The 72,089-nt window shown below is 39.5% G+C and overlaps 1 protein-coding gene and 1 pseudogene across 1 annotated transcript; both read left to right on the top strand.

The window, feature by feature from the left end:
• The first annotated feature begins 30,147 nt into the window (after positions 1-30,147).
• On the top strand, positions 30,148-31,501 carry LOC107796427 (polygalacturonase inhibitor). The gene has a single exon (XM_016619184.2). It carries the CDS (start codon positions 30,242-30,244, stop codon positions 31,244-31,246), a length of 1,005 nt encoding a protein of 334 aa, XP_016474670.1. The 5' UTR covers positions 30,148-30,241; the 3' UTR covers positions 31,247-31,501.
• An 8,836-nt stretch (positions 31,502-40,337) lies between these two features.
• Positions 40,338-41,415, top strand: LOC107796423 (polygalacturonase inhibitor 2-like; annotated as a pseudogene).
• Positions 41,416-72,089: the final 30,674 nt, after the last annotated feature.

Here is a 72,089-nt window from a genome sequence, read left to right as displayed (position 1 = left end):
TTCTTATACTCTTATTTTGTTAAGCATTGGAGACAATGCTTATTTTTATTCGGGGGGGTGGAGTTTCTTTGGCATTTTGATGATTCTAATGATGTATTTTGATAACTATGAGACAAATTGGCCTGTAATTAACTTAGTACTATTTTCCCCTTACTTCTCATTATGTATATATTCTCTCTTATCCCTCTTTATGTATATCCGTTTACCGTTCAATAGATTTTTGATTTATTATCTTCTTTATCTTTATGTTTGTCTTCTTTTTGACTTGGTAGCTTCTTTTTTATTTGCTTTATGAAGTAGTAGCTTCTTTTTGCTTTAATAGCTTCTTTTTGCTTTAATAGCTTCTTTTTATGTTTTAGTGGATAATAAGCCTTTGGTTTTCTTAATTCCATGGTTCTTTCCAAAGGTGGGTTTTTGTGTGAACTAGGTAACTCTTCCCAACGATGGATGGCGTGACAACCTTCTTAAGGGATTGAGTCCGTTGTTGGTGGTTAGGTAATAATAGTAGTAATAATGAATAAAAAGACCTAATTGAGTCATGCTCGAAGAGTCAAACATGCTTCACTTGGTACCAACACACTTAACTACGTGCTTATGGTTAAAAACAAGGTTGTTGGAAAGAAATAGCTCTAGTTGGTGACCTTTTGACTCTTGTGTTGACTTAGGCAATCATCGAGTGGTTTAGTCAAACCATAGTAATTTTCAATGTTGAATATGGTCGTTGTGGGCCCTCGACTCTATCCTCTTTAACAATCAAACTGCGTGAGAGGTGAGATGTTGTTGTTGCAAGTCCAAGTACCCGTGCAAATGGTCTAGAACTTGCCTCGAATGTATTTCTAGGCAAAATTTTAAGTTTTGCTTGGCTTGAGAAGTTATTGTAGGCTCTCCTTGACCCGCTTGAAATTTTCCATGGCCCACCAATGTTGTTATCCCTAGTCAACCCAATTGATCCTAAAACCTTTCTCATTTGATAACCACGTTACAAGCCTTTACCCGTCTTATTGTGACCCTCTCTTGGCACCCGAGCTTTCCTCAATACTTTTGTGAAACAATTGGCTAAACACGTAAGTATGGGGGAGAGACGAGGAGTTTGAAAAAATGTATCAAGACAAAAGAGAAAAACAATGAGGAAAAGGAAAGGCAAGAAAAAGAAAGAACAAAAAGAAAAATGCAAAAAGAAAGTGAATAAGTTGAAAAGTTGAAGGGATTCAAAGAAAAGTAATGATGCGAAGCATGGGAAAATAAAAGAAGGAGAAAATGAATATCATGACCAAGAAAGAGTGATGCTAAGTCTCTCTAGTTCACCTCAGGAAAAGAAAATGCCTCAAAGAGTTGGCAAAAGCATGAGCCGATAAAAGAAAATGGAGTGCTTAAGGAAAGGTGAACTCGTTATATCATAGCATATCCAACCTTAGTCCAAAAGCCTTCATTGCATCCCGAAAAAGCCCTATGTGATTTCAAGCCGAGTAAGCTTACATTAGTGGTGATTTACATGAGGGGCAAGCCTATGGTACTTAAAGTCGTACTTGCGACATTCTTTTAAGAGAGATGAATGAACCTTTCACAAATCTTTGAATTGAGTGCTATATTCTTAAGTGAGAGAGGCAAACGGAGAGTAGAGGAGGAGGAGTTTAGGATCCATAATGACCTACATGAAAGAGCGAGCTTCCTTGATGAATAAAGTCAACTCTTGATGCTCAAGTATCACATTAGAACCATTTGTGCTTAAAAGTTTAACTTGTTGCCTTGTTGATAATTCATAAGTCTCGTAAGTAATTGTTAGTCCTAATTGATGTGTGATTGATTCACCTGTGATTAGCTGGAATGGCTCTTAACTTGTGGATGAGGGAACTACTTCATTTTCTTGAGGACAAGAAAAAGCTTATGTTTGGGGGAGTTGATAAGTGGGGATTTTGACTACTTATTAGCGCCTTTTATCTTTTGTTTTAGTCTAAAAGCGCTTAATTGTGTTCCCGAAAACTGATGAAATGTACTTAATTGCAGGAATATTGAAAGATGAGCTCCCGAGATGAAATACAACTCAAGAAGGAGTAATCTGAACTCAAGGACAAAAACAGGCACAAAAGCTCAAAGTGCGAACCGCAGAATATCATCTGCGGCCGCAGGTCGTGAAGCAATTCCATCAGAGAATGTTGCAAGATGCGGACCGCACACGAATTGTGCGGCCGCGGAAGCTAGGTCAAAGCAAAAGTTCAGAGAACCTGCACCTCCAGTCCAACACAAGTGCGGACCGCACAATTATTATGCGGCCACACTATTCCATGTGCGGACCGCAGAACAACAAAGTACGGCCGCAGACATTATTGTGCAGACCGCAGAAAGAAGGCAATGCGGTCACACTTCATTATTATGCAACCGCAGATTTCCAACCTTTCCAAGTTGAAGCAAAGTGCGGACCGCTCATGGAATTGTGCGGCCGCAGAACCTCCGAAAAGGCATTTTTATCTTTAACTCTTTTTAGTAGTTTTTGCTATTTTGAGCTTTTTGAATATTGATTTCATCATTTTAATTATCAATATGGGTTTAATTATCATTTCTTCTCCTGTTTCTTCTAGTTTAAGCATGAGTAGCTAAATTTTCACTAGGGTTGTGACTCACCCCTAGTATGTAAACTTAATGGGTGTTTGATTTATTGCTTGTTTATAGTTGGGTGTTTATTATCTAGCCGTGTTCTTGTTTTTATTTGAGGAATTAATTGTTGCAAACATTAATTCATGCCTATTTGACTTAGTCTCTACTTGAGAAAGAGAGACATAGTCTAGGAAAACTTGACTAGCAAGAAATTGGGTCAATCGAGAGATTGATAAGCCCAATTAAAGGGTTGAATCTAGAGATAGTAAAACCCGACTTGAGCTTCTTATCAACTATTTTGTTCAATGCCCATTTGGACTTGAGAAAGCCAAATTGGGCAAAATAACTCTCTGACCGAGAGGTATTGTGTGGGTACCTAAGTGTTGATAGATGTAATACACCCGACCAATAAAACAAGCTTTAAAGCTTACAACCCAATACACAAATTCCTAGGTGAAGGTCATAGCCCTAGGCCTTTTATATCATTTGGAAAACAACAAAAATAATTTTCTAGATTCATTCTCTGAATCACAATCGTAGTTTAGTTTATATTTTTAAACAAAACCAAATATTGTGAAAGTGCAAATTTAGATATACAAACTCACGCACTAAGATATATACTACTAACACCCATTCATATAGCTCCCTGCGGAATTCGACCCCGACTCTTGTTGGGTATTACTATTACATTGACTGTTTTCATAACCTCAAAGAGAGAAGTGAAATTGGACGAGATCACCCATCAAAGCAATCTGATGTATGTAGAAACCTTACCCTATACCCCACAACAAACCCTATACATACCCGAATCAACTGAGAAGGACCTGCTCATTAGAAACATGGTGGAGGAACTCAAGATTCTCACAGGGAGGGTCCAGAGTGTTGAAGGTGGGAAAGGCGTTGAAGGTCTGAACTATGAAGATCTGTATATTAAGCCAGATATGGAACTGCCAGGGGGTTACAAACCTTCAAAGTTTGAAATGTTCGATGGCACTGGTGGTTTGAAGGTGCATCTAAGAACATATTGCGACAAGCTTGTAGGAGTGGGTAAGAATGAAAAAATCCGCATGAAAATATTCATGCTAAGCCTTACAGGAGACGCTTTGTCTTGGTATATCAGTCAAAACACAAAGAAGTGGGCTAATTAGGTAAGTATGGCATCAGATTTCATGGACAGATTCAGGTACTACACGAAAAATGCGCCAAACATTTTCTACATTCAAAACCTCAAGAAGAAGCCGATAGAAACCTTCCGCGAGTATGTTACTCGTTGGAGATTAGAGGCCAAAAAAGTAAGGCCATCACTCGAAGAAGAACAAATGAACAAGTTCTTTGTTAGAGCACAAGATCCACAATATTATGAACGGTTGATGGTCATCGAAAATCATAAGTTCTCAGACATCATCAAGTTAGGAGAAAGAATAGAAGAAGGAATAGAGAGTGGGATGGTAACTAATTTTGAGGCATTGCAGGCCACGAATAAATCTTTGCAATCAGGAGGTATTTCAAAGAAGAAAGAAGTAGGTGTCGTGATGGTAGCCCAGGGCCTAAGTCTCCCCTCATATACCAAACACCTTCATCCACGTATCAACCCTCACACCCAAAATACCAATACCCTGCCACTACCTACCATACGTATAACACTCAACCTACATATTACCGTTCACCTCCACCCGCCCGCCAAAGCTACCCAAAGCCATGTCCAAATTTTGACCGCAGACCTCCTAGACAATACACCCCAATTGCTGAACCCATAGCCTAACTGTATAAAAGACTGAAGGCCGCTGGTTACGTCACCCCTATTCCTGTTGTTGTTGTGGAAAATCCTTCCCAGTGGATCAACCCTAACAAAACATGTGCTTATCATTCAGGCATGAAAGGTCATACCATTGAGGAATGCCACACGTTGAAAGATAAGATTCAGACGCTAATCGACACTAAGGTTATACAAGCAAAGGAAGTTGTACCGAACGTCCCCAACAACCCTCTCTCGGATCACAGAGGTGAGGGAGTGAACATGATAGAAACTAATGAAGAGTGGGATCAGGAAGGGTCCATTGGACTCATTCAAGAGGGATACGCTCCTAAAATATTTCCGATCAACCTCATGCCAGTTGTGGTACAAACCCAGGCGCCATTTAAAGTTGAGGTAGCTACACCCTTCACTGTAATTGTAGCTCCCACACCATATTACGAGCCTGATATTGTCCCATGGGATGTGTTGCAGAAGCAAGAAGAAAGGGAAAAGTCAAAATGGAAGAAACAGGTGCCGCACAAGGTATGACTAGAACTGGCAGAGTTTACACACATGAGAATCTGGGAGTAACAAGCAAGGAAGCTGCACCTAAGCCTCCTATTGTTGAGACTGGCATTAATGATCTTTGGAGGAAGATACAAGCAAGGGAATACTCTGTTGTTGACCGCCTGAACAAGACTCATACTCAGATATCCATTTTATCACTGTTTCAAAACTCAGACGCGCACAAGAATGCTTTGATGAAGGTGTTAAGTGAAGCTTATGTACCCGCTGGCATCACTAGTGGAGAGATGGCTAACATGGTTGGACAGGTATTAGAGATCCAAAAAATCACTTTTCACGAAGATGAGTTACCACCAGAAGGACTAAGTCACAACAAGGCGTTGCACATCATAGTGCAATTCGAGGACACGTTCATTGCCAGGGTCCTGATAGATGAAGGTTCGAGTCTGAAAATATGTCCACTGAACACTATGAAGAGATTAAGTAAGGGCATGCATGAGATATGAATGGGAAGCATAAATATGAAGGCGTTCGACGGATCTCAGAGAGCCACTATCGGTGAAATCAACCTTGATCTATAGATGGGTCCGACTTGGTTTGATATTGAGTTCCAAGTGTTAGATATATCTGCAACTTACAACCTATTGTTAGGACGGCCATGGATACATACAGTTGGGGCAGTGGCTTCTACTCTGCACCAAGCTGTGAAGTTCGAATGGAATCATCAAGAGGTGATCATTCATGGAGACGGGAGAAACCCTATCTACACCAATCATACTGTTCCAGTCATCGAAAACAGGAGGAAGTTGGAAGAAGAAACATATCATCGCATTGAGCGAGTGAACGCAATTGAAAAGGATCAATGGTAGAGCAAGAAGGTAGAAAGCATATTGTTGTGGACAGGATATGAAACAGGCAAGGGTCTTGGCAAAAAGCTTTAGGGGATCACTAAACCCGTACAACCACAGTATCATGGCACGACCTTTGGACTCGGATATGAATATACTGTGCAAGAGTATCAGTATTGGATACCGCCATGGCGCGCCCATTATTATTCGCTGGAACAACCCATACCACCTCTGCACCAGACATTTCGTCAAGGTGATATGATGTGGGGAACTAAAGAAGATGAGGTTTTGGCCGGTATGAGAAAGTTGTTTCTAGATGAGGAAGACATGGACTGCAGTGCTATTGTTGAGGAGAAGGAGGGGGATGAAGAGGAAGACCTTACCATTCAGATAATGGAAGAAGGAGTTGTTCTCAAGAACTGGACAACTGCACCATCCCGGGCCCGTCGAGTTCCTGGGTAGCCTGGCAAATTAGCATGACATTGTTTTGAGCATTTAAGACATTTTCAGTATTTTGTTTTGAAATAATTGCTCGAGCCATCGATTCGCACTTGTTGACATTTTAAAGTTTTATTAATGCATTACTACTTTTCATCTTTATTATTATTTTTCTACATTCTTTTCAGCACAATTATTACATATCCTGATGAACCTACGATTGTGACATGTAATGAGATAACGCAACATAAGGACAGTGATTCGGAAGATCTAGAGGATGATGTAAAACCTGAAGAAATTGTCAAAGAAATAGAATTTTAAAAACAAACCGAAGTCTAATTTGGAGGAAACTGAGGTCGTTAACTTAGGGGATTCTGAAACAGTCAAGGAAACTTACATAAGCATCCATATATCACCGATAGAAAAGGAAGAGTATATCAGGTTTCTAAAAGAATATGAGGATATTTTTGCATGGTCCTACGTTGATATGACTGGGTTGAGCACATCCATAGTAGCTCATAAGCTACCTGCCAATCCCATGTGTCCACCGGTAAAACAGAAGCTCAGAAAGTTCAATCCGAATATGAGTTTGAAGATAAAATAGGAGGTCACCAAACAAACTAAAGCCAAGGTTCTCCGAGTGGTCGAGTACCCGACCTGGTTAGCCAACATTGTGCCGGTTCCAAAGAAAGATGGGAAAGTTAGGGTATGTGTCGATTATCGAGATCTGAACAAAGCAAGTCCTAAGGATGATTTCCTGCTGCCTAACATACATATACTGATTGACAACTGCGCCAAGCATGAACTCCAATCCTTTATGGATTGCTTCGCAGGATACCATCAGATTTGGATGGATGAAGAGGATGCCGGAAACACCGCTTTTATCACACCATGGGGGATATATTGTTACAAAATGATGATGTTTGGTTTGAAGAATACTGGGCCCACCTACATGAGGGTCATGACGACTATATTCCATGACATGATACACAAGGAAATAGAGGTGTGCGTGGATGATGTTATCATTAAATCTAAAAGGAGTTCGGATCATATAGCAAACCTGAAAAAAAATTTCGACCGGCTTCAAATATACAACTTGATGTTGAACCCCGCAAAATATGCCTTCGGAGTCCCTGCTGAAATATTATTAGGTTTCATCATCAGCCGCCGAGGTATCGAGCTAGACCCGTCAAAAATCAAAGTTATCCAGGACATGCCCTTGCCAAAGAATAAGAAAGATGTGATGTGTTTTCTAGGGCGCCTCAATTATATCAGCCATTTTATAGCAAAATCAACGGTGATATATGAGCCAATCTTCAAAATGCTGAAGAAAGATGCTGCAACATGCTGGACTGAAGAATGCCAGAAAGACTTCAACAAAATCAAGGAGTATTTATCTAAACCACCCGTGTTGGTCCCACCAGAACCAAGGGGACCTCTGCTGCTTTATTTGTCTGTGATGGATGGGGTCTTTGGTTGCGTTCTAGGACAATATGATGAAACTGGGAGGAAGGAGCAAGCGATATATTATCTGAGCAAGAAGTTCACGCCTTACGAATACAGGTACTTTTTGTTGGAACGCACCTGATGTGCTTTGACGTGGATAGCTCAGAAGTTGAGACATTATTTCTGTGCATACACTACATATCTCATATCAAGGATGGATTCGCTAAAATACATCATTCAAAAGCCCATGCCTACGGATAAGTTAGCAAAGTGGCAGATATTGCCGAGTGAGTTCGATATCCTCTATGTAACTCAGAAGGCAGTCAAAGGGCAAGCATTGGCTGATAATTTAGCAGCAAATCCTGTAGACGGAGAATACGAACCACTAAAGACGTATTTTACCGACGAAGAGGTATCATTTGTAGGAGAGGATATTACCGAAGCATACGACGGTTGGAGGATGTTCTTCAACGGAGTAGCAAACTTTAAGGTAGTGGGCATCGGAGTTGTCTTAGTATCAGAAATAGGTCAACATTACCCGATAACCGCAAAACTCAGTTTCCCGTGCATCAACAATATGGTAGAATACGAGTTCTACATCTTGGGACTCAGGTTAGCCGCCGACATGAACATCCAGGAGTTGCTGGTAATTGAAGATTCAGATCTATTTGTGCACCAGGTTCTGGGAGAATGGGCTACTAAGAACACCAAAATATTATCGTACTTGCATTGTGTATAGGAGTTGATCAAGAGGTTCACAAAGATAGAGTTCAAACATGTTCCAAGGATTCAGAACGAGTTTGTAGATGCATTAGCCACCTTGTCTTCCATGATACAACATCCGGACAAGAATTTCATCGATCCTATCCTAATAGGAATTCATAAGCAGCCAGCTTATTGTGCTCATGTTGAAGAAGAGTTTGATGGAAATCCGTAGTTCCATGACATCAAAGAATACTTGGAAAAGGGAGAATATCCAGAGAATGCTACACACACTCAGAAGCACACGCTCCGAAGATTGACCAATCATTTCTTTCAAAGTGGAGGGATTCTGTATAGAAGAACTCATGACTTAGGATTACTGCGATATGTCGATGCCAATGAGGCATCTAGATTGATCGAACAAATACATGCTGGAACCTACAGACCCCACATGAAAGGTTTCATTTTGGCCAAGAAGATATTAAGAGCAGGGTATTTTTGGATGGCTATGGAAATAGACTGCATCAAATATGTTCTAACGTGTCATCAATGCCAGATACATGCTGATATGATACGAGTACCGGCCAACGAGCTCAATGCAATGAGTTTACCCTGGCCTTTCTCTGCTCGGGGCATGGATGTCATCAGACCAATCGAACCCACTGCTTCACACGTACACAGGTTCATTTTGGTGGCCATAGATTACTTCACAAAATGGGCTGAAGTCGCGTCCTATAAGGATGTGCCTAAGAAGATCGTAGCGGATTTTGTCCGGGATCGCATTGTTTGTCGATTTGGAGTACCTGGGTCAATCATTACTGACAATGCCGCCAATCACAACAGTAACTTGATGAAAACTATGTGTGAAGCATTCAAGATCAAGCATCAAACTCTACAACATACAAGCCGCAAATTAACGGAGCCGTAGAAGCCGCCAACAAGAACATCAAGAAGATATTGAGGAAAATGGTGGACAACTACAAGCAATGGCACGAAAAGCTACCATTTGCTTACTCGGGTATCGAACCACAGTTTGTAAATCAACTGGGGCAACTCCTTATCTACTGGTTTACGATACTGAAGCCATTATTCCTGCCGAAGTGGGATTCCCCTTCTTAAGAATCATACTAGAAGACGAGCTCAACGACGCAGAATGGGTACGGAACCGGTATGAACAACTCTAATTGATGGTAAAAGAATGAACGCAGTGTGTCACGGTCAACTCTACCAGAATAGAATGGCAAGAGCTTTCAACAAAAAGGTTAGGCCAAGGCAATTCACATCGGGGTGATGGGTACTAAAATGGATCTTCCCACATCAGGATGAAGCAAAGGGGAAATTCTCACCCAACTAGCAAGGCCCTTACATGGTTCACCGAGTACTGACAGGAGAAGCAATCATACTTGCAAAGATGGATGGAGAGATATGGCCAAAACCTATCAATTCAGACACAGTCAAGAGATATTATGTTTAAGATTATGTTTGCACTTTTTATTTGATGTAACCTCAACTACGCTCGACCTGATTCCCGTTTAAGAGGGGATACGTAGGCAGCCCTGTGGGTTCGGTCACATCATAATAAGATCTTTATTCCCCCTATGGTCAGAAACTGGAGCAAGATCTCGAGTTTGCCCGATCTCATCATGTTTAGAATCCCCAAGGAATGTATCGCCAGAAGAATGCATTTAAACTGGGGCAGAATTTTGAGGAGGATCCTCAAAAGTCCGAGTCAAAGAGGTTGAAATGTCTCAAAGGCGTGTCACGGTCATTGATTCAGCAAATTATTCGCTCTCATGCATCATCACATATTTCAAACAACTACATTTTTATATATAAACAATTTATCACAAATGCATGTTTTTCTAAAATTTCATTCTATATTAGCTAGACGTTACCTGGGGAAACTCAAACGGGACCTCGGGACAGGAATGAAGTCAAAGCAAGGAATCGAGAGCATGAACCAATCTTTGCCCTCCATACTCAAAAATTTCCTTTGGATACAGGCACAATGGGTATAACAAGAAAGTACGCAAAATATATACACATAACAAAATCACTATCTTCACACCAACAAAACGCATCAAGCTAAGAAATACTTTGCCCTTTCGCATTCAATCATTATTCTTCCTGCATAGGGCTAAGCATTGTCTCCATTATTGCATAAGGCTAAGCATTGCCTTCCCTTGCATGAGACTAAACAATGTCTCCATTCTTTGCATGAGACTAAGCATTGTCTCCATTATTGCATAAGGCTAAACATTGCCTTCCCTTGCATGACACTAAACATTGTCTCCATTCTTTGCATGAGACTAAGCATTGTCTCCATTATTGCATAAGGCTAAGCGCTGCCTTTCTTTGTATGAGAATAAGCACTGTCTACATTCCTTGCACGAGGCCAAGCATTGCCTCCATTATTGCATAAGGCTAAGCATTGCCTTTCCTTGCAAGAGACTAAGCATTGTCTCCATTCCTGGCATAAGGCTAAATGTTGCCTTTCTTTACAAAGGGCTAACTACTGCCATCATTTTATTGCATGAGACTAAACATTGTCTCTAATATTGCACGAGGCTAAACAATTCCTCCATCATTGCATAAGGCTAAATAATGCCTTTCTTTGCATCAGGCTAAGCATTTCCCTCATCGCATACCAGACTAAGCCTTGTCTTGTCTTGTTCTCGCATATGACTAAGCATTACTTGTTTCCTCTATGAAATGATCGATATCACCGCATCTTTGCATTTCATGGGCTGAAACACCGCCACATTGTCCGAAGGCGTCATAGTCCAAAGGCACTATCCTCATAGCTTGAAGACACCATGTCATGGCCTGAGGATCTCTCGAAACTGCATATCATTATTCAAAGGCGTCATAGTCTAGAGGTAGCATCCTCATGGCCCGAGGACACCATTTCATGGCCTGCGAATCCCTTATCATACGCTTCATGGCCCAAGACGTCATAGTCTAAGGACATCATCTTCATCGTCTAAAGACAACTTTCATGGTCTGAAGGGAATTTGCATCCTGTTTAAATTTTTGCCATATTCCATATATATTCACATGCATCGTGTTTTAAGTTTTGCAGGTAATTCGGGAGGTAACCATTCTACAAACAAGAGCAATTCTCGCTCCGGTTTCCGTTCACAACGTTCACATCGTTCGATCACCTCAAACGTAATCAATGATCAGTAATTGATTACCGTTTGTTCTATAACTGTTCAACTATCTACCTTGTACATCCGTAACGTTCAATTTGCATTCATAACACCACCTGAAATTATCTATTACTCATGATACTATCGCACTCAAAAGATCCTTTTTCGAAACACATGACCAATCTTATAACAATTCCATCGGTTTCGTTCGCCGTTGGATCCAGAACTACACACAGCCTGATTCCCGTAACAACAAGGATATGTAGGCAACTCAACAACCAGGGTTTGGCCCCCATCTTTTTCCAAAACACTTCACTCCTCACTCACTTCAGACAAAATTGGTCATCATATTCTTTACCCGATAACTCTTTCATCATTCCCGGGTAAAGAGAGGCAACTGTTGAAACCCAATTTTGCCCTCATGTTTTTTATATTCTTTTAAAATATCATTCCTGCATCATCACCAATATTACCTATAATTTTCCATAATTTTTTGAAACATTAAAATTGATTTTCTTGCATTTAAATTACTTGAATATGTATTGATTACCCTTTAAATTATTTTGTGGTGACTTAATTATCCAAATTTAGTATTTTCATCCACATAGATGTCTCATAATATTTTACTTTGTTTTTATATAATTATATTTGTATGTTTAAAGCTATTTTATACAATTTTGCAATAATAGCCTATATTCTACACATAATTGTATTTATTATATTATTTATATCAAAATAGCCTTTCTTATATTTTTATAATGTTAAGTTGTTATTTTTACTGCACGAATAATATTTTTATTATTTATTAATCATTTTATAATTTATTCTTGATAAATTTCGTGTATTTAAATTATAGCCCAATTTTGAGCCAATTTTCGGACCAAATTAATGGCCCAAACACCTCAAACTTTAGCCCAATCTGTCCTGGCCCAATCCAAACGACCATGTGACCAACCCAGTCACAACTCATTGCATTTGACCCACCCCGTTTCTTAGCCAATCATGGCCGTTGATCTTCAATGATCAACTAGTGCACAAATCTCCAATATATTATGCTGGGACTTTCCGTGTTGCAGCAAAATAGTAGCTATTTTTCAATGACATTACAAACGCTGGCTATTCTACAATTACCAATCCGAAAACTAGCTAGCCCGTGCTATTTTCAAAAGAAAATTTGGAGCCATTACTCATCACTATCATAAAATTCATTAACTGTAGTGTGAGCCACGTTTATTGCCTCATACTCCTTTCGTTTCAAATTAGATGAAATATTTTCCTTTTTAGTTTATTCCAAAATAAATGACATATTTTTAAATTTTGAAATAATTCAACTTTAAACTCTTCATTTTACTCATTTCATCCTTAATGGGAAGCTTTTATAACCACACAAATGTCATGGTCCCACAAAACTTTTATTTTTAAGCTTTTAAGACCACAAGTTTTAAAAATCTTTTTTTTCTTAAACTCCGTGTCGAATCAAACATCTAAGGCCTGAACATCCAATGCAAGCGATCTCTCACCAACTAGAATATAAGCAAGGCTACCCATACTGACTAACTTTCTACTCAAAGCATCGGCCACCACATTGTCCTTCCTGGGATGATACAATATGGTGATATCATAGTCTTTCAATAGCTCCAACCACTTCCTCTGCCTCAAATTGAGTTCCTTCTACTTGAACAAATACTGAAGGCTGCGATGATCCGTGAAAACCTCACACGACACGCCATAAAGATAGTGCCTTCAAATCTTCAGCGCGTGAACAATGGCTACCAACTCTAAGTCATGGACAGGGTAATTCTTCTCATGAACCTTCAACTGACGAGACGCATATGCAATCACCTTGCCACCCTGCATCAATACCGTACCCAGACCAATACGAGATGCATCACAATATACTGTATAAGATCCTGAACCTGTGGGTAACACCAATACCGGTGCCGTAGTCAAAGCTGTCTTGAGCTTCTGAAAGCTCGCTTCACACTTGTCTGACCACCTGAACGGGGCACCCTTCTAGGTCAATCTGGTCAACGGGGTTGCTATAGATGAAAACCCCTCAACAAATCGACGGTAATAGCCCACCAAACCTAGGAAACTACGGATCTCTGTAGCTGATGTGGGTCTAGGCTAGTTCTGAACTGCCTCAATCTTCTTAGGATCCATTTGAATACCCTTTGCTGATATAACGTGACCCAAGAAAGCAACTGAACTCAACCAAAAACTCGCATTTTGTGAACTTAGCATATAATTGGCTGTCTTTCATAGTCTGAAGAATGATCCGAAGGTGCTGCTCATGCTCCTCTCGACTGTGGGAGTAGATCAAGATATCATCAATAAACACAACCACAAAGGAATCCAAGTAGAGTTTGAACACCCAGTTCATCAAATCCATGAATGCTACTGGGGCATTTGTCAGCCCAAATGACATCACTAGAAACTCATAATGCCCATACCGAATCCGAAAAGCTGTCTTAGGAATATCGGATGCCCTAATCCTCAACTGATGGTAGCCAGATCTCAAATCAATCTTTGAAAATACCTTGGCACCCTGAAGCTGATCAAATAAATCATCAATCCTCGGCAATGGATACTTGTTCTTGATGATGACTTTATTCAACTGCCGATAATCTATACACGTCCTCATCGATCCATCTTTCTTCTTCACAAACAACACAGGTGCACCCCAGGGCGAGACACTAGGTCTAATGAAGCCCTTATCAAGCAAATCTTGCAACTGCCCCTTCATTTCTTTCAACTCTAGCGGGACCATGTGGTATGGCGGAATAGAAATGGGCTGAGTGCCCGAAGCCAAATCAATGCAGAAATCAATATCCCTGTTGGGTGGAATCCCCGGCAGGTCTGCAGGAAACACCTCTAGAAACTCACTAACAACCGGCACTAAATCCATGGAAGGAACCTCCATACTAGAATCGCGAACATAAGCCAAATAAGCTAGACACCCCTTCTCGACCATATGCCGAGCCTTCACATAAGAGATAACCCTGCTGGCAGAATAGCCAAGATTCCCTCTCCACTCTAATTGAGGTAACCCCTACAAGGCTAAGGTCACCGTCTTGGCGTGACAATCTAATATAGCATGATAAGGTGACAGCCAATCCATACCCAGTATGACATCAAAATCAACCATGTCGAGAAGTAAAAGATCTACACGAGTCTCAAGACTCCCAATGGTGACCACACATGAATGATAAACACGATCTACAACAATAGCATCTCCCACTGGTGTGCACACATACACAGGAGCACTCAAAGAATCACGAGGCACAACCAAATAGGAAGCAAAATAGGATGACACATAGGAGTAAGTAGATCCCGGATCAAATAGAACTGAAGCATCTCTACTGCAAACTGAAACAATACCTGTGATAACAGCATCAGATGACTCAGCCTCAGGCCTGGCTGGGAAAGCATAACACCCGGGCTGGGCCCCACTACCCTGAACTACGTCCCTGGGACGACCTCTAACTGGATGGTCTCCACCTCTAATGGCCTGACCTACACCTCTAACAGTCTGGCCTCTACCTCTGGCTACCTGACCCCTGCCTCTGGCTGGCTGAGTAGGTGGTGCAGTAACTGGTGCCGGAGCCATGGCACGAGAACCCTGATACTGTGAGCTGCCCGTTACCCGAGGGTAAAATCTAGCAACGTGCCTCGAATCACCACAAGTATAACATAACCTCATCTACCGTGACTGCTGACCCTAAAACTAACCCTGTCGACCTGATTAACCATCCTGATAACTATGGAAAAGAGGTGCACTAATAGGAGCAGGTGGTGCACTGTAGGCTAGCTGGTCAGAATAATGCATCTAAGGGCCACGACCACCTGAGGCACCGTGAGTTGCCTGGAGCGCTGAATGAAATGGCCTGGGAGGATGGCCTCTACCAAAAGTACTCCTACCTCTAGAGGAGGCACCGCTGAACTCATCAGAATGACGAAGTCTCTTGTTAGACCCTTGACCTCCCTAAGTAAGAACCATTTTGACTCGTTTGGTGACATTAGCAGCCACTTGAAAAGAAATCTCACTCCCAGTATCCTTAGCCATCTGCAATCTGATAGGCTGAGCAAGTCCATCAATAAACCTCCTCACTCTCTCTCTCTCTCTCGGTGGGAAGCAGTAGAATAGCATGACGGGCCAAATCCAAAAGACGGGTCTCATACTGAGTAACAGTCATACTGCCCTGCTAGAGATGCTCAAACTGACGGCGACGCTCCTCTCTCAATGTGATAGGCAGAAACTTCTCTATGAAGAGCTGAGAGAACTGGTCCTAAGTAAGAGCAGGCGAGCCAGCTAGTCTGGTCAACAAGTAATCTCTCCAGCATTTCGTGGCGGAACCAGTCATCTGAAATGCAGCAAAATCGACCCCATTGGTCTCCACTATACCCATGTTCCGTAGAACCTCGTGACAGATGTCAAGATACTCTGGGGATCCTCTGAAGGAGCACCACTGAAGTGAACAGGAAAGAGCTTGATAAACCTGTCCAATCTCCATAAAGCTTAGAAGACATAGCTGGCCCATCTCCGACCTGTGCCGCAATAACTGGCTGAGCTACTGGAGCCTGGTACTGGGGAGCTATCTGCTCTAGAGCGGGAGTGGTGGGAGTCTGGGCTCCTCCTCCAGCCTGAGAGACTGTTGGTGCCATGGTAAATGCGCCAGTCTGGGCCACACTCTCCATAAGGCCCACCAAACGGACCAAAGCGTCCTGAAGTACTGGGGTAGCAATGAACCCCTCCGGAACCTGAGCTGGTTTGGTAGGAACAGTATGGGCTGGAACCCCCTCGTCAAGCTCTATCTGAGGCTCCACTGCTGGGGCTGCTGCTCGGGCTCTAGGCTGAGCCCTGCCCCTGCCTCGGCCTCTGGCACGGCCTCGGCCTCGACCTCTATCCCGCATAGGAGCTGCCACTGGAGGCTCTGGCTGCTGCTCAGCTGAGGAAGCGGCACGTGTTCTCACCATCTACGAGGGTATAAGAGTAGAAGAGTTCAATTAGTATTGAGAAAGCAAAATCGCACGACAGAGAAGAATAGAAGTGAAATTTGTTCCTAATCTTCATTGCCTCTGGAAGATAAGCACAAACGTCTCCGTACTGATCCTCCAGACTCTACTAAGCTTGCTCGTGAATCGTGAGACCTAGGCAACCTAGTGCTCTGATACCAACTTGTCACGACCCGAAATTTCCCACTGTCGGGACCGTGATGGTGCCTAACATTTCACTTGCTAGGCAAGCCAACGTTAGAGAATCATTAAACCAATTCCTTATTCCCATTCAGTAATTAACAATAATTAACTAAGATGAAATATAATAAGTGTGGAATATCATAAAACCATATTAATTACTACCACCCGGATCTGGAGTCACAATTCACGAGCATTCTGGAATTTACTACAAGTAGTAGTCTGAAAGAAAGACAACTGTTTGCAAGAAAGAAAACAGTAGGACATAAAAGATAGACGGGGACTTCAAGGTCTGTGAACGCCGACAGATCTACCTTGAGTCTCCGGATAGCGGACCAATAGTAAAATCTCGATCAACCTGAGTCGGTACCAAAATCTGCACAGAAAGTGCAGAGTTTAGCATAAGTACAACTGACCACATGTACTGGTAAGTGTCAAGCCTAACCTCAGCGAAGTAGTGACGAGACTAGGACAAGATACCCATATATAACCTGAACATTATAATCATGTTAGTGGCAACAACAGTAAATAAATAAATAACGCAGAAATAATGGGAAGGGGACATATAGTGGGGGAAATACAATATAAAGAGTGAGAATAATGACAAGATAGAATTAAATCGAAAATCCTTACACAAATTGAGCAAACAAAACAGCAAAAGAAAACTGCACGGCATCATCCTTCGTGCTTTTACTCTCAACCTCACTCCAAATAAATAAATAGAACGGCACGGCATTGCATCACCCTTCGTGCTTTTACTCTCAACCTCACCAAATAAATAAATAGAATGGTACGGCATCACCCTTCGTGCATTAAAACTCTCATAATATACACGGCATCACCCTTCATGCTTTACACTCTTCCTCACAATATAAATAATGCATGCACGACATCACCCTTCGTGCTTTACAGTCCTCCTCTCAAATCACAGAATCAATAACAACAGATAGACATGAGTATCACAAAGAAACTAGTATTTTACCCATAATCAATAGCACAATGTAACCTCAACCCTGAATCAATATTCGAAAGTTACCAAATCTCAGTGAAACCAGATACAAGTCACCCAATATTTCAAATAACCTGCTAGGCATGGATAGTAGAATTAAAGGCTACCAATTAGACAAGAATAAAATTTCGCTCGCACGCTATGACTCGACAACGACGCATAGATACTCGTCACCTCAGCTATACATCGTATTTAACAACCAAACACGAAGCAAATAAACACATAATACCTATTCCCTCAAGCCAAAGTTAGACACGACACTTACCTCGCTCCGAAGACCACTTAATTCTCAATCACAGCTAAATTCACCTCCAAACCACTCGTATCTATTAAAAAATGACTCAATAATATCAAATATTGCTAAAGGAATCCATTATATTGTATAAATTAAATTTCCCAGCATTTCCTCCAAAAAGTCGAAAAATCGACCCCGGGCCCGCTTGGTCAAAACCCGAGGTTCGGACCGAAATACATTTACCCATTCACCCTCGAGCTCGAATATACAATTGGTTTTGGAATCCGACTTCAAATTGAGGTTTAAATTTCCAAATTTCCTAAATCCCTAGTTTTCTAACCTAACCCTTAATTCTATCATGGAAACTCTAGATTTTAGATTGAGTATTCAAGAAATGTAATGGGTAATTGAAAGAAAATGGTTTAAAATCACTTACCAACACTTTGGGGAAGACGATGACTCTTGAAAATCGCCTATACCAGTTTGGTTCTTGAAAAATGTTGAGGAAATGGCCTAAACCCGTGTTTGAAGTCTTTTTTAAGACACTCAACAAGCTTTCATCGCGTTCGCGAGAGACCTGTCACGATCGCGATGCACAGCGGCCTAAGGCCTTCACGTTCGCGAGTCTTTCTACGCATTTGCGTAAGGAAGATCCCCCCAAGCCTTCGCGTTCGTGACCCAGTGGACACGTTCGCGTAGAAGAACATGACCCCCTCCCCCAGGTCTCTTAACCTATCGCGTTCGCGGGAGACAGATCGCGTTCGCGAAGGGTACCACCCCCAATGCTTCACGTTCACAAAGAAGAAATTACCCTGCCCCATTTTACCTTTCGCGTTCGCGACACTACTTACGCGATCGCGAAGAAGGGTACATCAGAACAGCTGCTGCAGCAAAATCTCAGATTTTCTAAGTCCAAAACATCCAGTGACCTACCCAAAACTCACCCGAGCCCTCGGGGCTCTAAAACAAACATGCACAAAAGTCTACAAACATCATACGAACTTGCTCGCGTGATCAAATCGCCAAAATAACACCTAGAACTACGAATTTAGCACCAAATCAAATGAAATTCTCAAGAACACTTTAAAATTACTATCTTCTCAGCTGGACGTCCGAATCACGTCAAATCAACTCCGTTTCTCACCAAATTTTACAGACAAGTCTTAAATATCATAATGAACCTGTACCGGGTTCCGAAACCAAAATACGGACCCGGTACTAACAATGCCAAACATCAATCAATTCTTAAAAATAATTAATTTTCATCAAAAATTCATAACTCAATCTACGGACCTCTGAATTCGATTCCGGGAATACGCCCAGGTCCCATAATTCGATACGGACCAACTGGGATCGTCAAAACATAGATCCGGGCCCGTTTACCAAAAATATTGATCGAAGTCAAATAAAATCAACATTTTAAGGCATAAATTCTTATTTTCATCAATTTTCAATATAAAAACTTTCCAGAAACCTGTTCGGACTGTGCACGCAAATCGAGAAGGGTAAAAAATGTGATTTTTAAGACTTAAGAGCGTAGATTCGAGTTCTAAAACATAAGATGACCTTTTGGGTCATCACAGTAGCACCCACAACTAGTTGAATATAACAATAAATATCACCTAGGGGTAGTTTACCCCTCACAGAGTTAGACATGAGACTTACCTTGCTCTGAAGTTCCATAACCGGCTCCAACGCCCCTCAAACACCTCAAATCAAAGCTCGTAGATCCAAAAATATTCAAACAATGTGCAAACCAATCAAAAGATACTCTAATACCCATAACTAATCAATTTAAACATATTCCCAACTCCACTCGAAAAGTCTATAAAATCAACCCTCGGGCCCACGTACTCGGATTCCGAAAATATTCTAACGTAAACTTTACCTATAACACCACGAACTAAAATATATAACTTATTCCACGTTCCATGCCTAATTTCGTGGTCAAATTCCAAAAACAAATACCAAATTTTAGGTTTTCTACAAAAATTCCCACAATTTCTACTAATTTTCATGTTTAAATCATTATACAAACCATGTATTTAACTTGTAATAGATTGGAATCACTTGTGTTTCTTGATGAAAATCTCCCCTTGAAGCTCTCCAAAATCGCCCCAACCAAGTGAGAAAATAAGGGAAATGAGCAAAACCTCGATTTTAAAATAATCTGCCCAGCAGACTATCCGCACCTGCGGAACACCAGCCACACCTGCAAAAAATCCATCGCAGGTGCGATTCCCTCCAAGCTAGACAAAATCTGATTCTGCGGACCACTTTTCACTTATGCGTGACCGCTTCTGCGGTCCACCACGCGCTTCTGCGTGACCGCATGTGGGGATAACCCTCCGCTTCTGGGACCCAGCTGCCTCTCTCATTTTTCGCTTCTGCAGAGTACCTTCTCATCTGCGGGCTCACAGATGCGGAAATACACTCGCATCTGCGGCCATCCCAGCTTAGTCCAAAGGTCGGTTATGCGGCTCCGCACCTGCGGCCAAAACCTTGCAGGTGCGGTTACACCAGATATGCTGCCACCAACATTTTCATAATGCTAAATTCAACCTGTTACCCATCCAGAATATAGCCGAGGCCCTCGGGACCTTAACCAAATATACCAACACGCCCCGAAATGCAATATGAACTTAGTTGAGGCCTCAAATCATGCCAAACAACGTTGATATCATGAATTGCACCCCAATTCAAGCTTAATGAACTTTAGAACTTCAAACTTCTACATTCGAATCCGAAATCAATCAAATAAAGTCTGATTGACCTCAAATTTTCGACACAAGTCATAATTGACATTAAGGACCTACTCCCACTTCCTCAATCAGAATCCGACCACGATATAAAAAAGTCTACTCCCGGTCAAACTTCTCAAAAATCATCCAATTTCTAACTTTTGCCAATTGACGCCGAAATAACCTACGGACCTCCAAATTAACATACGGACACGCTCCTAAGAAAACGATCATCATACGAACCCATTGGAACCTTCAAATCCTGATTCCAAGGTCGTTTACTCAAAAGTTAAACCTTAGTCAATTCTTCCAACTTAAAGCTTTCGAAATTAGAATTTTCTTTTCAAATCTATCCCAAACTTCCCAAAATTTAATTCCGACCACACATACAAGTCATAATACCCGACGTGAAGCTACTCAAGGCCTCAAACTGACAAACGACGTGCTAGAGCGCAAAACGACCGGTCAGGTCGTTATGGGTGGAAGGCCAAGAACCACGCTAAACTAAGTCCTTCTTTCTTCTACCTCTATATGAACATAAGTAAATTTGCTAACTACATCTTTTGCTTGATTAAGGACTCCTGTAGGGCTTTGTCACCTGTCCCGAGGTTGATATTTTGGATGACCCAGTGGAGGCTGCAAGATTGCTATAAAGTGCTCTCGCTCGAAGCGGTGCCCCCGGATCTGCTTCCGGTGGAGGCGCTTCCTCTCGAAGTCCCCATCCAGAGAACAAGCAACCAAAAAGGCGACGTTCTTCCTCAGTTGGGAATAAGAATAAGAAAATAAATAAGGCCACGACCGATCTAGCCACAGTCCACAGTGGTCATCAAAGATGACAGGGAAGCCAATGATGAAGAGGCTTTCTTTCAAAGGAAACAATGGTCTTCATCAGCTTAACCGAATGCCCAACCGTGAGAGCTTAAAACCCCAACCAAAGGTAAGGTCCAAGCACTTTGGGGTAAAATAAAGATAGTAGAAGATGCTGATTCTTGCTTTCCGGCCCCTGTTGTTATTTCTTGTCCTAGGAAATCGAACCTTGGGTCTCTTCTGCCTTCGGTCGCTAAGCAACCAATAATCAGCGCTGCTCCCGTTGTAGTTGTTTCTCAACCTTCAACGCCCACAACTTCACGGCCCTCTACACCAGCTATACCTTCACCACCAGCACTAATTGCATCTCCTCCACTAGCAACAGACGCTCGAGAGGAGGGTGCTTCTCCTCCCCAATCTTCCGACCACGAATATTTGGGGCACAATTATTCACCCCCTTCTCCAGATCCCCGAGGGAGGAAGAGTGCCACTCTTTTAGTTTCGAAGGGGTGCCATCTATTGTCTGGGCCGATGGAGCTTGCCAACTATCTGAAGCCACAAGCTTCAAAGAAGGATAAGAAGAAAATACACTCCCTTCGGGGGAGTGTCTTTTGAATAATGCAATGTATAATGCGACAACGATATCATACTTATTCTTTTATTTCTTGTTTTCTATTCATCTGTTATAATAGGGTTTTTAACCTTGATATACTTTTTACAGGCCAACTTCCTTGCGTCCAAGGGCCTTCAGAGATTGATTCTTGATAAACAAGGGCTTGACTTTGAACGAGATCAATTGTTGGCCGAGAGGAATCAACTTGATGCGCCCATCCCGGTGTTGGAGGCAAATGTTGCTGAGGCAAGCGAGCTTGATGCCCAGTTGTAGCAAAGTGAGCAAGAAGTGATGGCCGACATCCAAGAAGCCATTCAATTACATGCATATCTCCAAGATGCTAAGGCTAAGTGGGCTGAGCTTCAAGATGTTGCGCTTGCTGCTCCCGAGCATGAGTCTACCTCCGTTGAACAAGTGAATAACCTGGAGACAACCTTGATCTCCAAAACTGAAGAAGCCAATGCCGTCGAGGAGAAGAGGGCTAGGATAGAGGAGACATTTAAGACGATTATGGAGCAAAACCAGATTTATCTATCTACACTCGCGATCTCGATATTAGTGTTAGTGCTATGGGATCTGAGAGGGATTCAGGATGAGGTTGACATACTTAAGGCGAAGCTTTAGTACCAACAAGATTCTCTCGTATTTTAAAATATGTATGCTACGTACCATATGAGGAGAAAAACTTTGGAAGAGGCCAAAGAAGACATCATCGATATTGATGATTACATTGCCAAGGCCCGAGAGCTGAAGCTAACTACCCAAGAACATCTTCCTTCCCTACCTGCTGCAACTGACTCTTCAAGCACCGATTTCGAGTACTCGGTAACCAAGGCCAAAATTGAAGAGGATGATGATGAAGGTTCAGGCTCCGAACCGATAGCTGATCCACCCTCTTCCACTGGTCGAAGGAAAAAATAGTGCAACATATACTTTTGGTATTAGTAGGATCTATCACCAGTAATATCTTTTGAGTTGAGTCACCTTCATATTTCTAGGTAATTTGACTCCATCATGATTTTTGAGCTTGTATGATCCTTTACCAGTGACAGCTGAAACCCGGTAGGGGCTTTCCTATGTTAGACCTAGCTTCCAGCATTGACTTCCCGAATGCTCTTAGTAACCTTCCTCAAAACCAAGTCTCCTAATTTGTAGTAATGGAGATTGGCTCTCTAATTATAGTATCTCTCCATCTTTTTCTTTTGATCCACATCCTCATGTATGCCAAATCTCTGTGTTCATCAAGCAGATCCAGCTTCACCAGTAATGCTTCATTATTTGCCTCTTCGCTTGCTCGGGAAAACCGTAAGGTAGGTTCCCCTACTTCCACTAGGATGAGAGCTTCCGCGCCATACACGAGAGAGAAATGTTTCTCTCACGTAATTTATTTTGTTGTCGTCCTATATTCCCATAGCATACCCGATAACTCTTCGGGCCATTTGCCTTTAGCAGATTCTAACCTCTTTTTCAGGTCATGGATAATCACCTTATTGGTTGACTCCGCATGTCCATTAGCACTCGGATGGTATGGCGAGGATGTAATTCTCTTGATTTTTAAAGTTTTGAGAAATTTTGTGATTTTGGAGCCAATGAACTGTGGTCCGTTATCGCAATCAATCTCCTTCGGTATTTCGAATTGGCAGATTATGTGTTCCCATAGGAAGTCAATCACCTCATGCTCACTGATCTTTTGGTAAGGACTTGCTTCAACCCATTTGGTGAAGTTATCGGTTACAATTAAAAGGAATCTTACCTTTTAGAGACCTGGTGGCTGCGGACCGATTATATCTATCCCCCATTTCATGAATGTCCACGGGGATAGTACCGAAAGCAAGGGTTTCACCGGTTGGTGCACCAACTGTGCAAAGCGCTGGAATTTGTCGTAGTTCTGAATGAACGTCTTTGCATCTTGTTCTATTCGGGGCCAGTAGTATCCTGCCCTCACCACTAACGAATCTGCATTGGAATGATTCCCACAAATTCCTTCGTGGACTTCTTTCATCACGTAGTCGGCCTTTGAGGCTCCTAAACATCGGGCCAGCGTGCCTTGGTATGATCTCCTATATAATTTCCCATCCATGAGGCAGTAACGAGCCGCCTTGGTGCATAATGCTCGGGACGCCTTTGGGTCTTCAGTCAATTTTCCATGCCAAAGATATTCGATGAACTCATTCCTCTATCCATAAAATAGGTTGGTTGTGTTCACTTCATAATAGCCATCCACATCCAATACCGAATGTAGAAGTTGAACGACAGTACCTGAGTCGGATCATTTCATCTCCGTAGATGACCCCAAATTAGCCAAAGCATTTACTTCCACATTCTCTTCTCTCGGAATGCGTGTGGTCGACCACTCCCTGAATCGTGCAAGCAATGCCTAAACTTTATTCACATATTGCTACATGTGTTCCTCCTTTGTGCCGAAAATCCTGTACACTTGGTTTACTACCACCTCGGAATCACATTTGATCTCTATTACTTCGGAGTTAATTCTCAGGGCTAGTTCGTGTCCTGCAACCAAAGCCTCATACTCGGCTTCATTATTAGTTAACGGAATGATCTTAATTGCCTACCTTAGGGTTTATCTCAAGGGCATGATTAGGATCACCCAGAGACCGTACCCTATTACATTGGAAGTTTCGTCCATAAATAAGGTCCAAACTCCTGATGTCGTTTCCGACACCAGCACTGCTTCTTTAGCAACCCGAGGCTGAAATCAGCCACGAAGTCGGCCAAAACCTGCGATTTGATTGCAGATTTGAGTTTGTACTCGATGTTAAATTGACTAATCTCGACCGCTAATTTAGCCAATCGGCTTGACAACTCAGGCTTGTGAAGAACATTCCGCAAAGGAAAGGTAGTTAAAACGGCTATTGTGTGGCACTGAAAATATGGCCTAAGCTTTTAAGAGGCGTCTATGTGAGCTAAGGATAGCTTTTCGAGGTGCGGATAGCGAGTCTCAACTCCTGATAAAATTTTACTAACATAATAGACATGAAATTCCGTACTTTCATCATCTCGGACTAAAACGGCACTTACCGCTACTTCCGAGACCACTAGATATATCGATAATTATTTGCCTTCCCCTGGCTTTGATAGTAGTGAAGTGCTCGATAAGTAGCATTTAAGGTCTTTCAAGGCCTGCTGACATTCAGCAGTCCATTTGAAATTTTTCTTCTTCTACAGAAGTGAGAGGTGATGACATTTTTTCGAGGATCAGGATTGATTTTATCGAGATTTACCTCGATCCCTCGCTGTGAGACCAAAAAAACCTAAGAACTTACCGGAGCCAACCCCGAACGTGCATTTTTCCTGATTGAGCTTCATGTTATGCTTCCTCAAGATATCGAAGGTTTCTTGGAGATGTTTCAAATGATCATCTGCATTTGAAGACTTGACTAACATGTCATCGATATATACTTTCATTTTTTTGCCTATTTGCTTCTCGAACATGCTGTTCACGAGCCTCTGATAAGTGGCTCCGGCATTTTTAAGCTCGAATGGCATCATATTATTACAATATATGCCAAAGTTTGTTATAAACAAAGTTTTTTCCTGATCCTCTAGGTTCATCTTGATTTTATTGTACCCTGAATAAGCATCGAGGAGACTCATTAACTCGTGACCGACCGTTGCAAAAATCATTTGATTAATGTTTAGTGATGGGAACGAGTCTTTAGGGCATGCCTTATTTAATTCCTTATAATCTACGTATATCCTGAACTTGTTATTCTTCTTTGGAACCATAACTATATTAGCTAACCATTCGGGATACTTTACCTCCCGAATTGAGCAGATGTCAAGTAGTTGGGTTACCTCTTCTTTAACAAACCTGTTTCTGACCTCGGCTATTGGGTGTTTATTTTGCATTACCGGTGGGAAATTTAGGTCCAAGCTTAGCTTCTGCACGGCTACCTCTAACGGGATACCTATCATATCTGAGTGCGACCATGCAAAATTATCGACGTTATCTTTAAGGAAAATAATAAATCTTTACCTGAGTTCGGGATTGAGTCTTGTTCACAAGTGAAACTTCCTTTCCAGGAATTCTTCTAATAAAGATACTTGCTCGAGTTCTTATGCAGTGGACTTTGTTGCATCTATCTCCTCCGACAGCTGAAAGTATCTCGGCACCCGGTAGGATTCCGACAACTCCTCGGCTTCATCATCATTGGTTAGGGGAGAAGGCGTCGGTTCCGAAAATTTGTATTTGTTGGGTTCTTTCCCTTTGCTGCTGGAAATCGACATTGCATTCATTTCTCTTGTTGCCGGTTGATCTCCTCTTATCTGCTTGATTCGTTACGGGATCGGGAGTTTCAATAGTTGATGATATGTTAAGGGAATGACTTTCATCTCATGTAACCACGACCTTCCGAGGATTATATTGTAACCCATGTCGCTGTATACCACTTTGAATAAGGTGGTTTTTGGTTTCTCCTTCGGCATCCGTGGGCAGCAGGATCTCTTCTCACGTTGTCACACTTGCCAAGTTGAACCCAACGAGAAGTTTTGTTGTCGGAATGATGCTTCCGATTAACTTTGCTTGTTCCAGCACCCTCAATTTAATAATGTTTGCCAAGCTTCTTGGGTCAACCAAGACAGGATTAATCTTAAAATATAAGACATTGAGAGAAATTACTAGAGCGTCATTGTGTTGTAGGAGAAGTACGTTGGTGTTTTCTTCCGTGAAGGTGATATCATCTTTGGCGATTTCCCCGAGTTTCTTGTTGTGAGTCGCTAAAACCTTTGTCTTTTTGGCCATCGAGAAGGTTACACCGTTGATTTCATTTCCCTCCAAAAATCATGTTGATAGTCAACCGAGGAGGATCTTCTACTATCTTTGAAGGATTCGCATTATCCCTACTATAGCCGTAATTGTTCTTGGCCCGGTCGCTCAAGAACTCCCTGAGATAGCCGTTCTTCAACAACGTCGCCACCTCTTTGCACAGATGCTGGTAGTCCCCAGTTCTGTAGCCGCGAGTGACATGCTATTCACACCATAAGTTAGGATCCCTCTAGCTGGGATTAGATCTGATTGGCTTCGGGAATCGTGCTTCTTTGATATTCCTTATATCTTATACCAATTCCACTATGCTTATGTTGGAATTGTAATCCGACAACCTGGGATGTGTGGAATCCCGGGCCCCTAGTACCTCTTTATCTTGCAATAATTTATTGTTCCGTCCATAATAAGTTCTTCTATCGGGAGAGAACCTATCCGAGGACCGGAACCCTTTACTGTCGCATCTTTCAACTCTCTCGTATGGCATGAATATAAAGATCATCGGTCTGCATCAAAATTACTTTTGAACTTATCTTGGTTCTTGTCTTGGTCCCGTCCCTTGGTTGATGTCGGGAACACGAGATAATCGTCTTCTATCCTTATTTTTGACTCATAGCTGTTATGAACATCCGCCCATGTAGTCGCTTGGAATTCGAGCAGGCCTTTCTTCAGTTTTCGGGAGGCATTGGAGCTCCTCGGATTCAAACCCTCTATCAATGCCTCCACTGCCCATTCGTCTAGTACGACCGATAGAAACATCCTGTCTTTCTGGAATCAGATCACGAATTTCCGCAATAATTCGGGCTCACCTTGTGCGATCCTAAATATGTTCGCCCTCTTCTCTTGGACCTTTCTAGCCCTAGAATAGGCCTTAATGAATGAATCTGCTAGCATTTCAAAGGAGTCAATCGAATGCTCGGGTAAGAGTGAGTACCATGTTAGGGCCCCCTTCATCAAGGTCTCTCCAAACTTTTTCAGAAGAATCGATTCGATCTCTTGTTGAGCCAATTCGATCTCCTGAGGATCCGAAGTCCTATCATATTTTGGTATGTCCGGCATCTTGAACCTCTTTGGAATTAACTCTGGTGTTACGCTTGATTTAAACGGCAACTGAGTATATGTTTTCGAATATGGGCCCTTCAAAACTAGTGGTGCACCCGGAATTTGATCCATTCGGGCATAAAACCCTTTCATGTTTTGATCCATTCGTTCGTTCATTTCTCTCATAAATCTCATGAGCTCGGTTTTGAATGGATCATTGCCATTATCATTACTAGATCCACTACCGGTCCCTCCGGCACCGTCGAAACCAACCTCAACCCTCGGGGTGTTGTTATCCACTCTTTGAGCCGTTTGATTTGCAGGAGCGCCGAGAAGAACCAACAGACTTTCCGTTTGCGTTGTTGGAAGTGCCTGATAACACTTGCTTCAATTTCGTCATCACCTAATCCTGTCTTGAGAGGTGGCCCATTGATGGCTTTCTGTTGATCTCTTAGGATTCTTACTATTTCCACAACATGTTCCTCTTCCGTATCATCGAGAGTTGGCTCCCATATATGTCGGGGGTACTGTCCTCCATGGATCGGGGTTACTTCGTCTCCCTCGTTGCGGGTGTCACTGATTGAGTCTTCATGTTGACGCAAAATTTTATGTCCCTCAACATTGTGTACGATGTTGTATCGTTAGCTGGCATTTTCAATTTCCTGCTAAGGAACAAAAATTCAAACAAGTTAGTAATAAACGCATGGACCAACTCAATTACGCAACTGTCTAAGCCCCATGGTGGGCGCCAAACTGTTTAGCCGTAAAACAGTATAGTTGAATTTGTAACATGGTTTATAGATAAGCGAATTGATTTGATCCAAAAATAATACATAAACAAGATTAAAAATAAGACTTGGCGATTAAAATCAAAGGGAATGACAAGTTTTGCTCTGAGAGCAATGCCTCCGAGGACAAAAATAAGAACAATATAAAAGAGCAAATAAAATTATTTTATTGAGCTTGGAATATAGCATATGTTTTGCCCAGGGTTTCGTGTCTTACAATGGCTATTGAGCCTACTATTTATAGCTATACCTAGGGAAGCAAGATCCTATGATCAAAGAATCAAGCCCCTCTTAAATGACAATAAAGGGGTCATTGATGAACATGTAACGACAGATCATGAATGCAAATAATGACTGCCTATTTAATACCAGAGAAAATTCTCTATTGAATGCTATCCAATGGCAAGCATTTGATCTACTCGCGTTGACCATGCTCCCTTCGAGGTCTATTCAATGTCAATTGTAGTTGTTGTTTCCGGTACTGCTTGTTACTTGATTTGCTTTCTACTTGTGTTCGGCTCCACTGTGTCACACTATAATTTGATCATTTATTATAAATCAATTTTACCCGTAACCACTCAAGATATCATGGTTTTCAAAAAATCAAGATGAAAGGGGTATTTATCATAACATACAGGAAGGGTCCTCAACTATATATTCTGTCTTTTTTTAAGACTTTGTTGTGTTGATTGTCTTTAACAATAAATTATACTTGCTGGTTTCTGGATTACGGCGGCACAATTATTTGTTTTCTCGGCAGTGGATTTTGACCAAAGTTTTGCCAAGTGGCAATGAAAAAACAAAAGATAAGGAAAAGCCTAGCATCCTATAGGTTTCCTTTAGCAACATGCACATAAAACGCAATTCCATACAACTTGATACGCGAAACGGTAGACAAAACTAGACGGTGAAGGTGGATACACCTTATGCCAAGAAATGTCGATTCGTCGAAATCTTTTACTACAATAATATAAAAATAATTAAACATTTGTATATATTAGGATGATACCACTCGACAAAAAAATAAAAATAGAAATTCTAGTCCAATGTCGTGTGGCTTCCTTGGTAAATCGGAAGTGGCAGGTTTAATAATTCACACAGGCATTTCTCTTTTCTTTTTCTTTTTCGAAAACAAGTAGCAGCCTCAAAATACTTTTACTAAAACTAATATAGAAAAAGCCTAAGCAGCAACCAGATTCCAAATTAGCAAAGAACTCTAAGAAATTCCTGTTTTATGCTCTTATTTCGCTTAATTATGTTAAGTTCTGCTCACGTATAGTGCACATTGCAACTGTTATATAAGACAATTTGAGAGGGACGAAGGGTCAATTGGTTTTTTGGCCATTTACAAACTTGTTTTTAGTTTTATAACTCTATCTTTTTTTTTACACATGAGATATTTACTTTTACACATAGGAGATCTTTCTTTTACACATAAGAAGTCTAAAAAAAAAAAATTCTTAAATTCAACATTGTAAAACGCCCTGAGACCTAAAACCTCACCAAAATACAAGCAAATTTCTATAAATACTCGTACTACTATCTTTAAACGTCCACAATCTAAATCAATATCGTTCCCCTGCTTCATAAATGAAGCCCTATGTAGTTTCTATTCTTTCTTTTTCTCTCCTCTTCCTCTCTCTAGCTCCTCCAACTCTCTCAGAAAGATGCAACCCCAATGACAAACAAGCTCTTCTAGAAATCAAGAAAGGCCTAGGAAATCCCTATGACTTGATCACATGGGATCCCAAAACCGATTGTTGTGATGATTGGGCCCAATCCACTCTTTCTTGTGATGATGAGACCAACCGTGTTACTTCCCTAACCCTCTTCAAAATTGATGACGCCGGCCACCTCTCGCCGACCGTCGGAGACCTGCCCTATCTCCAAAGTTTGGACATCACCAAGGTAGGAAATCTCTCAGGTCCAATTCCAGCCACTATTGCCCATCTCACGTATCTCATATTCTTAAGAATCACTAAAACAAACATTTCAGGACCTGTCCCTGAATTTCTTGGTAAGTTGAAAAACTTAACATACATCAACTTGTCAGACAACAATCTCGAAGGAAGTATCCCACCTTCACTTTCCCAACTGTCAAATCTTTCGTACCTTCGTTTAGACAGGAACAAACTCACTGGAACAATCCCAGAATCATTCGGCAATTTCGCCCCGAAACTCGAGTTTCTTTACTTAGGTCAAAACAAACTCAGTGGAGTTGTACCGAGATCTTTTGCTGGTTGGAGCTTTGAGACACTTGACTTGTCAGGAAACAAGCTTGAAGGAGATATTTCTTTCTTGTTTGGAAATGATTCGAATACATTTCAATTATATTTGTCTCGGAATAAGTTTGAGTTTGACTTCTCAAAGCTAAAGTTTGGGAAGAAGTTAGTGAGTTTGGTTCTGAACCACAACAATATTTATGGGAGATTTCCTGCTGGGTTCGCAAAGAGACCATGGCAGGAGTTCAATGTGAGTTACAACAGTCTATGTGGGAAAATTCCACAGGGAGGGTATATGATCAGGTTTGATCTCTATTCATATATCCACAACAAATGCTTGTGCGACTTTCCGTTGCCCCCCTGTAAATTATGATGATCGACTCGGCCATTTGTTAAGGTGGTCCGACATCATATATCTATATTGTATTTTACCTTTTCTCTTGGAATGTCAATATGTCAGCAAATTTAAGATAAGGTTGCCAGGGCATCGACATGTGCTTTATAAGATAAGAGTTTTGGGTTAGCAGTCCGATATAGTTTCAGCACCAAAGCATCAAGCATGTCACGATAAAATCATAATTTTTAAAGGGATATTTGCACAAATATACTGCCACCATAATACATTGGATCTATGTAGTCAAATTTTTAAGTTTACAGCAACGTAGCTAATTCATTTTTGTTTTTTGGTTTTGTTTTTGCAGTTGTGTCTTACATTTGATAGATTATTAAGAAATTAAGCTCAAAGTGGCAATATGAAACATAAAATAGATAATAGATGTAGAGAGTGAGGGAGAACTTTCTTCTTATTTCAAGTATGTAATCCATGAGCCAAAAGTGCTTTATTTATAGTTACAAAGGTTCAGCCACTCCGGACAAGAGTGTGTTGCTGTAGTGGTGAGCACCCACCACTTCCAAGTAAGAGGTTGTGAGTTCGAGTCACCTCAAGAGCAATGTGGGGAGTTCTTGGAGGGAGGGAGTCGAGGGTCTATCGGAAACAGTCTCTCTATCCCAGATAGGGGTAAGGTCTGCATACACACTACCCTCCCCATACCCCACTAATGAGATTATACTGGGTTGTTGTTGTTGTAAAGGTTCATCCTCAAAAACAAAGAATGAAGTCACATATTAAATAGATAAATATGAATACAAGTGATTCATGTATGTGATGTAAGAATTAAATGGGCAGCCACTTTAGTTAATTATATTCAACTATTCATAACACTCCCCCTTGGATATCTATTTAAAAGATAATGTGCCTCGTTAAAATCTTATAAGGAAAAATTCAGTGGGAAAAAGCCTAATGAAAGAAAAATAGTATACATATCTTGTAATACGCATAAAGGTGTTAAGGAAAAAAGAGTACAGTGCGTATTATACTCCCCATGATAAAAACTTTATTTGATATTTCGGAGACGATGCATTCCAATTTTATGTCTCAGCTTCTCAAGTGTTGATGTTGGCAATGCCTTAGTGAATAAATCTACTAGATTATCACTTGAACAGATTTGTTGAACATCTATCTTACCATTATTTTGAAGATCATGGGTGAAAAAGAACTTTGGTGAAAGGTGCTTTGTTTTGTCTCCTTTGATATATCCTCCTTTTTGTTATGCTAAGCATAATCTTCATATTATGATCTCCTAGATCATTTGCTCTTTTCTCTTATCTTTGGAACCAATTGGTCTACCACGTTTCAAGCATGGTTAGACTCATTTGCATTTATAGATTGTCCAACCGGGACATCAATTCAAATAGGAGCATTAGCAACTGAAATATGTGACTTAGTCACCCTTAGTAGGTCAGTGAATGCATCTGGTAGTTGATTTGTAATATTTTACAAATAAATTATTTTTTGAACCTCATGCTCACATTAATTGGTTCGAGGGTCTAAATGAGATAGTGATAATGCATTCCAATCTATCTCCTTTTCCAACTGCTTATTTTCTCCCCCTGATGTTGGGTATACTAATATATATCCCCAATCTTCTTTTGGGACCCATTTTTGTGTGTTGTGGTGGAGCAATTGAAACATATACCGCACATTCAAATATTGTAAGATGGGAAATATTTGGCTCCTTACCAAAAGTCAATTGTAATAGGGAGAGTTTATGATAACTTGTGGGCCTGATCCGCACAAGAGCTGTTGCATGCAAAATAGCATGACCACATACCGAGATGAAAAATTTTATTCTTATAAATATTGGTCTAGCAATTAATTAGAGGCGTTTGATTAATGATTCTGCTAGACCATTTTGAGTATAAACATATGCAATCGGATATTCAATTATTATCCCAGTGGATATACAATAACTATTAAAGGCTTGTGAGGTAAATTCACCAGCATTATTAAGACGGAGTGTCTTAATTACATAATTTGGAACTTGTGCTATTAATTTTATTAGTTGATCCAATAACCTTGCAAAGGCCGAATTGCGGGTTGATAACAAGTACACATGTGACCATCTTGTAGATACATCTATCAAAATCATATAATATCTAAATAGTCCACATGGAGGGTTTTAGGTCTACATATATCACCATGTATATGTTCAAAAAATGCAGGGGATTCAACCCCAACTTTAATTGTTAATGGTGTAATAATCAATTTGCATTGAGAATATGCAGCACAAGAGAATTCTTTAGTTTTAAGAATCTTCTGGTTCTTCAGTGAATGACCATGTGAATTCTCAATTATTTTGCGCATCATATTATAATCGGTATAGCCCAACCGGTCATGCCAAATAATAAAATCATTAGTAACCCCTGATTTACTATGGCATGTGATTCGACTACACTACTTGTGTAGTATAAGCCGCATGAAAAAAAGATAATCTTTCATATTCATATTCTCATTCAAGGAAAAAGTCATTATCATTATTGTCATGGTCAAAATCATTATAAGCAAGACCTGTTTCTTGTTTTACTTTTGCCTTTTAATAATTTTTCATAAGGCTGGCAAAGTATTTTTGACGTAAAATAGGTATACGACCAATGACATAATCATGCAACCACATAATAATATTTATCCTCTTTATTTCTCTCAAACCTCTTTAGAGGTGAGCTGTGAGATTTCAACAATCAAGAGTGTCACGACCCAAAATCCACTATAAGTCGTGATGGTGCCTAACTCCGCTGTTAGGCAAGCCAACAGTGATTGATCAATTTAATTACTCATTCTAATACTTTAAAATCATATTTTTTTATTAATTAAATATTATAAAATAGAATTTACACGAACTACAATAATGAATAACCCGTAGGAACCCCCAAAATTCGGTGTCACAAGTGCATGAGCACCAACTAGGAAATATAATAAAATATAATATCTGCCTGGAATACAAATTAGACAGGAAAATATAAATAACTCTGATGGAGACTCTGCAGGCTGCGAATCGTAACATGAAATGCAGCTCATGGTAAAGTCCCCACAATAACCGCGCCTTTGCGCCCAAAGACCACCAGACATATATGTACCTGCACAAAAAGTACAGCAAGTGTAGTATGAGTATGTAAATCAACGCGTACCCAGTAAGTACCTAGCCTACTCACAGAGAAGTAGTGACGAAGGATCGACATTAACATTTACTAGTGGTCCAATAAGGCAGATACAGTAAAAGTAAACAGATGTGAGTCAGTAGAAATAAACGAGATAAGAAGTATAAATACGTGCTAAAATTCTCCTCTCGGCAATAACTCAAACTCTCAGCTAGTAGTTACCTCCTCAATCGAATTATATATAATGGACCTCACCAGATAGGTCGCCACAGTTCAAATCAGGAAATCTCATTGATATACTGCCTTTGTATCAATTATTACGCACGATTTCATAAGAGTATTTTATAGATATGTCGAGGCGTACGTCCCGATCCATCATAATATTTCTGAACCAAAGATACATATATTATATTGTCGAGGCGAATGGCCCGCTCCCATGAGAGTATGATACATAATCCTGCCGAGGCATACAACCCGATCCATCATAATGTGCGCACTACCGAGTGTCGAACGGCACGAACCATAGATATATCTATCCTGCCGAGGCGAACGACCCGATCCCATTAAAATAAGAAGCTTTGACGGGTCCTTGACCCCACTCACGAATAGACGTGTGAGTTATAAATTTTTGAGAAACCTTTCGATCAGAACGCATAGCGCTCGAGAAATTCGTAAAAGGAGTACAATTATTTCGCGGCTAATCATGAAGCCCGTCGAATCTCTAAAATAGCAAGTCTATCACTCTACACAAGTCTAGTCTCAAGTCGCAACGTAAAATAAAGCAATTTAATAAGGCTAGAGACAACTCAAATAGTACAGTTATAGCATGGCGGGAATCTAAGTCTACCCGGACATAACATGAATCTAGCTACGTACGGACTCTCGTCACCTCGTACGTATGTAGCGGATCGTGACATGAAATGCAACTCACGGTAAAGTCCCAACAAAAAGTTAGACAGGAGACTTACCTCGCTCCGAAGTTCCATAACCGACTCCAAAGCCTCTCTAACACCTCAAACCGATGCTCGTCGATCCAAAACTAGTCAAACAATGTGCAAACCAATCAAAATATACTATAATACCCATAATTAATCAATTTAAACAATTCCCAACTCCGCTCGAAAAGTCGATAAAGTCAACCCTCGGGCCCACGTGCCCGGATTTCAAATATTTTCAAAGATAAACCTTACCCATAACATTACTAACTAAAGTATATATTTTATTCTTAATTCCATTTTCAAAATTGTGGTCAAAATCCAAAATTATCAATTCTAGGTTTTCTACCAAAATTCCATAATTTTTCTAAATTTTTCTCCTTAAATCCACATATAAACCTTACATTTAGCTCACAACAAGTGAAAAATTACTTACCTTGTGTTACATGATGAAAACTCCTCAAAATCGCCCAATAACCGAGCTCTAAAAATCCCAAATGAAAATGACCAAGTTCAATCCCTTATGTTCTGCCTAGTTTTCGCTTCTGCGGATCAATTGGCTGCATTTACGGTGCAGCTTCTGCGGATTTTCCATCGCTTCTGAGATCTAGGACTTCCAGTGTGCATCCGCATCTACGGATATACTTCCGCACCTGCGCCCCCAGGCTTCGTCTCCCATTCTCACACTTGCGATACCTCTCTGCATCTGCGACCTCACAGGTGCGGACAACCCTTCGCACCTGCGATCACTGCCCAGCTTCGCCCAAATCGCACCTGCAACCATTTTCTCACTTCTGCGGTCACGCACCTACGGTCAAACTTGCGCAGGTGCGATTGCACTAGAACTGGTGCACTTCAGCCATTCTTCAAGCTTCAACTTGATCCGTTAACCATCCGAAACCACCCTGAGGCTCCCGGGACCTCAACCAAACCTATCAACAAGTCCTAAAATACAATACGAACTTAGTCGAGCCTTCAAATCATATCAAACAACGCTAATACTACGAATCGCACCCCAATTCAAGCTTAATGAACTTTAGAACTTCAAACTTCTACATTCGATGCCGAAACCTATCAAATCAAGTCCGATTGACCTCAAATTTTACACACAAGTTATAATTGACATTACGGACCTACTCCCACTTCCGAAATCAAAATTCGACCTCGATATCAAAAAGTTCACTCCCGATCAAATTTCCCAAAAATCATCAAATTTCCAACTTTCGCCAATTGACGCCGAAATGACCTACAGACCTCCAAATCAACATCCGGACCGCTCCTAAGACCAAAATCATCATACGAACCTGTTGAAACCTTCAAATTCCGAGGTCGTTTACTCAAAAGTCAGACCTTAGTCAATTCTTCCAACTTAATACTTCCGAAATTAGAATGTTCTTTCCAAAACAACTTCGAACTGCTCAAAATTCAATTCCGACCACGCGTACAAGTCGTAGCACCTAAAGTGAAGCTACCCAAGGCCTTAAACCGAAGAGTTAGAGCTCAAAACGACCGGTCGGGTCGTTACAAAGAGCGTATTTGTGTTCATGAGTTTATTTCAAACGACGACATTCACTTCTGGAATGTATCATAATCATTTGAACATGCCTCATGATTTTTTAGTATAAGCTTATTGTGTTGCCTTAGCATTTATCATTTTTTTATGGCCCTCATCAATATCAATTTGTAAGGTTAAGTGTGCCTTTATTTTCCTTTATTTTGATAGAGGATTGATTAAAACTTGGCAAAATATTCAGGGGTACGATATTCCTGTATCCAAATGCCCTTTCATACCACATCATAGTAAATATTACCTTCACCTTTTGAAGGATAATTTTTATTTGAGACCCCTTATTGTTCTCCCTTTCATAATTAAAATCATGATGACAATTATTATTTCGTCTATGACCACGTCCACGTATATTCATACGGCCCCGATAATTATTCAATCATCTTTTTTAGACTTTTGATCTATTGCTACCACATTCGATTCAGGGAATAGAGCAGATCTAGTGGGGCGGGCTTCGTTAAAAGCATATTATTTTGCCTCGGTCATCATTATATCATTAATGTGGTGCATTGGGACTTAAACCTAATATCTTACCCTCATAAAGGCATGTTACGCCATAATGCATTGGAACTCAAAAACCAACGTCTTATCATCAGTGTCTGAACACCTCTTCCAAAATATTGCTATTGCAGAAGCAAATTCGAGGATGTAGAATGAAAAATATTTTCTAATATGTTATAAGTGATTATTTCAGCACATAATTTCAAACGAGAAATAATTATAAACATGACTGAGTAATGTAAAAATCTTATTAGCACAAGCGTATGATCCAATTCCAATCACTTAGCTCTTTAGAATGCATCGTCACTTATAAATCAAATAAATGGATTCAAAGAGATGATGCAAAAGGGATAAAATTACTATTCAAATGTGAAGTACTGAGATAAAGGATCAATACACTTGAGCATTTGGTGCACTTAGTAGTTGTGCATTCTGAAGTTCAGTCTAATGCTATCATATTTACTGTTTCATAGGAACTAATATAAAAATGATTAGTTTATACTATACAAGTAATAGTATAGTCTTGACCAAAAATTAAACATCAATATATAATGTATAGCCCAAGACGAACATTATGTCTGGTAGTTAATGTGGGAAAAATTAAGTTAAGTGGTATATAAACATAATACCTTAACTATGATAATATCCTATTACTATATTATGTCATACAGGCAGTAGCCAACACTATTGTAATTAATTCTGTATTAGTGAATTATACGTACCTGCACATATAATAACTTCATGTACTGATTACCTCTCGTTTACCTTTTTTTTCTTTTTCTTAAGAAGCATATTGAAACTTTTTGGTCATAGATTAGGTGCAAATTTAAGTCAATTGTCATTCACAATATAAGCATCACATCTACTTTTGGTTAACAAGATAAATTCAATAGGTATTAGGACATCAACACAAAAATTTCCAACAAGTACTAGTTAATTTAGAAAAACTATGGTTTATAACGACCAAATTAATGGAGTCGGTGTTACTTCATAATATACAAAGATAAAATTATTTTGTAACCGACGTAATGCAAATGTTATTTATGAATATAGAAAATATTAGGACATGCTAAAGATTACTGCTAAACATGATTGTAATTACAGGAGTAACGACAATTAACATATTTCAAATCCTACAAATTAGAAGGCAAAGTTTATAACATTCATTTCATTGAATTGAAGAGTCTCTTGGTGCAAATGTTTGTAAACTTCCATTTCGTTACTTCTATTATCCCAATTCTCAAGTCATGCTCCATCCTTAATGGAAGTAAATTATTTTCCAAGGTAAAACTCTTGATTTATAAAAGATCTTAAGAGGGCCTCTTTGCTGGCATAGTTTTATAAAAGCTCGTATTAGGAAAATACCGAGCAAGAAACCAAAATTTACCATACTCTTTGATATGCTAGTTTGCCTTTATCGAGATTAATTAAAAAGTCTTTAGCCGTTGAACTAGTCTAGAAAATAATTGTTGTGGGCATATTAAAAACATGTAAGCTACAATAACAGCAAGAGTCATTAATTAGTATTCCTTCATGCTCATGTTTTGAAAATTCAACACCTAATTAATTAAAATCAATATCTGAATGTAACAGAATATAATCATAATGATTTTCTGCATTTCACCAACCAAGTTAAATTAAAATCATTTTTGAAACGTACGATCGCTTTATGTTCGTAACACAATAGAAAATGAAAACGATATTGATACCTTCTGTCGGTATTACTCCAACACAGTCACAAACTCTGTATCACAAATATGTATGGATGTTAAATTTCGAAGGCATTACCTTTTGGGAAGAATTATGGTGCTGATAACATGTTAAGAAATTAAGCTTAAAGTGACAATATGAAACATAAATAGACAATAGATGTAGAGAGGGAGAGAGAACTTTCTTCTTATTTCAAGTATGTAATCCATGAGCCAAAAGTGCTCTATTTATAGTTACAAACTCAAAAACAAAGAATAAAGTCACATATTAAATAGATACATATGAATACAAGTGATTCATGTATGTGATGAAAGAATTAAATGGACAGCCACTTTAGTTCATTGGATTCATAACAGATTTAATATTACACATTTATTGTAGATAATATATTAACCTTGTATAAAAGGGTATAAGAGTTATTTATACGCACTTTTATATTGTTATAGAAAATTATACGATATTATACAAACTTATACAAAAATTGGGTATCATCTCCTACGAACTTCAACCCTCAAAGCTCCTTTCGAAATGGGTCAAAACATCACCAAATAGTTTAAATTTTTACCGAATAGTTTTAAATTTTAATCACTACTTTAAAATGACATTCCTGGAAAATTACAATTATCTATTTATTAAAATATTCATCGAATAGCTCAAATCTTCACTTAATAGCTCATTTTGTTTTATGCTTGCTGGTTTCTGGATTGCCGCGGCACATATTTTTTCCTTGGCACTAGGTTTTGACCAAAAATTTATCCAAGTGGCAGTTGAAAAAAACAAAACAGGAAACAAATTAAGAAGGGAAAAGGAAAGGCATCGTTTAGGTTTTATATCGGCAGACCTTTTGAAGGTTTCCTCTTAAGTGGGTGAATTAGCTTTGTATTTAATTGGGCAAAATTTTCAAAAAATGGGATGTTGGTAAAATTACAACCCAACTCTATTGTGAAAATACGAAGTCAGTTTAATATGTATATATGAATAGAGGAAAGGTAAGCATTACTAGTTTCAACATTTAAGGCTAAATGTACCTTATGCCAAGAAATGTCAATAGTCTCGTCGCAAATTTTTGTATAATAAGGTAAAAAGAGAATTTAAATTTGCATATATAAGAACGACACCACTTTAAAAGCACTTATCAAAATAAACAGATTTTAGAAGTTTGTCGAACATGCTATTACATCAGCAAAGAGCTCTTGGAAAGACAATTCCAGTTTTCTCTTATTTAAGTGTCAGTACTCAATACCGCAAAATTACAACTGTTACATAGTGCAACCAGTTAAGAGAGAGTGCCAAAACCACAAAATATAAGTATTATCATCAAATTATCATACACATCACACCACATTCCGGTTTTCTGCTTCATAAAATGAAAACCTCTGTAGTTTCCATCCTTTCTTTTTCTCTCTCAATTCTCTACATCTCTCAGAAAGGTGCAATCGAAGTGACAAAAGCCCTCCTGAAAATCAAGAAATCCTTCAGCAATTTCTATGGCTTGGGCTCATGAGATCCCAAAATTGATTGTTGTACTAATTGGGATGTATCCACTCTCTCATGTGACGAGAAGACCAATCGAGTGACTAGCCTATACATCTTCAAAACTTATTACGCTGGCCACCTCTCCCCGGCCGTCGGAGACCTGTCGAACCTCCAATATTTGGTCATCAACAATATGTAGAATATCTCAGGTCCAATTCCACCCAAGCAGCGGCAAGCTCTCAAAACTCACATTCTTGAGAATCAGTCAAACAAACATTTCAGGACCGGTCCTTGAATATCTTAGTAAGTTTTGATACAACAATCTTGATGGTACAATCTCTCCTTCACTTTCCCAACTGTCAAATCTCGAGTTCCTTCGTTTAGATAGGAACAAACTCATTGGAATAATCCTAGAATCCTTAGGCAAGTTAGCTGGAAAACACACGCATCTTTACCTTGGACTCAACCAGTTAACAGGGGTTGTGCCTACTTCTTTTGCTGGTTGGAGCTTTGACAACATTGACTTGTCACGCAACATGCTTGAAGGAGATATTTCGTTCTTGTTTGGCAAAGACAAGACAATATTTGAAAGAATATTTAGATCATAATAAGTTTGAATTCGACTTCTTGAAGCTATCATTTGGGAAGAGTTTAGCGAGGTTAGATTTGAAACATTAACAATATTTATTGGAGCCTTCCAGCAGCCTTAACAAAACAACCGTGGCAGTTCTTCAACGGAGTTATAACAGGTTTTGTGGGAAGATTCCACAAGGTGGAGATATGCAAGAGTTTGACCTCTATGTTTATTACCACAATAAATGCTTGTGTGACTCTTCGTTGATTCCCTATAAATCATGATTATTATCGTCTGTGCGATTTGTTTTGAGAAATGCTCCATTCATTTCGATTTTTGTGAGTTAGTTTGACTCGATAGGGAGTTGAAGTATAACGACTCGATCGGTCGTTTCGAGTATTGGCACTCCCTTCGGGGGTTTGAGGTCTTGAATAGCTTCATGTTATGTATTACAAGTTGCGTGCATGATTGATTTTGATTTTCGGGAAGTTCGATTTTATTTTGAAAGAGTAATTCTCAATTTAGAAGCTTTAAGTAAGAAGAGTTAATCAAAGTTTGACTTATGAGTAAAGATCTCAGATTCGTATTTTGATGGTTCCAATAGGTTCGTCTGATAATTTTAGACTTAAAAGTATGTCCAGATTAGTATCTGGAAGTCCCTAGGATGATTTGGCTCTTTTTGTCGGAAGTTGACAATTTGAAGGGTTGAAAAATTCATAGGTTTAACCGAAAGTTAACTTAGGTGTTATCAAATTCGGATTGTTGTTCTGGGACTTAGAATATGTTATTTATGTCATTTACAACTTGGGTACAAAGTTTGGTGTCATTCCTAGTTGGTTTGATAGGAATCAGACGCTTGGCTGTGAATATTGAAGTTCTTGAGTTTCATAGCTTGCATGATGCATTTTGCTGTTCGATTCGTGATTTCATATGTTATTTTGATGTTTCGAGCTTGCGAGCGAGTCTGTATGAGATTTATATACTTGTGTGGATGTTTGGTATGGGGCCCGAGGATCTCAGGTGAGTTTCAAAATAATTTTGTAGTATTTTGGTGAAGCTTCAGATTAATTGGTGCTGCAGACCTCTTTGCGATGGTCCATTGGCATTTGCGAAGGACCGCACTTACGGTGGCTTTCTCGCATTTGCGGTGGGAGATTTTGCCCGGGGGACCTCGCATTTGCAAGGAATTTTGTTGCATTTGCGACAATAGAAGGGGCAGCAGAGACTTCGCATTTGCTAAGTATTGGGTCGCATTTGCGACATTCCTGGGGCAGACTGGGTTCGCATATGCGATCCCTGGATCGCATTTGCGAACCTTTTATCGCAAATGCGACATCTACAGTTTGTTAAAAGCTAGGTATTTCGGGACTTAGACTTATTTTATCACATTTTGAGCCCTAGACTTGGTGAGAGATAATTTTTGAAGGAGACTTTCACACATATCAATTGGATATATGATTTTCACTTAATTTTGATATTATATCTTGATTTCACAAAGATATTACCGAAATAATGAAAATGGAATGGAACTTATGGGAATTTGTTTACTATGTTTTAAAAAATAAAAATTTGAGATTTGACAGCTGATTTGGACTCAGTTTTGAAAACCAATCACATATTTGGAATCAGAGATGTATGGATAATCGGAAATTGGTTTTAGTTTCAGATTTCAACCAAGTGGACCTGGATCAATTTTTGGTTGACTTTTTCAATTATGTTAAAGATCGAGCTTTTTTTGTATGATAGTAGTTGTTAAAGCTTGTTTTGACTTGTTTGAATAATAATTGATGAGATTCGAGTGGTTTGGAGGCTTGTTCCAAAAGGAAGGTCGTATTGGATTGTTGATCTTTTTCCGGAAAGAGGTAAGTGTCTTGCCAAGCTTTATTGAGGAATTTTTTTAAATAAAATAATATTATTTGCTAAATGTGAGGATGATGCATATGCGAGGTGACGAGCGTATATACATGTGCTGGGGTTATCCATGCTCGGAGTAGATTATATGATTCTTTGTGCCTTGTTGAACTTTGTGATTTTCTTAACTTGTATTTTACTTGATTTCAACAATAATATGAGTACATATATCAATGTTAGGGACAATGATTTAGTTTGTTACAACTTGATTAAATATGATGGACTATTTGTAAGACTGTTGATGTGCTAAAGTTGATCGTAACAATACCTATATCATGAACACATGTCTATATCCGTTATTCTTAAGATACTTGGGTTCCATATTTATGTTGAAGATCATGTTTGAGCTTTGTTGAGATACTTGAACAATGAGGTTCTTAAAGTTTATTAATTTGTTCGAAAGCTGTGATTATCATTCACGTAGTGTATCATGCTTAATCACTCTTCTTGATATTATCCATACTTCCTACCCTGCTTGGTGTTGATGTATATATTCTTGGTGAGGAAGAGTGAATTGCACAAAGGGTATTTTCGTGCTTGTGTGAAGAGTGATTTATGCATGAAGGATATTTCCGTGCCTCTCTTGACCATTATTTATGCATGAAAGGTATTTATGTGCTTATTCACATTATTATTATTGTTGCACAAAGGGTGTTTCTGTAAGACCCCGTAAAATTTCGCCAAAGGGATTCAAGTTTTGTGGTGTCGAGGTAGGCTTATGTGTTTGAGGATTACAGACTTTTTGGGTTGAAGAATGCACTAAGGAGCTGATGGAAATTTTTGACAGAAGAAGGTAATTATGCGGTCTGTTTCGCGACCGCAGAACCATTTTGCGGGCCGCATAAGCATCGCAGAGTTGAGCAGGGAGTTTGTTGAATTTTGAAGGTCATTTTGCGATCTATTATGCGACCACATAGTAGTTTCGCGGTCCGCATTTTCCGTTGCAAATTTGGCATGAAGAATTTTGTTAGGTCATTGTGCGGTCCATTCTACAGTCACATAAGTGGTTTGCGGACCGCAGACCGGTCCAGACCATTCCAGTTTTTAGGCATCTGTTTCGTGGTCTATTTTGCGGACCGCATATCTGTTATGCGGTCCATTCTGCGATCGCAGACCTGAGTTCGGAGGATCTATTTTTCTATTTTATAACCCGACCCTATTTCGATAAATAGACTTAATGGATCATTTTTAAGGGGAATTCTGATATTTTAAAAGAGAGGGGAGGAACTAGAGAGAGAACGAGGAGCTCCAACACCTCCCACTTCAATTCCTTTCTTAAGCCTTGGAGAATTCACTAAGAAAGCTTGCAAAATTGTCTACTAAAAAGGTAAGGTTCTAGCCCTAGCCTTCAATTTAAAAATTTGGGTTGGGAATAGGCAATGGGGAAAATGTTTGAGAATAAGAGTTTGTTAATGATGCATGCATGTGGCAATGAAGGTGGTGGGGAGGTTGTGGAGTATATATGGGTGACCTATTGAAGTGGGGATTGCTTGTGGGGGTAAAGGAACATCACCATAGGACCCTATAGTCAAATGTGCCCACCTAGTGTTTGATAAAATGCTTAAATGAGTTGAACCCACAAATATCTTCCTAATTATGGTTCAATTTTGTTATGTCTCTAAATAGATTGATGTTGCTAGGATTTTCGGAATATTGTAGTGTTTTAAGGAAAGCTCAAAGCGAGGTATGTTGGCTAAACTCCCCTTTTAGAATTGAATCCCACAATGGCCTTGTAAGTCCTGTATTGCTTATTATAAATTGATTATTCCAAACAAGCCTTGTGTCAAAAGATATATGCATTCAATTTGTATTCCAAACGTTCTTGTATGTTGAGTTACTATTTGAGAAGGTGATTAAGAATAAGTTGTGTGTTGATATGTTATGATTTGAAAATGTGATTCTAATGAAAACTAGCAGGACGAATTGTGTAAGAAATCACATGTGCCTAAGACCCTTAATTTGGTTAGTTACTCAAATATGCATTTAAAGTCTTGAGTAGAAATATCTTATTGTTGATAATCTATAAAGATGCTTGAAAGTGAAAGAAGTGAGTTGGAGATATAAAGTGTGGCCACTGTGCCAAGAATGAAAGTTATACTTGTGGCCAATGGTGCCAATTAAATGAAATGATGTGAGAAAGGTTAAGAAATGAGCCTTGATTCGACTGCTCCAAATTGACTTCGAAAATAGATTTGCCTAAAAGCTTATGTACTCAAGTCGTGCCCAAATATGGTTTTTTCAACTAATGCTATGCTTTGTAAGTATTTCCAACGTGTTTTGAGCTCTTATATATTCATGAGTTGAAATTGTGTATTGCCCTTTTGGGGAAAAGTATTTCAAAAATAAATGATGTATTACTCGTTTATGATTTTAACTTATGCTTTGATTGCCAATCATTTTACTCCATTTCTTGGAAAGAAATCCATTGTGTTTAAAGTCTTCATTACTAATGAACCTAAAGTTGTGATTTTTGGAGTATTCTATTTATTGATATTTATGATGATGATCCATGAAAGGAAAGAAATTAAAGTGTGGAATATGAGATATGGCCGCCGTGCCATGAATGAAAAATCATATGTATGGCCAATAGAGCCAAGGAAAGAATGATGTTGTGAATGGTTGAAAGTACTAACGAAGCTATATATACAGTGTGAAAGGTTAAAAGGTGAATATAAAATATATTTGTACTTTCGTTTCCCTTATGTGAAAAACAAAATGTTTTTGGGAGTATCATTAGCAAACCGAGGAAGGGTGGGTCGTAAGACCCACACTCGAAACTACACGTGTCGGTGTAGGAGTGGATTGTGATTATTCTTCTTTTGTGAGATGAGATTAAAATATTGATGTGATTGTGATTATTCCCCTTAATTGGGATGCGATTGTTGATAGACCTGGATTTAGTGTCGACTCACACGGCATATGTGGGGAGACGACCTAGCCGGTCGGGCGGTGATCGGATGTCATGTTGCGCAAATGGTGATACTACTCTTGGTAACACATTTATTTCGCACCGCATGTCAAACAACATTGTTCGTGGGGAGATGGCCTAGCCGATCGGGTATGATCGGACTCCGTGCTAAAAATACGGTGGTATATCGGTGCTAATGATCTCCCAACCAAAAATATATTTATTATTTTTGTATTTTGAAAGTTGTTATGTTTTAACTGGGCATTTGGATATTGTTAATTGTGACTTGATATTTCTATGGTTTTGCCTTTCTTATATTGGCATTCTATTTTGAAAGAGGACATTTAGTTTTACATACTAGTACTATTCCATATGTACTAACGTCCCTTTTGTCGGGGGCGCTGCATCTTCAATGGATGTAGGTGGATTCGTCAGCGGGCAATTTTGATTCTCGTTAGCAGTTATCTCTATTCAGCAGATTTTGGTGAGCCCTACTCTGTTCTGGGTTTCATGTCATTTGACGTTGTACTTTATGTTTTGAGGTATAGCCGAGGCCTTGTCGCCGACACTTCCATTCTTCTCTTCTGTTGTACTTAGAGGCCCCGTAGACAGGTTGTGGGTGGTGTATGATATTAGGAATTAAACTAGTAAGTGTTGGTATTTGGGCGAACATTTTTTCATAATATCATTAAACTTATTATATTTTGGAAATCATAAATGAATATCCTTTAGTAATGAAAAAGATTGTGGTACACTTGACTCTTCTCATGTCTATCACCTGTACTAGTTCTTATATTGTTAATGGGCAAGGTTGGGTAGAAGGCATCTAACAGGCTTGCTTAACCAGGGTATCTCGGTTGAGCGTCGGTCGCGCTCTCCGAGGTCGGGGCATGACAGTTTCCGTGCTTGGTGAGGAAGAACGATATAATGTTTGGCACGAATGATGTTTTCGTGCAAGTGAGGATGAGAGTTCATGGCACGAAGTGTGTTTCTATGCAGGAGAGGACAAGAGATATGCATTATATTGTGTTATTTTTCCCTTACATATATATATTTATGCCTTTATCCTGAGTTGTTCTTGATGTACCTGTGCTTCTATGTTGCTTGTTGTTGTTACGTCTTTGACTCTACCTTATTTATTATGGTTTTATCTATGCCTTCTATTTATTTAATATTGTTACATTCATGCTTTTTTTCTTATTTGTTATATTAACATCTATGCCTTTTGCTTGTTTGTTGTTGTTTTATCTAAACCGTCTACCTTGTTAATTATTGAAATCTATGTTCTCCTACCTTATTTGCTATCGTTACCTTTATGCCTCCTACCTTGTCTGTTCTCGTTATCCATATGCTTCTGCCTTATTTGTTAATGTTATTGGTATTCCTTCTACCTCGCTGGTACTGTTATACATATGCTTGGTGAGGGTGAGATAAGTGCACGAAGGTTGTTGTCGTATCATTTAATTTGACATACATGTATATGTATGGGTGAGGATGAGGTAAATGTACGAAGGGTGTTGCCGTGATATTTGATTTGATATCTTGAACGCATTCCTCTGATTATGCAGATTCGTGGTTTGACTATGTTGTTTTTGTAGAAATTTCCCTAACCTTATGACTTGAGCTGTTAAGAAAAAGGTTGGTTGTAATATTGAGGAATCTAATCGTTATTTCTTTTAATATATCATTTTACTACTTCTCGTATTTGGTTCTTCTTATCTACTTTGTTATTTCTATTGCAATTTAACTGCCCAGGTAATAATAATGAGTATTTTTTTACTTGAAAACCTCGTCACTACTTCACCGAGGTTAGTCAAGATAGTTACTGAGTACATGAGGTCGGTTGTACTGATACTATACTTATACATGTTGCGTGCAGATATTCAGAGATGAGCGGGTTTCGGAGTTCGAGGGCATAGTATTGAATACATACCATCACTCCAGATACAAGCTACCATTTGTTCGTGATGGAACCTAGTATCTATGACTAGGTAAGCTTAACACTTACTGAATTAATAACAGATTTTAGCCAATCTACTATTAAACATAACCCAGAAGTTTTTATATAAAGCCAACAATCCCAAGTAGATATACAACATCCCAAAATCGGTAGTACAAGTCATAAGCTCTACTGAGATTGCTAGAAAATCTCTAAGTACAACTGCTCCAGAATAGAAATAAACAGTACAAGTAAATTTCAGAAGGTGACTCCAAGGCCTGCGAACGCGACGGTAGGTAAACCTTGAAGTCTCCACAACAATACTCGATCCACTATCTAATAACCAGCGCGCTCCCAAGTACCTGGATCTGCACAAAAATGTGGAACAAGCATAGCATGAGTACAACACGGCAGTAACCAGTAAGTATCAAGACTAACCTCGGTGGAGTAGTGACGAGCGACAGTCAAGATACCTACTAAACATAATAACCTGTACAAGTATGAATGTAAAACTAACAGGGAACAATATCAATATAAAGCTAAGCATGGTAAAAATAACAAAACAATACTTGCAATAGAAAACAAGAAGCAACAATTAGCAACAAGGAATAAATAGGTAATAACGCCGTAGAGTAAGCAGAATACAGTTAAAGTTCGGCAAAACCAAGTAAGGGAAAACAGGTAACAACCCAATAAACAACTACTTTCACACAAGGTTTATACAAGAATTTCCCCGAAGTACCACACCTCAAAGTCACAAATCACGGGTTCCAAATCACGAATCCTAATCACTTGGCATCTTGTGCCCACATTACAAATCACAACTGTACGGACAACTCACGTGCTACATGGACAACTCACGTGCCAATACCATAAATGCCTTATATCTGCACGGACAACTCACGTGCTAAGAGAGTGACAATACCTCATATCCGCACGGACAACTCATGTGCTAGCAGTAACAATACCTCATAACCGCACGGAGAACTCACATGCCAATAGTAGCAATATCTCATATCCGCACGGACCACTCACGTTCCAATAGTACAACTCACGCACGGAAGGCAGGTATACAAGAATACATGTAAATGATCGATAAACATCATGGTTCATCTTCTTAAACCGATATGAGTGATTAATTACGGTGTATGCTTGTGCAAGTGTTCTATCACAATTCGAGTCAACAAGTAAGATTAGAGACGATGAATGTCACATAGGAAACATCACAACAAAACGTAAAATGTATGACTCACACAAGATAGGAACACCACTACACAACTATTATCAATAACAATGCCCCCAGGCCATCACAAGTCATCAAAAATCATCTGCGACATAACCCCTCTTGTCTCGCCGTGTGGGCAACAATAAAGTAAATGCTTGCCTTGTCTCGCCACACGCGCATAATAATATTCCTGCCTTGTATCGCCACATGTGCAAACCCATATATATATATATATATATATATATATATATATATATATATATACCCATATATATAGCCCGACTTGTCACGCCGTATGTGAAAATATTAATAATAACAATAGCACGGATAACTGACGTGCGAACAGCTCGACAATCCTGTCAACAATACCACGTGTGCCAAAAACATAACAACATAATATAACACTCGCACCACATGTGCCCATATGTCACAACATTACCTTAAAACAATTCCAATGCCACAACCACGAATAGCCCACGGATAGCCCACGGCTACAACACCGAGCACAATAACAACAACAATAACACGGGAATATGACAAGTAAATCATTTCCATGAATTATAATAACACAAAGAAATGGAAGAATGAGTTCACAATGAAAGACATAACAAGTAATAACAACTCCAAATAAGAATAACTCAAATAGGAGAGATAACATGTCGCAATGATTTCAAATAAGAATAACTCAACAATAAGAGAGGTAACGTGCAACAATGATTTCAAGTAAGGATAAATCACAATGAAAGAAATAACATATAATAATGACTTCAAATAAGGATAATTCGGAAACGATAGCATGTAACAATGATTTCAAATAAGGATAAATTGATAATGGAAGAGATAACATGGAAAGAAAAGAGGCAACAACTTTAATTTAAGCATTTAGGAGGATATTTGGCAATAAAGGGTAGAACATGAACCAATCAACTTCAAATAAGGCATGTAAGAGTAAATTTAGCGATGAAGGATATAACATAATAAGACAACTTCATTTTAATGTATATAAGAACCTAAGAGTCTAAACCGATCAAATTTCCACATATAAGCTGTGTACACACTCGTCACCTCGTGTACACGTCTTTCACGTAGTTCAAATAGTGAAAACAAAATAAATCCCTACGGGGTAGATCCCCCACATAACGTTAGGCAAGATACTTACCTCAAAAGCCCTCAATCAATACTCTAAAATAGCTTTCCCTTTATAATTCACCTCCGCTCGGCTCAAATCTAACAAAAATTGACTCAATAACATCAAATAATGCAAGAGAAATTTATTCCAATGAATAAAACTATGATCTTTACACAAATCCTCAGAAGTCAACAAAAGTCAATCCCGGGCTTGCTCGGTCAAAACCCGGGTCTAAGGTTAGAGTCTGACTACCATAACCCTACGAGTCCATACATGTGTTTTGTTTCAACATCCGAGTCCAAATCGAATTTCAAAACTCAAATTCTCATTTTTCAAAATATAGACAAAGTTTCCAAAAATTTCACTTTGATTCTCATAATTTTGATGTTAAAACTCACGTATAATCATGTAAAATAGTTGGAATCTGATCAAAATCACTTATCCAAAGATTGTAGATGAAAATCCCTGTTCAAAATTGCCTCCAACCGAGTCTAGGATTCAATGATATAAAAACAAGATTAAAATCCCATCCCTCAGCTTTTATGTCCAGGCGCAGGTGTCGCATATGCGACATGTGGTTCGCAAATGCGAACCCTGCAAATGCGAACCCCGCAAATGCAAGGAAATTATCGCAAAAGCGAAAACCCTCCCTGCCGGCATCACAAATGCGATGAAAAGTTTGCAATTGCGAACATGGCACACTTCGCAAATGCGACCCTCAAGATTGCAAATGCGACCCTCAAGATCGCAAATGCGAACTAGCTCACCCAGGCCACCCCATCGCAAATGCAAACATTAATGCGAACCTAGAATACTACTGCCTAATATCACAAATGCGATCCATATCTCGCAATTGCGAGACTTGATGCATATGTGCAAAACCAGCAGAACTTAAACTGTATCAAATACTCCGCAACACATTCGACACTCACCTGTGCCCTCAGGGCTCCAAACCAAACATCAACACAAGTAAAAAAACATAAAATGAACTCACTCGCGCAATCAAATCATCAAAGTAACATTTGGACCATGAATCGGACTTCCAAAACACATGAAATCAGCAAGAAACTCAAGAACTTCTAAAAACACAATCGCACGTCCGATTCCTATCAAATCAACTCGGAATGACGCCAAACTTTGCGGACAAGTTACAAATGACAAAACATACCTATTCCAAGTCCTAAAATAGAAATCCAAATACGATAGCTATGAAATCAAAATTGTAAGCCTTTAAATTACCAAATTTCGGCAAAACAACACAAATCAACCTACAGACCTCGGAATTCAATTTCGGGCATATGGCCAAGTCCAAAATCACGATACGAACCTATCAGAGCCATCAAAATACCGTTTCGGGGTTATTTCCACAAAAGTGAAACCTCAATATTCATTTTTAACTTAAACTTCTAAAGTAAAAATCACTCATCCAAATACATCCTGAAGCATTTGAAAATCAAATCCGACCATGCACGCAAGTCATAATACACAACATAAAGTCATTCAAGATCCCAAACCACTGAACGGATCGCTAAATCTCAAAATGACCGGTCGGGTAGTTACATTCTCCCCCTCTTAAATAAACGTTCGTCCTCGAACGTGCCAAGAGTCTTTCCCAAGCCATCAAATCATTGTATTAACTCACCATGCATATACACATGGGTGATCCTACGTCACCTCAATCCACACAAGCCCGACAACACCATCAGAACCGTAGATTATTCCTTCCATTCATGTCGATAAGTCATAGAATCAAATTTCCACATCTACCAAGGGCCGTATTATCACACAAACACACTGTAAAATCCTAAGCTAGCTACAACAGTTCATGCATACACCCACAAGGTATAATCACATGACATAACACGTCATCCATATGCCTATAGCATCAACTCTAACTATAATATATGCCTATTACCGAGCCCGATTACAACAAATAGACTCATATAAACTAGAACCTTGTTCAAAACCTTCACAACACTGAAAATAATGCAAGAAACATGCAAAACTCATAACTACTCATCCGGTCAACAAGCCACATCGAACGCCACCCAGGCACATACATCACAATCCAAACCCAATAAGCATAGCTCAAATATGACTGAATATGAAAAGAGGAACACATGAGAGACCTATCAAACAAGCCAAACAGGCACAATTCCCCACCGATACCATACTGCGGATCCAATCCACAAGGAAGAAGCAAGACACACAGAACAACCACAACAAATCTTACCTTAATATGACCTCACCGCGACGCATAGACCGACACAAACAAACCTATTCACAAAGAACACCAGGTCCCCATCCTCCACTCGGAATCACGAGTAAGATAAATATCTCAGCAACTAAACCATTCTACTAACTCAACCTCGTAGAACCCAAAACCATGACACGTACCAGAATCTCATACCTGTAGAACACCCGAATCACAGGTCGTGGCCAAACCACCCAGAAATCGTATCAAAACCCACGGTATTAGCTAACAGAAAGTCCACCCAAGTCTAATGACTTGCATTAGCAACTAAACTAGAATGATAAACACGGGCTATCACAATAGAGTTCCCAAACTGGTGTGAACACATGAACAGAGTACAAGAATCACAAAACAAAACCATATCTAAAGGAAGATAGGATGAATTTTACCAATAAATGGGATCAGATTGAAATAACACAAATGCATCTCTATAATCAATCAAAAGCATACCTGTAATGACATCATCTAGTGCATCAGCCTCTGCCTAACTAGGAAGAGCATAATAATAGGCACGACTTCCCCCTCTACGGCGACCTCCACCCACCTGACCTTTACCCCTAGTTAGCGGTGTAGGTATAGTAGCAACTGGAGCAGAACTCATAGCCTGAATACCCTTCCATGACACATATGTCCAAAGTCTGGGGAAATCGCTTACCATATGGTTGGTATCTCCACACTAAAATCAACCTCTCCGCTGACATGGCTGTGAAAGCTATCCGGTATAGGTACTCTAGGACCCATGAATATCTGAAACACCGCATGAAGCCTGAAGTGCAAACTGAACTAGCTAACCCACAAAACCGCTATTATGATGTACCATGCCTCCAAAATAGGGATCAATAGATCCTCCCAGTCCACTAGGCCTCTTAGCCTCCCTGTCCTCTCTCTCCTGGCCGTGCATACCCTCTAATCGGCGAGCGATCTCTACCACCTGCTGAAATGGTACATCCATCTCCAACTCCCGTTCCATGCTGAATCAGATTCCATAACTGAGCCCGTCAATAAACCTACAGACTCACTCTCTAACTGTAGAAACCAAATTAGGTGTGTGACAAGACAACTCACTGAATATGATGGTGTATTATGATACTATCATAGTGCCCTGACGTAGTTGCTCGAACTCTATGCACCATGCATCCCGAAGTGTCTGGGGAACAGACTTCCTCAAAAACATCTCCAAAAACTGAGTCCAACTGAGTGGCGATACATCCACTAGCCTACCCTCCTTATAAACCTGCCACCACTGATATGCTGCTCCAGACTACTGAAACGTAGTAAAAGCAACTTCGCTCATCTCCACAATACCCATGGTGCGGAGAATAGGGAGGAACTTCTCTAGAAAACCCTGCACATCCTCGGTAGCTAGGCCACTATAAGTAGGAGGATGATATTTCTTGAAACTCTCAAGTCTCAGTTGCTCCTCCTCAGATGCCCCTAGCCTGGCCTTAGGCTGAACCAGAATAACAGGACGTGCATGCATGACACACCGAACTTGACCAATGTAGACCTACTGCTCTGGAGTACAGGCGGTGGGAGTCTAAGCTCCTCCCCCGGTCTGTGAAGTAGCTAGTGCAACCAGAATCAATCCTGCCTGAGCTAATGTACAAAACATGCTCAGGAACTGCACTAAAGTCTCCTGAAGTCCCGGGGTGGCAACATGCGCCTCCGGTGCCTGTCCCCCAACCGAAGCTACTAGTGGCTCCTCAACTGCTTTGGCTGGTGCTCTAGCTATAACATGTGCTCCTCCTCGGCCTCTACCTCAGCCCCAGTTCCTAGCAACACCAGATTTGGGGGCAGTATCATCAATAATTGTAGCTTGTGTTCTCACCATCTATGAGAGAATAGAATGACAAAGCCTCAAACTCTGAAATCAATAAAGTCACACGATAGGAATGAAAGAAGTGAAGTTTTCCTAATAGTCCTATAGTCTATCGAAGATAAGTACAGACGTCCCCGTACCAATCTGCAAGACTCTACTGAACTTGCTAATGGCTCGTAGAACCAATGAACCTAGATCTCTGATACCAACTTTGTAATGACCCAAAAATCCCTCCTTAGGAGTTGTGATGGCACCTAGTCTCTAAGACTAGGTAAGCCTAACACTTAATGAATTAATAATAGATTTTAGCCAATTAGCTATTAAACATAAAGTGGAAGTTTCTATATAAAGCCAACAATCCCAAGTAGATATACAACATCCCAAAACCGGTAGTACAAGTCATAAGCTCTACTGAGTTTACTAGAAAATCTCTAAGTACAACAACTCCGGAATAGAAATAAACAGTACAAGTAAATTTCAGAAGGTGAAGCTGAGGCCTGCGAATGCGACGGCAGGTATACCTTGAAGTCTCTACAGCAATACTTGATCCGCTATCTAATGACCAGCGCGATCTCATGTACTTGGATCTGCACAAAAATGTGCAGCAAGCGTAGCATGAGTAAAACATGGCGGTACCCAGTAAGTATCAAGACTAACCTCGATGGAGTAGTGACGAGGGATAGTCAAGACACCTACTAGACATAATAACCTGTACAAGTATGAATATGAAACTAACAGGGAACAATATCAATATAAAGCTAAGCATGGTAAAAATAACAAAACAATACTTGCAATAAAAATCTAGAAGCAACAATTAGAAACAAGGAACAAACAGTTAATAACGCCGTAGAGTAATCAGAATATAGTTAAATTTCGGCAAAACCAAGTAAGGGAAAATATGTAACAACCCAATAAATAACAGCTTTCACACAAGGTTTATACAAGAATTTCCCTGAAGTACCACACCTCAAAGTCACAAATCATAGGTCCCAAATCACAAACCCTAATCACTTGGCATCTTGTGCCCACATTACAAATCACAACTGCACGGATAACTCACGTGCTACACGGCTAACTCAGATGCCAATACCACAAATGCCTAATATGCACGGATACAACTCATAGGCCAATAATAGAAATATCTCATATCCGCACGGACCACTCACGTGCCAATAGTACAAGTCACGCACGGAAGGCAGGTATACAAGAATAGATGTAAATGATCAATTAACATCATGGTTCATCTTCTTAAACCATTATAAGTGATTCATTATGGTGTATGCGTGTGCATGTGTTCTATCACAACTTGAGTCAGCAAGTAAGATTAAAGACGATAAATGGCACATAGGAAACAATATAACAAAACGTAAAATGCATGACTCACACAAGGTAGGCACACCACTACACAAATATTATCAATAACAATGCCCCCAGGCCATCACAGGTCATCACAAATCATCCCCGACATAGACCCCCTTATATCGTTGCATGCACAACAATAAATTAAATGCTCATCTTCTCTCACCACACGCGCATAATAATATTCCCGCCTTATATTGCCACATGCACAAACCCACATATATATATCACACCGCATGTGCAAATATATAATAATAATAGTACGAACAACTCACGTGCGAACACCCCGACAATCCTCTCAACAATACCACGTGTGCCAAAAACATAACAACACAATATAACAACTCGCACCACATGTGCCCATATGTCACAGTATTTCCTTAAAACAATTCCAATACCACAACCACGAATATCCCACGGCTCAACAACACCGAGCACAACAACAACAATAACACATAAGAACGACAAGTAAATCAACATAGGAATTACAATAACACAAAGAAATGAAAGAATGAGTTCATAATGAAAGACATAACAAGTAATAACGACTCCAAATAAGAATAACTAAAATAGGAGAGATAACATGTAGCAATGATTTCAAATAAGAATAACTCAATAATAAGAGAGATAACGTGTAACAACGATTTCAAGTAAGGATAAATCATAATGGAAGAAATAACATGTAATAATGACTTCAAATAAGGATAATTTAAAAATAGAAAAGATAACATGTAACAATGACTTCAAATAGAGATAAGTCGATAACGGAAGAGATAATATGGCAAGAAAAGAGGCAACAAAAAGCATTTAGGAGGATATTTGGCAATAAAGGGTAAAACATGAACCAATCAACTTCAAATAAAGCATTTAAGGGTAAATTTAGCAATTGGGGATATAACAAGATAAGACAACTTCATGTTAATATACATATGAACCTAAAAGTCTAAACCGGTCAAATTTTTACATATAAGCCGTGTAGACACTCGTCATCTCGTGTACATGTCTTTCACGTAGTTTAAATAGTGCAAACAAATCAATCCCTATGGGGTACTTCCACCATACAAAGTTAGGCAAGATACATACCTCACAATCCCTCAATCAATACTCTAAAATAGCTTTCCCTTTACAATTCACCTCCGCTCATCTGAAATGTAACCAAAATCAACTCATGAACATCAAATAATGCAAGAGAAATCAATTCCAACGATTAAAACTATGATCTTTACAAAAGTCAACAAAAGTCAACATCGGGCCCGTCTGAACAAAACCTGGGTCCAAGGGTAGATTCTGACTACCCATAATCCCACGAGTCCATACATATATTTTGTTTCAAAATCCGAGTCCAAATCAACTCTCAAAACTCAAATTCTAATTTTTCAAAACATAGACAAAGTTTCCCAAACAAATCACTTTGATTCTCATAATTTTGATGTTAAAACACATGTATAATCATGTAAAATAGTTGGAAATTTATCAAAATCACTTACCCAATGATTTTAGATGAAAATTCCTCTTCAAAATTGCCTCCAACCGAGTTTAAGGTTCAAAGATGTGAAAATGAGACTAAAATCCCGTCCATCAGCTTTTATGTCCAGGAATAGGTGTCACAAATGTGATCCGGGGTTCACAAATGTGAGGAAATGATCACAAAAGCGAAAACCCTCCCATACCTGTTGTCATTGCAAATGCGATGAAACGTTCACAATTGTAAACATGAGGCACTTCGCAAATGCGACCCTCCAGATCATAAATGCGAACCACCTCACCTAGGCTAACCCATTGCAAATGCAAACACTGGGTTCGCAAAATGCGAACATAGCAGACTACAGCCTAATATCGCAATTGCGATCCATATCTCGCAATTGCAAGACCTAAGGCATTTGTACAAAACCTTGAGAACTTAAACTCTATCAAACACTCCGCAATGCGTCTGACACTCACCCAAGCCCTCAGGGATCCAAACCAAACATCAACACAAGTCTAAAAACATAACACGAAGTCGTTCGCGCGATTAAATTATTAAAGTAGCATCCGAACCATGAATCGGACCTCCAAAACACATGAAATCAACATGAAACTCAAGAACTTCTAAAAACACAACCGCGCATCTGATTCCTATCAAATTAACTCGGTATGACGCCAAACTTTGCGACAAGTTCCAAATGACAAAACAGATATTTTTCACATCCCAAAATAGAAATCCAAAGACGATAGATATGAAGTCAACCTACGGTAAATCTTATCAAAATTCTAAGCCTTTAAATTGCCGACTTTTGGCAAAACAACACAAATTAACCTATGGACCTCCGAATTAGATTTTGGGCATACGCCCAAGTCCAAAATCATGATACAAACCTATCGAAGCCATCAAAATACCATTCCAGGGTTGTTTCCACAAAAGTGAAACCTCGATCAATATTTTTAACTTAAACCTCTAAAGTAAGAATCACTCATCCAAATACATCTCGAAACATCCGAAAATCAAATTCGACTATGCACGCAAGTCATAATACAGAACATGAAGTTATTCAAGACCACTAACCACTGAACGGATTGCTAATATTTAAAATGAACGATCGGGTCGTTACAATGGTATTTTTGAATTTATATTTTTGTTTATATAAATTTCGAATATATGATGTATCTTTCCTCAAACTGGAGTTGTACTCTTATTCTTAGTAGCTCGTCACTTGTACTACCGGTTTTGAGATGGTTGTATTGAACTCTTTTGGCTATTTTGTTCATTATCTCTGTTGGTTTTTATTTATTGAATTGACTTATACTTTTGGACTTACCTAGTGAGTTGGGTTATATGCCATCATGACTTAGTGAGATTTTGGATCGTGACAAGTTGGTATCATAGCTATAGGTTCATAGGTTCTACGAGTCATGAGCCAGTGTCTAGTGGAATCTTGTGGATCGGTATAATGACGTCCATACTTATCTTCGAGAGGCTACAAGGCATATTGGAAACTTCCTGTGTTTCTTTCCTTATCATGCGTCCTTATTTCAGCTTGAAGCCTAAATCTCCAGTTTTTTCTCTTTGATTCATGTGCGATGTTCAGTATTCGAAAGTAGATGTGCACTGATGACTTGTGATGTTGCGTATAGGTTGGGAAGGTCTATGGATACTTGATCATCGTCTCGATGTATCGTACATTTTGAGATGTTGATGTGTTAGTAGATCTTTCAGTTATTCATTTGAGGAATGAAATTGATTCTTATATCTTGGCGAGTGCAGACTCAGGAGAATTAATTAGTTGCCTAGTTGTTGTGACCATGGTAGGGTCAGGGTAAGATGTCTGTTTGAGGTTAGCAGGTGGGTTATCTCCTATGAAAATATTTGAGGTTGTGTGTTTTGTATGAGGCTTCTATTTAGTGGAACACTTATACTACTATTTTGGAGAACCTGAGGATGTTGGCTTGACTATCATGAGGATGAGTATGCACTCAGTAGATGATCAGAGTGTGTTTTGACTAGTGCTATGAGAGCTTATGAGGAGATTTCACTGGATAACAACACAAGGTCATGGAAAGTTAAGAAGGAAGAGTATTGTGGGTCATCAAATGAGGTGGTTGTGGCTTCACGCCAAGTGGGAGAGTCTACCATCAATGATCGGGTCGTTTAGCATGTGTTGTTGTAGTTCCTGGATTTGGATGCACCACAGATTGGATAAGGTCTGAGAAGGGTGTCATCAAGGATGATTTGGGCAAGGAATTTATTGGATGCATGATGTATTATACCTTATGGATATATGAAGGCTGTGGACTGGCTCGAGTTTGATATTTCCATGTGGATATTGTGTACAGGAGGGAGGAATTTCTCGGCTATTTCTTTCGTAGAATTAATGTGCTAGTGAAGCACTAGTTGTTCGGTATATCTGGCTATGTATTCGGGATTTGGCCGGAGTGAATGACTTTCGAGAATGGTTTTAGTGGGTTCAAGATTGATATGTAGTATCTACTAATTTTCGAAATTGTGTGTGTCTAAGATCTGAGATATGAATTGGATGGTGCCGAGACTTGTAGTATCTCTATATCATTATCGATTCTACATGGTAATATTTGAGAGATGAAATAAATAGCTTCAGATTCATTAAAAATCTCTCTAGAGCGGGCATTTCGGCTTGAGTTACTTTTGGGTTTGTCATTTTGCGTGACTTGGTTGATTTAGATAAATCTAGTTCTAATGGTTGGGCTATGTAGTAGTGGGTTTAGAAGAATTCATGATGGTTTTGACCATTTCTTGAGTTTGATGTCTTCCACAGGTATAGAAGAATAGTTGCGTGTTGTGATGTTCTTTTGGATTGAGTTAAGTGGAAGGTTCTTGGTTGATTGAATGTATATCCTACTTGTGATTCAAAGATGATTATGAGATTTTCGCACTTTAATATATAATATGATAGATGTGGTGCGCCATGTGGAATTGAAATTGTATGGACGAGGTTGCGATTCAGTATTGAAAAGAAGGTTAGGAGTTCTAGAGAGCATGAGAGATTTTAGATGTGTAGAGGATGCCAGCACTATCTTGTATCGCTTGAGGAGAGTGTGTGTTCTGAAAGGAACATTGTGTATTGATTTGAAGAGGTTTGATTAATATTTCATAAATCGCATGGTTGGTGACTATTGATGCTCAAGTTTTTCTATGTAGCACGGAAGATTTATGGGATTATTTTGCATAATGGGATTGTGTATGTGTGATGTGTCAGTCAATTAAGTGGGGGAGTTAGAGATCTAGTATGGGATTCCTATAATCTTGCGGTTTGGAGACATGATATTCTCAAAGGCAGACTATTCTTTTGGCTGCAGATTATAAAAGTGTGTTGAAGACTCGACTGCTAATTGTATGTGTTATGGGCAGGTCGCTGTGAACCTTTGGAAGGTTATTTACTTATCTTGGATGATGTGAATCGGTTTGGGATCCTATTGCCAGGACTAACGAGGAGATGTATTTTACACTAGATTGGATTTGCTTACACATTGCATCTTTTGCTATGGTGAGTCATCGGGTGGAACAGATCTTATTCACGCCCTGATCTATCTCGCATGTTACTTTCTTTTGTTATGATGGGTTGTGATATTACTTGATTATTCACACACATGTTGTGGTCCTATATAGGCCCTGCTAACCTTTTTTGTAGTGTATTATGCTTATTCTTCTTCCCTAGTTGTATTTATTCTTTTTTGTAGTGAGCAAGATCATTATTGGTTCGATGGGTATTCCTATGTGGATTGATATGATTGGATCAGGTTGCGAGCCCCAACGGTAGTATGTGGGATCGAGTTGCACGCTGTAACGGTATTATGATGGGATGTGATTTCTTATTCTTATTTCATGTGTTTTGCTTCTCCTGTGGAAATGGTTCATAGGGTTATGATTTATATTGGTCTACCTATTAAACTTGCTTGGTAGATCTGTTATTTGATCCACTTACTATTATTTGTGGTATTTGAGTTATTGCTTATTTGGTGTATGGAGCACGTTGTGTGAGGTTCCATATGGCCTTTAATGTGACTTTCCAGTTGAGCAACTTGTACTACGTGAGATGAGGTTTTTGGATCTGGAATTTATGTTATCGGATTGGGACAAGGTATGTTTGGAAGAATAATACTGTTATTCAGCTCAGAATTTGGGCAACAGTCCTTGCCGGACGAGAGAACTCCACGACTTATTGATTTTATGGGTGGTTATGAGTTTCTGCATGTTTCTTTCATCACTAGAAGTGTTGCGAAGGTATGGAATGGGGTTTTATTTTATATGAGGTGTAACGACCCGACCGGTCATTTTGAGCACTTGCATTCTGTTTGGTGGTTCGAGGCATGAGTTGCTTCATATGATATATTATGACTTGTGTGTATCATCGATTTTGGTTTTCAAGTGATTTGGGATTAATTTGGAAGAATGATTCTTAACTAGAAAGCTTTAAGTTGGAAGAGTTGATCAAGTTTGACTTTTTTGCATTTGACCTTGGATCGAAGTTCTGATGGTTCTGTTAGGTCCGGATGGTGATTTTGGGCTTGGGCATATACATGGATTTGCATTTGGAGGCTTCTAGAAGGTTTTGGCCATAATTGATGAAAGTTGACAATTTGAAGGTTTGGAAGGTTCATAAGTTTAACCGAGAGTTGACTTTGATGATATTAGGTTCGGATTGTTGTTCCGGAGGTTAAAATAGGTTCTTATGTCATTTGGAACTTGTGTGCAAAATGTGAGGTCATTCCGAGTTGATTTGATATGGTTCGACAAGAGTTTTGGAAGTTGGAAGTAAAAAAGTTCTATGTTTGATTTGGGGTACGATTCATGGTTTTGATGTTATTATGTGCAGGCCTCGATTAGGTCTGTGTTATATTTTGGAACTTGTCGGTATATTTGGACGAGGTCCCGAGGGCCTTGGGTGTACTTCGAATAAGTTTCGGATTGTTTTGATCACTATAGGCAGATATGGTGCTGGTTCCTCACACCTGCAAAGTTTTGGCCGTAGGTGTGATCACGCTTATGCGAGTGTTGGACCTCTTTTGCGAAAAGGAGGCACCCAGGAGAGTTCCGCTTCTGTAGAGGTTGTAGCGCCGATGCGTTGTCGCACATGCGGTTCATTGTGTACACCTGCAGAGTTTGATATGGCTGGGGATTTGCGCTACTGCGCTTGTGGAACCGCACTTGCATAGCCGTAGATGCGGCGAGCAACCTGTTGAGGCATTCTCGCAGATACAAGATGGGGACTGCATAAGCGGTTGTCGCATATGCGACTCTGGGACTGCAAATGCGGATTCCCTGGCAGTTTATATCATATTTCGATGGTTCATTTATTTTATCACATTTGGAGATTTGGAGCTCGGTTTTGGGCGATTTTGAAGGGGAATTTCACCACATGGATTGGGGTAATAGTTTTGACTCGGTTTTTATTATATTACATGATTCTATCTTCGATTTTGGCATTTGATTGTTGATTCTAAAAGAGAAATCAGGGTTTTTTGTCTAAATTTTCCTAAAGTGAATAATTGGGTTTTGAACATCGATTCAGAGTCTGATTTGAGTGAAACTAGTATGGTCGGACTCGTATTCGAATGAGTTATCGGAATTTGTGAGTTTTTTTGGGTTCTAAGGTGTGGACCTGGGTTGACATTTTGGTTGACTTTGAGTATTTTATTAAAGATTCGACCTTTATTGTTTTGGTTTATTTCCTTCGGCATTATTTGATGATTTGAAGTTGCTTTTGGCTAGTTTCGAGCCGTTCAGAGGTTGATTCGTGCGGGATAGAATTTTTAGAGTATTAATTAGGTTGCTCGGTATTTGATTTGGCTTACTTGAGGTAAGTATCGTACCTAAACTTGATTAAGGCATTAGTTACCTGAGTTATTTGTGATAGCTACATGCTATGAATGGCGTACATGTGTGGGGCTAAGCCCATGTGGAATTTCCATGTTCGGGATAGTGCTTAGGCTATGACATGCCTTAAATTGATTTCTAAGCTTCATGCTATGATGTTTCTCTTATTTGTACCCCTGTTATTAGCTATTTGAGCCATGTTTAAGGTTGCATAGAGGTTAATCCCCTGATTGAGCCTGATAGTTTCTATTTTGTGATGTATTCACTTGATTTGAGCTATGTTATCACACTTGCACATATATACAGCTTAGCATGTCACTTATACCAGATCGGGATTATGAGATATGATGTTCTTTAATCATGTACATATATTCTTGCATATCTGCTTTATGTGTGATATGCTTTGGACTGGTAGACTGTGATCATGCCTGGCAAATTATGATATTATATCTGTGACCATGCCGGGCGGATTATGATATTGAGCATGTGACCACGTCAGGCGGATTTTGATTATTAGCATGTGAGTTATCTGTGCGGTTGTTATATCCTTAGCACATGAGTTGTCCATGCAGCACGTGAGTTGTCCGTGTGGATCCAGATATTGATATTGTTGGCATATGAGTTGTCTGTGCGGTTGATATTATTAGCACATGAGTTATCCATGCAACACGTGAGTTGTCCGTGCAGCACGAGAGTTTTTCGTATAGCATGTGGATGTGGATCCATCCCCCTAGGGTCACCCTTTCATGTTTCTCTCTTGATGGTGTACACGCGGATTATGAGAAACCGACGGGTTTCTGGTTTATGTGAGCTCTGGGAGAGCCGTTTATTGGTTTGGTTCGGTTACTAAGGTTCTGATGTGGGTCTGAGAGCCGTGATGTGAATTCTATTTGGATCGGGTTGCGCGCCTCAACGGATTGATATTTGGTTATTTTACTTCATCTTTACTTGCAATCTCCTTGGTTGTTACTTGATTTATTTGCATATCTTCCTTATATGCTGGATTGTTGGCTGAGCAGAATATGTTGAGGAAACTAAGAACACCAATGTGGTTTTATCTATTGTTTCATCTTTTGATCATATTTTCTGTTTTGTACTTGCTGGAAATTTATGAACTGTATAGATGATAGCGAGTATTATTTATAATTCTTGCTTTTATTACCTCGCCAAGGTTAATAACAATACTTATTGAGTACATGGTATCGGTTGTACTTATACTACACTTTTGCACCTTGCGTGCAAATCCTGGAGCTAATGTTGTTGCGTATGGCGGGAGCTGATGCTGAAGACGTACCTACGTTCCAGATATGGCTACCACATATCCTTGGTAGCTTCATATTTGAATTCTACTTATGTACATTCCAAACAGATGTTGTATTTATTTCATACCAGCTTTGTAAATCTAAGTCTTACTGGCTAATGACTTGTACTACCGTCTTTAGGATATTGTATGGAAATTCAGTTATTTCATTAGAACTATATTGACTATTATTTGGCTTACCTAGCGGGTTGGGTTAGGTGCTATCACGACTAAATAAATTTTGGATTGTGACAAGTTGGTATTAAAGTACTAGGTTCATAGGTTGCACGAGTCACGAGCAAGTGTCTAGTAAAGTCTTACGGATCGATATGATGACGTCCATACCTATCTTCAAGAGGCTACAGGGCATCTAGGATAAACTTCCTACCTTTCTTTCCTTATCGTGAGGCATCTATTCAGCTTGAAGTGTATCACTTTGACTTTCTTCCACTCACTCATATGTGATGTTGAGCACTCGGTATTAGTTGTGCACTAACGGCCTGTGATGTGGATGAGGTGTGATATGTGTCTCTGTGTTGTGGTGTTAGGCTAGTCTGGAGGCCTTGAGGCCAGGTTAGACCGCAACTTGGACTCGGTGGTTTCAGTTGAGTGAGTATGTGCACTTGGGCTTATATATCCGGTATTATTTCTAGGAGTGGGACTGATGGCTCAGTGAGTGGTTGCATAGCTATATGATATGAATTATGTGACTGCGGGATAAGCTTAGATAGTTTGTATGTAATGAGAAAAATTTTGATTGGGATGTGAAATAACTAGGGATGCTTGATTTCTGTTTTGATGTGTTGCATAGTCTTGAGTTATGAGTGTGTTAGGGATCTTTTATGTTGATTGTAGAATGAAGTAAATTCTTATGTCTTGTTGACGAGTTCAGACTCGGGAGGATTAGGTGATTGCATAGTGGTTGTGGCCATGAAAGGGCACAAAGAAATATTAGTTTGGGACTGAGCAGGTGGGTTATCTCCTGGGAGGTGGTCTACGAATGTGTGATTTCTTTTATGATGTTTATGCGGAGAGTTTTCTTCCTATCAATAGATTATGTGCTGCAATTTGAGTTTGTATCATTTGAGGAATTTTGCATGACTGCCGCGAGGGAGGATATGCGCTAGCGGGTAATTTGAGGTATTTTATGATTTTTGCTACATGAGTTGTAAATGATTCAGTTGAATTACAGTACGAGATCATGGCAGCTATGGAGTAAGGGTATTGTGGGTTATCTTATGTTATGTTCTATGGCTTTGATCCAAGTGAGAGTGTCTGCAATCGACGATCAGATTGTATGGTTATGTGTTATATGGGATTTGGTCTGATGCATATTTGGGAATCTGTTGTGATTTGAAGAGGTTGGCTTTGAGGATGACCTGAGCAAGGGAATTGCTGGATGTATGATGTGCTATACTATATGGGAATACTGGAAATCTTGTAATGATTCGGGTTTGTTATTCGTGGTAGAGGTAGTGTGCGGGGAGTAGGGAGTCACTCGGTTGCTTAGAGATGTGGATCTTTTGGTGTTTACGTGCTAATGGAGCACAAGTCATTCGACTGGTTTTGGCGGTGCATTCGAGATTAGAGTAGGGTGGATGGCTCTCGGGAAGGTTCTAATGGGTTCAAGATTAATATGTGGTATTCGAGAAATTTCCGAATTTGTAAAAGGCTAAGACTTGAGATTTACATTGGATGGTATCGAGACTCGTGGAATTTTTGTATCATTATGGAATTTACATTTCAGTATCATAGGGGTTAAGGAAACACCTTCAGATTTACATAAGGTCTTTTCAGAGTGAGTATCTCAGATGCGGTATTTTGGGTGCTTAGGAGGGAATACAATGGCTTATAGGCTTTAGGACGATGTGGTTCCATGCTAGGATCACGTATGGTTATATTTGGTCTGGGATTGTGGTGTCTTGGCAAGGAGAAGTGTTAACTTGAAGGAAATTCGGAAAGAATTCGAAGAAATAGGACATCATGGTAGTAGGTTGGATCAACATGTTAATAGAAATGATTGGCTCTTTTATCATTGTGAGGCTTTACCGGTGTTTTATGGCAATACTCCTGGGTTTGGCTACAAGTGTGACTTGGTAGAGTTGGAGGGATTCAGTTCTGATGGCATGGTCTTGTTCTAGTGGGTTTTAAACTGTTCTCGGTGATTTCTACCACGGCTTAGGACCGATGTTTTCTACATGCATGAGGAGCTTTTTTATGTGTAGTGATTTTTCTCCTAGATGGAGTCAAATGGAAAGTTCCTGGCTGATGGAATATGTATCTTTCTTGTGACTCAGTGTTGATAATAGGATTCTCGTGCTTTCATATGATGGTATGATAGAAGTGGTGCATCGTGTAGGATTAAGATTTGCATGTACAAGTTTGCGGTTCAATTTTAAAGGAAAGTTCATGAGTTATAGACAATATTTTAACGGTTTTAGATGATTAGAAGAATGTTGGCACTATTTGGTATCACCTGCGAAGGGTGCAAATTTTAGAAGGCGCACCATATTTTGACGTGTGGATGCTTGATTGGTATTATGGTAATCGCCTAGTTATCAACTATTGGTGTTCAGATTTTGATATATGGAAGAGAAGAATTATGGAAGTATTTCTCATGGGATGATAATGTGTTTGAGGGATGTGTCAGTTACTTGAGTGGTCGAGTTGGGATTGGATATGGTGATTTTGGTATTCTAGGAATTTGGAGACTGGGAGTTCTCAAAGGCAGATTGTTTCTTGGTTGCGGACTGTGAAGGTATGGCCAAAGTTAGACAACTAATAGTATGTGTTATGGTTAGGTTATTGTGGATTTTTGGAGCTTATCTACCTATGTTGGGAGGATTGGATTGATTTGGGAAGCTACTAGTATGTTCTATGTGTTACTCTTCTAGGATACGATGGGTTGTGAGATTGTTGATTATTTGCACACGTGATGCGATTCTATTTGGGCCTTGTGGCAGAATTCCAGCAGGATAGCTCTTGGGGTATTGAATGATTGATTGCGCCTTGATTATGGTGTCACCTGATGGTGGTATATTGTGCTACCTGTTTGCCCATGGTTATGGTCATGCACTGTATGTGCTTGTCGTTGATAGGTATATGGTTGTTGATTGTGAGCATCGTGGCTTGAAGTATTCCATATGGACCGGTGTATGGATTGGGTCACGCATCGCATCAGAGTTATGTTGGGATATGATCCTTGTGCTTATCTCATGTGTTCTATTTCTTCTTTGTGTGATGGGTTCATAACAATGCGCTTTGTGGTAGTAGCTATTGAGTTTGCAGGACAGTTCTCTCATTTGTCTCTCTTTCCATCATTGGGTGCATTCGGGGTATTGCCTGTTTGGTGCACGAATTTTATGGTATGTGGCTCTAGGTAGTATTGGTGTGGCATGATGGTCGAGCAGCTTGATTTAGCTGATATGGGATTTTGGACCTGGAATGAGTTCCATCGGATTCGATTAAGGTATGTTTGGAAGAATAACGTCGCTAGTCAGCTTAGAATTTAGGCTATGGTTCTTGTTGGGCGAGAGTGCTCCAAGACTTGTTGATATTATGAGCTGTTAAGAGTTTCTGCATATTTCTTTTAGCATTGATTGTGTACTAAGATTTAGAACAAGGTTTTATTCGATATGAGGTTTGTTACCGGCACTGGGTTTGTTTTTGGGTAGCTATTGTGATCAGAAGCTATTGCTATGAATAATTGAGTTATGAAGTATATCATGTGATTACACTTTGGGTTATGGTTATGTATTGATATAGTTTGGTCAGACTTATATAATGTGTATATGCAAAATTCGGGTCTCGTAATTAATTCCGGATGATGGAAATGGGGTTCTAAGGTTTACGAAGTAAGGTTAAAGTAAGGATCTTCAGTTATGTGTTGTTATGAGGATTACATGGATTAGGGTGATGTGTGATCACCCATGGGTATGTGCATGGTGAGTTTATACTGTGATTTGGTGGCTTATGAACGACTCTTGGCACGTTCAAGGATGAACGTATGTTTAAGTAGGGGAGAATATAACGATCCGACCGGTCATTTTGAGTATTTGCATTCCGTTAGGTGGTTCTAGGGAATGAGTTGCTTCATATGATGTATTATTACTTGTGTGTATCGTCGGTTTTGGTTTTCGAATGGTTCATGATTTATTTGGAAGAATGATTCGCAACTAGGAAGCTTTAAGTTGGAAGAGTTGATCAAGTTTGACTTTTGTGCATTTGACTTCAGATCGAAGTTTTGATGGTTTCATTAGGTCCGAATGCTGATTTTGGGCTTGGGCGTATTCCCGAATTTGCATTTGGAGGCTCCTAGAAGGTTTTGGCCATAATTGGCAAAAGTTGGCAATTTGAAGGTTTAGAAGGTTCATAAGTTTGACTGGGAGTTGACTTTGATGATATCGGGTTCAGATTGTTGTTTCGGAAGTTAGAATAGGTTCTTTATGTCATTTGAAACTTGTGTGCAAAATTGGAGGTTAGTCCGAGTTGATTTGATACGGTTCGACATGAGTTTTGGAAGTTGAAAGTTAAAAAGTTCATTAAGTTTGATTTAGGGTATGATTCGTGGTTTTGATGTTATTATGTGCAGGCCTCGAGTAGGTCCGTGTTATATTTTTGAACTTGTCGGTATGTTTGGACGAGGTCCCGAGGGCCTTTGGTGTGCTTCGAATAAGTTTCGGATTGTTTTGATCACTATGGGCAGATCTGGTGATGGTTTCTCGCACCTGCATAGTTTTGGCCGCAAGTGCAGTATCGCTTATGCGAGTGTTGGATCGCTTATGCGAAGAGGAGGCACCCAGGAGAGTTCCGCTTCTACGACTGTACTGCAGATACGTCATCGCACATGTGATTGGTGTTGTGCACCTGCTGAGTTTGATAAGGCTGGGGATTTGCGCTTCTGCGCTTGTGGAATCTCACCTGCGTAGACGCAGATGCAGCTGGTTGGTCGCAGATGCAACGAGAGACCTATTGAGGCATTCTCACAGATGTGAGATGGGGACCGCAGAAGCGGTTGTCGCAGATGCGACTCAGGGGCCGCAAATGCGGATTCCCTTGCAGTTTATATCATATTTCCAGGGTTCGTTCAATTTATCATATTTGGAGATTTGGAGCTCGATTTTGGGCGATTTTATAGGGGAATTTTACTACATGGATTGGGGTAAGTATTGTTTACTCAGTTTTTATTATATTACATGATTCTATCTTCGATTTTGGCATTTCACTGATAATTCTAAAAGAGAAATTGGGATTTTTTGTCTAAACTTTCCTAAAGTGAATAATTGGGTTTTGAACATCGATTCAGAGTTGGATTTAAGTGAAACCAGTATGGTCGGACTTGAATTCAAATGTGTTGTCAGAATTTGTGAGTTTTGTCAGGTTCTGGGGTGCGGGCCAGGGTTGACTTTGAGTATTTGATTAAAGATTTGACCTTTATCGTTTGAGTTTGTTTCCTTTGGAATTATTTAATGATGTTAAGTTTCTTTTGGCTAGTTTCGAGCCGTTCGGAGCTCGATTCGCGCGGGATGGCATTTCTAGAGTATTGTTTTGATTGCTCGGTATCTGATTTGGCTTGCTTGAGGTAAGTATTGTACCTAAACTTGGTTGAGGCACTAGTTGCCGAAGTTATTTGTGATAGCTACATGTTTTGAGTGGTGTACATGTGTGGGGCTAAGCTCATGTGCGTGCACATGGTATTTTTCATGTTCGGGGTAGTGCGTAGGCTATGATATAGCTTAAATTGATTGCTAAGTTTCACGCTGTGATGTTTCTATTATTAACTTGATTTGAGCAATGTTATCACACTTGCACATGCATACACCTTAGCATGTCACTTATAATAGTCCAGGATTTTAAAATTTGACGTTCTTTGATCATGCACATGTATTCTTGCATATCTGCTTTATGTGTGGTATCAGATTGGGACAAGGTATGTTTGGAAGAATAATTTCGTTATTCAACTCATAATTTATCAATAATCCTTATCGAACAATAGAACTTCATGACTTATTGATTTCATGGGTGGTTATGAGTTTCTGCATGTTTCTTTCATCACTAGCAGTGTTGCGAAGGTTTACAACAAGGTTTTATTTGATATAAGGTATTTCACTAGTACCAGGTTTGGTAATGGACAGTTATTATGGTTAGAGATATTGCTATGGACATATGAGCGATAGGTTACGTCGTGTGGTTATATCTTGGGAATATATTTATGATTTTCTATAGCTTTTGGATAATGATATAATGTATACATGCGAGAATATGATCGTATAAGGAGTTTTGATTGTTGGAATTTTGTTCTATGGTTGATGGATTAAGGTTAAAGAAAGAATCTTCAATCACGATTGTGCTAATGGGCTTTTATATATTGTGGTGACATGGGATCACCCATGGGTATGTGTATGGTGAGTTCATACAGTGATTTGAGGGCTTTGGAATTACTCTAGGCACGTTCGAGTATGAACATATGTTTAAGTAGAGGAGAGCATAATAGCCCGACCAATTGTTTCAAGCATTGACATTTTGTTTAGGGGTTTGAGGTCTTGAGTAGCTTCATATGATGTATTATGACTTGCATGCATGGTTGGTTTTAATTCTTGGAAAGTTCGAGATTGTTTCGAAAGAGTAATTCTCAATTTAGAAGCTTTAAGTTGGAAGAGTTGACCAAGGAGTAAACGATCTTGGATTCGTGTTTTATGGTTCCAATAGGTTCATCTAGTGATTTTGGACATAGGAGTATGTCCGAATTTATATTTGGAAGTCCCTAGGATGATTTGGCCCTTTTTGTCTGAAGTTGGCAATTTGAATGCTTGAAAAGTTCATAGGTTTGACTAGGAGTTGACTTTGGTATTATCGGGTTATGATTGTTATTCCAGGACTTAGAATTAGTCCGTTTTTTCATTTAGAACTTAGTTGCAAAGTTTGGTGTCATTCCAAGTTGGTTTGATAGGAATCAGACGCTTGGTTATGAATATTGTAGTTCTTGAGTTTCACAGTTTGCATGATGCATTTTAGTGTTCGATTCATGGTTTCATATTTTATTTTGATGTTCTGAGCATGCGAGCGAATTCGTATGAGGTTTATGTACTTGTGTGGATGTTTGGTGTGGGGCCCGAGGGGTTCAGGGTGAGTTTCAGAATGATTTTAGAGTCTTTTTGGTGAAGCTTCAGATTTGCTGGTGTTACACACCTTGCATTTGTGATAGTATGTTCGCATTTACGAATGGCCGCACTTGCAAAGGCTTTCTTGCATTTGCGAGGAATTTGGTCGCATTTGTATAATGGGCTGGCAGCTGGGACTTCGCATTTGCGAAGTGATGGTCGCATTTGCTACAATAGAAGGGGGACTTTGCATTTGCAAAGTATTGGGTCACATTTGCGACATTCCTAGGGGCAAATTGGGTTCGCATTTGCGATCCCTGGGTGGCATTTGCGGAGGTCACATTTGCAAACCTCTTGTCACAAATACAACATTTGCAACTTGTTAATAGCTGGGTATTTCGGTATTTAGTAGACTTGGTGAGGGACGATTTTTGAAATAGTTTGATATTATATCTTGATTTCACAGGTGTTTTTACACCAAAATCATGGAATTTGAAAGTAATATTTTACTATATTTTGAAAAATAAAAATTTGAGATTTGACAGTCGATTTGGACTCAGTTTTGAAAATCAATCACATATTTGGACTCAGGGATGAATAAGTAATGGGGATGTGGTCTTAATTTTTAATTCCGACCAAGTGGGCCCGAGTTGACATTTTGTTGACTTTTCCAATTATGTTAAAGAT

Source organism: Nicotiana tabacum, chromosome 4, assembly GCF_000715075.1.
Source record: "Nicotiana tabacum cultivar K326 chromosome 4, ASM71507v2, whole genome shotgun sequence".
NCBI lineage: Eukaryota > Viridiplantae > Streptophyta > Magnoliopsida > Solanales > Solanaceae > Nicotiana > Nicotiana tabacum.
The sequence above is the reverse complement of the archived record's forward strand: the minus strand, read 5'-3'. Positions and strand labels throughout refer to the sequence as shown.

Coding starts and splice junctions, on each gene's coding strand:
- LOC107796427 (XM_016619184.2), top strand. CDS start 30,242: ATGAAGCCCTATGTAGTTTCTATTCTTTCTTTTTCTCTCCTCTTCCTC.